This window comes from Saccostrea echinata, unplaced genomic scaffold, assembly GCF_033153115.1.
Source record: "Saccostrea echinata isolate AGI-Se365-2 ecotype Australia unplaced genomic scaffold, CSIRO_AGI_Sech_v1 ptg000005l, whole genome shotgun sequence".
NCBI lineage: Eukaryota > Metazoa > Mollusca > Bivalvia > Ostreida > Ostreidae > Saccostrea > Saccostrea echinata.
Window position 1 is genome coordinate 6,819,657 of NW_026889754.1, and position 72,089 is coordinate 6,891,745.

General features: G+C 34.0%; 1 protein-coding gene and 2 long non-coding RNA genes across 8 annotated transcripts; 1 reads left to right on the forward strand and 2 right to left on the reverse strand.

Moving 5' to 3' along the window:
• Window positions 1–709: 709 nt before the first annotated feature.
• LOC133179786 (uncharacterized) lies at window positions 710–28,715 on the reverse strand. 6 transcript variants are annotated; one of them, XR_009720163.1, is made up of 6 exons: window positions 28,464–28,715; window positions 8,729–8,836; window positions 3,361–4,223; window positions 2,723–3,084; window positions 1,697–1,845; window positions 710–1,075 (listed from the first exon to the last, which is right to left on the reverse strand). It is a non-coding gene; the product is annotated as an uncharacterized LOC133179786 (long non-coding RNA). The 6 variants fall into 6 exon arrangements; XR_009720165.1 differs by having other exon boundaries at window positions 711–1,075; window positions 1,697–3,084; window positions 3,361–3,559; window positions 3,940–4,223; window positions 28,464–28,645; XR_009720161.1 differs by having other exon boundaries at window positions 711–1,075; window positions 1,697–3,084; window positions 3,361–3,562; window positions 3,940–4,223; window positions 28,464–28,645.
• On the reverse strand, window positions 21,558–23,040 carry LOC133179782 (uncharacterized). The gene is made up of 3 exons (XR_009720159.1): window positions 22,625–23,040; window positions 22,151–22,336; window positions 21,558–21,934 (listed from the first exon to the last, which is right to left on the reverse strand). It is a non-coding gene; the product is annotated as an uncharacterized LOC133179782 (long non-coding RNA).
• A 1,087-nt stretch (window positions 28,716–29,802) lies between the features above and the next one.
• LOC133179784 (uncharacterized) lies at window positions 29,803–41,623 on the forward strand. Its single transcript, XM_061314472.1, has 6 exons — window positions 29,803–30,162; window positions 34,759–34,893; window positions 37,115–37,327; window positions 38,368–38,423; window positions 40,560–40,694; window positions 41,089–41,623. Exons 1-6 carry the CDS (start codon window positions 29,923–29,925, stop codon window positions 41,126–41,128), a joined length of 819 nt encoding a protein of 272 aa, XP_061170456.1. The 5' UTR covers window positions 29,803–29,922; the 3' UTR covers window positions 41,129–41,623.
• Window positions 41,624–72,089: the final 30,466 nt, after the last annotated feature.

Sequence of the window (72,089 nt, forward strand, 5' to 3'; positions counted from 1 at the left end):
AAATTAATCATTTAAACTTTGACCAAACTCGATCAAAATTTAACCGACTCCAACCATGAAAGTACAATTAATGGAAATAAATAACATTTCCCCAGCAACACTAATCTTATTAGGTGTAAAAAGGGTCAAAGATTATTGAGCTTGACAATCAAGTAGATTTCTTCATTGTAGCTACATGAAAGAGGCAATAAATTAGTATTTTATTCATTCTGTGTTAATTTTGATCGGGATCAGTTTTATTTTGATTGGGTTAGTCCAAATATTAAAAAAAAAATGATTCTCTAGAATTTCTCAATTTCTTTTCAATTTCATTTTAAAATATGATTAACAAACATGTTCTCCCTCGGTGCTTAAAAATATATCTAAATCCAGGAATCCATTTTTTGTTTGCGTCATCTCATTTTTCATCTGCCCTTAAGCCTTTGGTGCAGGTGACAAAGCTAAGTTTAATAGAAGTACAAGAGAAAAGAATGTCGTGTCTGTAATCCCAATATACATCCCAATTTGGCTTTGTTGTTCTTGAGAAGATTTTTTCATGTATATTCCTTTGTAAAATATTGTTAACTCATATATATTCACTACCTGTGGATGCTTTCATATCAAATGGGTCAAACATCAAGAAACTCGATTTTCACCAATATCTTAAAACATTCCAGAATATAAGGACCATAACTTTCATAAAAAATACAAACTTGAAATTGATGTGCAAGTCATCTTTATTAAATTAGCATATTATCTATATACATGTATAAAATCCAGAAAACTAATTACATATAATAGTATGTTGGAAAAATAGAATGACTAACAAAAATGGTTATCATTATAAGCCTATTCCTTTTTACGACAGGGTCATTTCTATGTTTAATTAGCACCATAAAATATGGCAAAAGTGAATGGTGAACTTAAAACATCTGCCATTTAATTAAAATCAGAAATCTTTTCAAAAGTTTAACTCTTTCACTCAATGATATTCATTCATTTCACTTTGAAGAAAAGTGGGAAAGATAAAGTTGGTTCAAGGGAGTTGTTCAACATCAACAGCCGTTTCCTTTTTTACTTTTCTTGAAAAACAGTTCTGAAAATAAATTGGACAGATTATTCACAAATAAAGCCGACATTTATTTGTTCGTTTTTTTTTTTTGTTTTGTTTTTGTCTGATTTCAAGTATTGTATTTGTTATATTATGTTTTTTTTTTAACTTATAACATTGGTGAATATTGGCATAAATTAGCAATACAAATGCATGAGCTTGCAATTGGTCAATACCAGGGATGGCATGGGAATTACAATGCATTTTTTATTGACAGGTAACAATTTACATTCAATATAGAACAAACTGAAAAACAATATAAAATTCATTATGTACGTTATAAAAAGTTTTCATTTGCAATAACGAAGGTTCACTTTTGCCTTTTCTGGCCCTGTGAATATCTGACCCCCCCTTTCTAGATCCGCCAATGAGAATCACTTATAATGTAGATGTCTTATATGCAAATAGAGGTTACAGTATCATAAATATTTTTTGCGATTTTTAAAACTTTTTTCTCGTATCCAGGTAAAACATTTTATTTCGAGTATATTAATAAAAGAACTATTTATTATATAAATAAAAAAAACATGCCAAAGTTCAAAAAGGGTCATAACTATGGTTTCAAACCTCAAAATGTGCCCCATAATAAGGGAGTGAAAATTTTACCTGCACGGTACAACAGACTGTCCCAGCAGATGCATCAGATGGTTTCAGAAACTCCTATAGCTGCGGAAGGGCAGGAAATGCTCGTGCGGCGCATGTGCCACTATCTCCTTAGGCCGAAGGGACCGAAAGTTGAAAGCCCTCCAAAGTGCCTAAATACAAATGAATCAGAACAGTAAGTCAAATTTTGTATAAAACATTTATAATTGAGCAATAGTTCATAAAAATTCTAACAAATCAAGTCTTACTTACCTTTCATATAACTAAATATGGGAAAAAATGGACAATACTAGGGTAGGATACATATTACATACTATTACAAGTAAATAAATGTAAATTAATACATGCAAAGTAAAATGTAATACATGCAGTTGAAAGTCATATAGGTACATAAGAAAAGAAATCAGAAGCATTCATTTCAAAGAATTAAATTTATATGATGTTAAAATTTCTTATGTCTTGTCAGACAGTCTAAGGGAAGTAACTCTAATATGTGCTCTCATGTACTGAAAACTTCCATCTGTCTCAAGCAAATGAAAAATGGTATATTTAGGCTATGTAAATTTAATTCCTTGGTTCTCAGGCCAACTTTCTCCAAAACAGATGCGGGAGGGCGGCATTTTATTTTTCATTTAAATGGCAAAAAATTAGATGAGGGAGGTATTTTTTTAATTTTTAATTTCCGAATTTTCTTAAACATAAAGATAATTTTTTAAATTACAGATATACTTTCCATTTCTGGTCAAAATTACTGCTTTATCCATTGCTTAACAACGTAAATATCGTAGGTAATGTCCTTGAATGTATTTTCAAGCGAAGGAGCCAAAATCTCATTGTAAATTGCTACCGGAAGTGATATTTGAATACTAAACTACAAAACAAATGAGGTCGGAAATTATTTTCCCGGATTGGTCTCCGCAATATCAACTTTTTATTTTATCAAAAAAACAATAAAATCAGCAATGCGGTTACCTCAAAACAGATGCGGGCGGGCCTGAGAACCAAGATTTCAATTTTATTTGGCCTTACTAAGATTGGCTAATCAAAATTCCTATTTACTGCTACACCTTGAGAAAACAGCCGAGATCTGGAATGAGGTGATCTCTCTCCACCTGCAAGGGAATACGGGGTGCGATGGAACGCTTGAGTGAGATCTGGCATTTGATGAGAGGCGTGGTCTGGGAAGCCGGATGGGCCTTCAATGTACCAAGTGTCTATATGTATCAAGGCGGTACAATCTGTATGAGGAGGTAGAGACCAAATCCCCAGGTAGGAAAGCTGCCACTGTTAACTATGTGCTTCAAGTTGGCCTTAGTCAAACCCCTATAGGCAATGATGGAATGAGGAAAATCTTTCCTTCTACCAACACTCCCCCTCCTACGAGAAAGTCTCTACAAAAGACATCAAACAAAATTATGCCAATTATTGGAAACCTTAACGAGGCTGACATGAGTAACCGGCTGGTGGATGTCAACACTCTAAGGGGAAGTGGCTCCCCACATGCCATCCCTGTACAGTGCGATGGCATGTACAATAACCCCTTGTACTCGGGGGTGGGTGAGACACCCTTCCAGTCAGCGACACAGACTGTATACTCATTTGCCGAGAATGTCACAACAAGACATCAGATGATAAAAAAAAAATTTGTTCAAAGCATGGACACTTACTTGATGAGGGCACTTCAAACCATCAGTGTAGTCCTGGGGGGTGTGTGGGGCAAATCTACCCATGCACCATACCATTCAGGATGACTTCACTTGGACTCGGGAGGGGATGGCGGAACTCCTCTGCAAAGATGGACTCAAGGTAATCATTGACATGGACAGCTCTGTTGGTTGAGCTGCAGATTCCCTCTATAAGGACAATCTGCTGCAAAATATCCCAGTTCACTATATTGACACTCGACACTTGTCCAAGTCAATCAGAAAGTCAATTAAAAGAGATCAGAAACTTTCAGAGGTTATGCCAAAGAGAACCAATTAAAGCAGAAAAACACCAAACTTTTGCATAATTTTGCCCTAGATGCTGTTGACAGATGTACAGCTGAGATTAATCAAGCTCATGCAGTACATATGCTGGAGATGCAGATAAATTAAAAAACAAGCTCTCATATGCCAAACTTGCAATTGTGAAATGTTACATGGGAGACCATGCATCATGCAGAAAACATTCTCTGGTGTGCAAAGGGAAAGTAATAAATAACTGGGTTAGCAAGATTTCTTATTTAGGTCAAGGTTTTACAATACCGTCTTCCACGGAAAATGAGGCAAGGCTCCATGCCTGCATCTCTAAGAGGTTGTCTCCAGCTGTACTGGACAGGACGATCAAAAACACCAACTCGCAAAAGGTTGAAAGCTTCAACAGAACTCTGCGACGATCCCTGCCTTGAAATGTTACTTTCACAAGAAACTTTGCTGGTCGGACCCACAGTGCAGCTCACTCATCAAATCATGGTCTGGGCAGCCCACTCCAAAGTCTCTGTGCAGGGGTTGGTGTCCCCATCCCCACTGGTGGCCAAGTGGACCAGACCCTGAATATAATAAAAAAATGAGCATGAATAAAATAAATCGTATCAGAAAACTCAATCGTATAAAACAAAAAGGGTAATTAAACGTAAGATATTATATAAACTTTAAGAAGAACATCAGGAAGAAGTAAAATACAAGAAAAACATGATGTTAGCTGAATGCCCGAGGCAATAAGAGAAATCCCCCTGAACACAATTATTCGAAAACAGGAAATAAACAAGTTGATATTCAAAAAATATATTTTAAATTACTATAAAAAATGCATTTAAGGTGGTGAGCCCCACAACAAAACCCCTGGTCCTTGCAGTGGATCCTCTCCTGGTTAGTTGCATGCGGCTCCAGAGTAAGGTGCATCGGGTCGATGCATAACTTCTCATGGCAGAGATAACTGACCTCCAGGCCTGCAAGTGCAAACTGCGACCTAGTCTGTCTCTTCTCTTCCATAAGAGCTACCTGATGCATCCTCTCGACTGTACTGCCCTCCTCCGGCCAATTTACCCTCATCTTCCAATACCCATTTCTAGCCCTCCCCCTTGTCCAAAGCCAGCAACCCCCAACCTTTTCACTTAATGAGGCTAATTTCTCCTTCAGGGTCTCAAATATATCTGGCATTATTCTTAGCTTACTCGATAGGGAAAAGAGTACCAATTAATTTCCTACAGAACTCAATACAAATCTTAGGCCCTCTGAGTACTTACCTATTGTAATTTCAGACATATCCTTGGTATCATTGGAAAAATTTTTCTTTGCACTTACAAAATATACTGAAAACAAGAGGCCCAGGGGCCACAGCGCTCACCTGAGCACATCAGCTAGGAAAAAACACATATCAGATCAGAACTGAAAGTTAATTTAAATTGGGGGGGGGGTGAATTTTAACCCCCAAGGGGATCATAATTTGAACGAACTAGAATCTACATTACCCGAGGATGATTCCATACAAATATTACTAATCCTGGCTTTGAAGTACTTGAAAAGAAGATTTAAAAGGGTTTCCCTATATATTTCTATGTAAAACTTTCGTCAGCTATTTTTGCCACACCCTTACCCCGGGGTCATGACTTGAACAAACTTGAATCTACACTACCTGAGGATAATTTCACATGAGTTTCATCTTTCCTGTTTTAATGGTTCTTGAAAAGATTTTTCCTATATATTCCTATGTAAAACTTTGATCGGCCATTTTGGCTCCGCCCTACCCCCGCGGGTCATGACTTGAACAAACTTGAATCTACACTACCTGAGGATGATTCAACATGAGTTTCATCTTTCCTGGCCCAGTGCTTCTTGAGAAGAAGATTTCTAAAGATTTTTCCTATATATTCCTATGTAAAACTTTGAACAGCCATTTTGGCCCCGCCCTACCCCCGGGGGCCATGACTTGAACAAACTTGAATCTACACTACCTGAGGATGATTCCACATGAGTTTCATTTTTCCTGGCCCAGTGGTTCTTGAGAAGAAGATTTTTAAAAGATTTTTCCTATATATTCCTATGTAAAACTTTGATCGGCCATTTTAGCCCCGCCCCACCCCCGGGGGTCATGACTTGAACAAACTTGAATCTACTCTACCTGAGGATGATTCCACACGAGTTTCATCTTTCCTGTTTCAATGGTTCTTGAGAAGATTTTTAAAAGATTTTTCCTATATATTCCTATGTAAAACTTTGATCGTCCATTTTGGCTCCACCCTACCCCCGGGGGTCATGACTTGAACAAACTTGAATCTACTCTACTGAGGATGATTCCACATGAGTTTCATCTTTCCTGTTTCAATGGTTCTTGAGAAGATTTGTAAAAGATTTTTCCTATATATTCCTATACAAACTTTGAACGGCCATTTTGGCCCCGCCCTACCCCCCGGGGCCATGACTTGAACAAACTTGAATCTACTCTACCTGAGGATGATTCCACATGAGTTTCATTCTTCCTGGCCCAGTGGTTCTTGAGAAGAAGATTTTTAAAAGATTTTTCCTATATATTCCTATGTAAAACTTTGATCGGCCATTTTAGCCCCGCCCTACCCCCGGGGGTCATGACTTGAACAAACTTGAATCTACTCTACCCGAGGATGATTCCACACGAGTTTCATCTTTCCTGGCCCAGTGGTTCTTGAAAAGAAGATTTTGTTAAAATGCCATTAATTTTTTTAAAAATCATGATTATCTCCCCTTAGAAAAGGGCGTGGCCCTTCATTTGAACAAACTTGAATCCCCTTCACCCAAAAATACTTTGTGCCAAGTTTGGTTGAAATCGGCCCAGTGGTTCTTGAGAAGAAGATGAAAATGTGAAAAGTTTACGACAACGACAACGACGACGACAAAGACAACAACAGACGACGGACAAATTTTGATCAGAAAAGCTCACTTGAGCCTTCGGCTCAGGTGAGCTAAAAATATAGGGTCCCATGGCGTTTATAGGTCAAAATGGCCCTTTTCTGCAACTTTGAGAGATCGGCAGTAAATAACATGTTATGTCAAAAATCAATCCCCACTCCTAAAACTTCCCCTGGCTTTTCTATACTTTCTATAATATTTCCCCATTCCATCATTCATTTCAAACATTAATATTTTTACTTTAAAATTAAGATAATTACTTACCTGAATTTAGCCAATCAGATAATGCCTACCCATTCAGTACTCGACTCTACATGCGCCACAAATAAAGCCATGTGCACATCCAAGGTTTGGTACTCTCACTCCTATACTCACATTGTTACCTACCTTGGAATTAGTCAATTTAGTAATTTTTAAAGACTTTAAGCTTACCCGAGTACATGTATGAAATTTGAGTCCTGCAACCTCAGCGTCTTGGGTACTGTGACCTTCTGAACTGATGACACCCTACTGCGGCCAACTGTGTTAGACTAAGATAATTACTTACCTGAATTCAGCCAATCAGATGATGCCTACCCATTCAGTACTCAACTCTACATGTGCACATCAGAGGATTTGGTACTCTTATTGAAAGAAAGCAAAGAACCAAAGATCCATAGCTACCTTACAGACGATTCGGCCTACTCAAGTATTAAAAGAAAATCACTTGTTTCTACTTATAGATTATACACAAAGCTTTTCAATTCAAAATCAAACTCCATGTATGTAATCATTTGTGAACCAGTGTTATATTTTCAAAGTTGCAAGTTTGTTGCATGACAGTAATTTTACTTGCTCTAAACAAGATTGTTTGAAATTTTAAAAATAATACAGGCTAACAGCTATGACTTTGGGTTATTAAAATAGTTTAAGACTGTTTTCCCCAAGATACTTTCAATATGCAATGTTGTATTATATATCTCTTTTAAAAATTATTTATACATGTATTTATAAAATGAAAGAAAACATAGGAAAATGCACACAGAGAAAAAAAAATCATAATTAAGTAACACGCACTGTGAGACTCGAACTCAAGATTGTTATGTCATCAATCCAGCATTTTTTTTTTTTATCTTTTATGCAATGTTGTATTATACATATCTTAAAAATTATTTAAACATGTATTTATTAAATAAAAGAAAACAAAGGAAAATGAACACAGAGAAAAAAAAATGAAATCGTAATTAAGTAACGTGCACTGTGAGACTCGAACTCACGATCGTTATGTCTTCAGTCCAGCAATCATACCACCACGCCAGGAAGTCTTGATAACCAAATGGATAAAATTGAGACAGATGTGTTTTTCTGGTTAAGGGTGGTCTTTTCCTACAGTTTGTCATTGTTTAGGGGGGTACCTCAGTATTTACTACATTCTCCATATAAACTGAACAATTTTTATAACTATTATATTAGGGAACTATTAATAATTGAGTATTATTTTTGTGTGAGTTGCTTTAAAGCATGTATAAACTAACATTGTATGACAAAATTTTGGTTAAGGAAAGTATTTAAAAAATCACTACTAGAGTAGGCGAAAGTGACTATCAAATGAGCTATGGCTCTTTGATCTTAAATGGGCGACCAAAAAAAAAGTTATTGGGAAAAGCCAGAAAATTTGTGGAAGGAAGAATGACAGACAGACAGACAGAGTGATTACTATAGGGCACCCACAAATCCTTGCGGTGTCTTAATTAAAATTGAAAATTCTGTAAATTTTATTAAAAACTACTCCTTTAGTTGCAATCTTATTGCAATATGTATATTGCCAGAAAAAAGTGACTTAATCAAGGATTATTATTCTAATTGCTGTTTTAATGTTTGAAGAACAAACTGCTACTTTTCTCTTAGTTTGTTATAAGTATAAACCAGTAAAGCTACAGTCTCAACAGACACTTATGTCTCAACAGACACTTTGTAAGTAGGGCAACCTGTTCAATTTTTTGTGTAGTAAATCATCAAAAAGTGGTGTAATGAGCCTCCTTTCACATGTATGTTTGATGAAATATTTAATAAAATTTTCCTTTTCAGTTAAATATCTTTATCATGTTTATATCTTGCAAATAAACCCTCTCGAAATACTACACTGTACTACATGTTAGACATTCATCAAAACTTTATGTTGATATATTACCTTCAATTTGTAGATGTTTTCTATCTTCAAAACATGTAGACTTTACTGCATGGAAGTCTGATCATTGAAAATGGATGTGGAATCTAATCTTGATCTCAACGAAGATTTCTAAACACAAAAAAAAAACACAATCATTACCAACATATGATACATGTTATCACATAATTTCAACACTATACTCTTCTTTAACAAAAAATTTGCTTTGTATTTATTACTGATAAATTATTTATACTAATTTATATTACCGGTAATTAAATCATTCCAATAATGTCACGTTCTTTCAACCAATGAAAAGGTACCAAATAATTTTTTCATTGATTATAAAAAAGAGCTTAACTTATTATGAGGACCAGTGACTTTGAAATTAAGATTACTAGTATATGTGATAATAAACTAAATCCATTTTTCATCCAGGAAGATGACAGATAATTCCCGTTCAAAATAATGTCAACTCAAAATTAGTCTGAATCTTTATTTTTTTGAGTTCTCACATGAATTTCTATAGCTTCATGATAACTGAAAAACAACGATTTTTTGTGCACACAGGCTTCCAGAGAACCAGTAACATATACATGATCTAAAGTTGTTCCACCCTCTGTTGTGTAAAACTGCACCAACTGCATAAATCCCATAGATTCTAAGAATGTTTGTATGGGTCCTTGGGCTTTGGCATCTTCATTCATGTCACCAATAATGAACAAGTTGCTAAAACGCTTCTTGTAAAAATCCACCACTTTTTGCAATGTGTCAAGAAAATTGTTTACAGGTAGTACACTCGGTCGGTAGAGTACAATGATTGCAATATCCTCCTCATGGATTTCTACAGTTAATCCCTCTATATTCTTGTATTCCAAAGCATTGATCAAGATTGTCTCATTGGTTTTCTTCTTGTACACTCCAACCCCACCACCTTTAGCTGTTTTTAGTCTTGTCATCACATCTTCACTATCATCGTAACACTGGCTACGTGGAATATGGTGAAAGTCAAACCCTGAAATTTCAATATCTCGGATGTTCTCATTTTCTCTCAGCCATGTTTCTGTTAAACATACAAAATCAGCTTTCATCAACCTGCTGTCACAATTCATCTCCTGAAAGTGTCCTCTCAAACTCTGCACATTAAACAATAGAATTGTTTTGTAATTTTCAAACTTTGCTACATTGCATGTCAATTCTTCATCTAAATTGTATCTTACCATTCTATTAAGTGCTAACTTCACATCTAAATCAGCATAAATTTTTTTCTGCAGGACACTTTCATCATTCATCTCAATGAACAGACCATCTTTTGAAGTAACACGGCTGACTGCTACATATGCTTGACCAGGAGAGAAAGTCCGATCTAAGTTCACAACAACACTCTTGGCGGTCATGCCTTGAACTTTATGTGCTGTGCATGCCCATGACAGTTTCAGTGGAAATTGATGTCTGACAATACTCTTTATATTTTTCTCATTCATCTCTTCCTCCACTCTTTTAATTGGGACAATATTCCCTTTGGGTGTTTTCTTCCCTTGTATTTTACCAATACTTGAACTATCAAAAATGACTTCAACTACTTCTACTGCTGGTGCAGGCTGTTTTCTTTTAAACACAAAATTTGAAATATATCCCATTGCACCATTCACTAGTCCATCTTCAACACATACATTTCGTGTCAGCATTACTCTTGCATTCACAGCCAAAAGTAAGGTAGCAGAGAGGCCATCAACTCGGGTACTAACCAAAGGTTTGTCACGTAAAGTTAATTTCCCCGTTGTCTTATCTTTCTGATAATCATCTGCATGCACTTCAATTAATTCCTCACAATTCCCATGCAGCATTTTAAGATTGAATTCATTGGCCTCTTGGTTAGTAGAATAAACATGAAGAACATCATCTGGTCCTTCTCTGATGCATTCCCGCAGTGTTTCCAATGCTTCATCTGATAAAGGTTCTTCACATGTTCGAACACGCAATGAATTCAGAACAGTTGCAAATGCTTTATCTTCACGTTGTCGCATAATTTCATCTAATTCTACAATTTTAAAAAAATCTAGCCAGAAGTCAACTGGATATGAACCATTTTCTTTGTACAATCTTTCATCTTTTCGTTGTTTAACAGGTGGAAGTTGATAAAAATCTCCAACTGCTATCACAGATACACCACCAAATGGATCTTTACATTTTTTGATTTGGACAAGTCGTTCATGAATGTAATACAACAATCTTTTGTACACCATGGAAACCTCATCAATGACCAAAATCTGCAAATGTTCTAATCTCGTTCTTATCCCACTCAAACTTTGTTCCTTCAAGGGTTGATATGGAATTGGTAAAGCTTTTGTTAAAGAAAACACATGATGAATGGTATTTCCTCCAATATTGAATGCTGCTGTTCCTGTAAAAGCTGTGAGAATCACCGATACTGCATTTGGAGAAGGCAATGATTTTTCAAAGAGACGAGAAGCTTCATAGTGTATTGTCTTAATCAGATGGCTTTTCCCTGTCCCTGCTCCTCCAGTTATAAAAATGTGCATAGGTTTTACATTCTCTCCAGTCATTTTCTTGACACACCATTCATGAACAGCATAAAAGATGAGCTTCTGTTTGTCATTCAAACTGCACAGTAAAGGAAGCATCTCTTTTCTGGTGCTTTGAGTCTCTCTTAAATGATATATAGCATCATCAGAGCCACTACACTCAATTTCATTTGTGACCTCTGATTCTGTATTCTCCTGATCATTTCTTAATTTTTCATTCAAACATTCTCTTCGATTTAATTCTGTTTCTGGACATAAACTTGCCCATGCGTCCTCTGGTTCACCAAGCATTTCTAATGCATCCTGGGCATTTTCAATATCATCCTCACTTTTTGAGAAGTAAACATGATTACTGTCCACTATGCTTTTAACTTTTTCCAAGTTTGTGTTTGGTTTCACCCTCACATGTCCACTCTCATAAAATGTCTGGTACAAATCAAATCCAGCTGGTCTCAACTGATTCAGATTCCAGTATGGAAGGAAAAGTTGTAGCAGACACTGATAATATTTCTCAGGTGCGTTATCTCGATGGAATCTTGGATATCGTATTACAGCAGGTTTGCCTCTACTTCTCTTTTGAATGTAACCCTTTCCATTTCTCAATTCATACACACCATCTTTTTTGCCCGTAGGGATCTGAGATTTACTAAGCACTCTGTACTCTGAGCAAAATTCAGCAAGACACATTTTATGGAAAATATTTAACTCTGGGCGGTTTTCATACCTTTCCACAATATTTGTCATCCACATACTATCTTCTTCCTCATCATTGTCATCTGCATTTAAATCATTTTCATCAACCTCAATTTCCCGATTTTTTTTTATTTGTGCAAGAGGCTTACTCAGACGAGTTGGATTTTCCCCCACAGGAATGAAAATGACTTTTCTTGAACTTTCTTTCATCTTCAGATTGCACACCCTGTATACTGCTTCCTGTGCACTGACCTCTCTGTGATTGAGATAAGCTGATCCTACTCTCTTGATGGTATCATGTGCACTCAAATTTCCCTCTGCTGCTTCAAGTTGAGTTTGTTTTAATAGCATTCCCATCTCCCTTTCAGACTTTGAAATGTATGATATAATGTAGACAATGCAGCTGAAAGGGTCTAATACATACTGTATATCCATATTTGCATCCCAGCTTTTGAGCAGGCATGGGTTGTACTGATTTGTCCACATTTCTGTTGGATTTCGTTTCAAAACAGTCAATGTTTTAGAGGCCAATACTCTGTGTGCTTTTTCATACAAATCCTGTGATAAGTTTATATTGCTGAATATTTCCTCTGTTGTTTTAAATGCCTTTGCATCATCCATTACTTCATTCCACACCTTCAACAAAATCTCCTTTGCCTGCACACTACCTAACTCACTACTTGACTCATCCACATTTTGTTCTAATTGTCTTGAAATGAATGTGCACTCTGAAGGCGGTCTTGGAAAGTTGAATCTACATTCTGTTCCTTTCTTCCTGCATGATTTTGAGTGTCCTTTGCTGTGTTGTTGTACATCCAATACAATTTGTCTAAGTTCTTGGTCAGTGTCATTTGATGGCAGAGCACATGTGATATGCCTATCAATGAAGTGACAAATAGTCTCCTCACTGTCCTCATCTAATTTTGGAGCATTCTCAACCCAGTACAAGCAGTGCATATGAGGAGAACCCCTTTGCTGAAACTCAACTCTTACAAAGTAATCTACAATGGTTCCTATTGGTTTTGCTGGTGACATTATTACATTTTTCTGGAATATATGGAACCTGTGTTCAAACATTCTAGCAACAGTTACAGGATTGCTTCTTAGAATTTCACTTTTCTCAGACCAATCTAGATCAGAAGGATTTCTGCTGTCATTCATATGTAGCATAATTGAACCCAGTATTTCATTCCACCTATATTCTGCTGCAGAAAAAGAACAAAACCATGTGGGGATTCCAAGTTGTCGAAGCATAGCAAAAAGATCTTTTTGTGTACTTGACCAATATGCAGGTGTTCCTCTAATTGGTTGCATAAATCGCATAGCCTCATCACTCCTAAGCAGCTTGGCAAGTACAACAGGATTCTGTAACATTTCTGTTGTGACTTGTATCCCTCCATCAAGTTTCGATACAGATTTGCGAATTGAAATTTGTGTTTTCTCAATAACCTGGTTCAATTCAGATAGGTACTGACAAAAGAAAATGTAATTGGTATCCTTTGCAAATCTGTTATCTGCATTCATCAGCCTGTTGTTAAAATATCGAGAAAGAGTAATCCTTACATCTCGACTTTCATTCCATGAATATTTTCCAGTTGGAAATAAATGAGGAAAAGTTTTTGCTTCATTGCCCTCCTCTTGCAACATTCTTACAGGATTCTGTCCTTCACCCGGAGCAAGATTATAAACATCATCAAAGTAGTGATCAAGAACTTCCTGCGCAATATCTACAGGTTGTAAACACGTATCTGTAGCAACTTCTTGCATGGCACTGTTCTGTTCTTCACTTATTTCTTCACTGTCAAATGCTTCTGGCTGACTGAATAAGGTACTTTGGTCATTATCATTTTCCCATGTTGAGTTGATTTCGACATCATGATACCACTGATTGTTTTCTTTCAGGTAGTTAAGGGCTATCTTAATGTGATTTGGGTTCACAAACTGATATTCATAATATCCCTTGTATGACAACTTTCGTTTGAGTTTCACTCGTAACAAGAGATTTTCATTTTCATTCAGAGGTAAACTGCTTGTTTTCTTTACATTTGATGGCACACATACAACAGGCCCATGTACATTTTGTTGACCGCCTTTTGGAAGCATGGTTACTTTCATGAAAGGTATATGCAGAGCAATTAGATGCTGCTCTAAAGTATTCAGGTCATTGAGCTCTGGTGGAATATCTTCTAAACACATGTTGTTAAATGCTGCTTCAGCTGGAACATTTCCACTCAGAATTTTTCTATGGCATGTAAAACAAATCCATGTTCTTGATTTGGGACAATTAGGAGAACATCCAGATGCACAAGTATGAACAAACTTCTTATCAATGCATAAATTTGCAACATGAACTGCCTTCATACTTTTCTCATACATTTTAAGTGTACATCCTTGCACCTGGTTTTCAAACAAAAGGCGATGGCAGCAGCAACATACATATTCTGGTCCATGTATCACACATGCTTTAAATGATTTCACTACTTCATCAATATTTTCAAGCATTTCATGCAGTGCTTGTCTTTGTTTTTGTACCAATTCCTTTTTCTGTTCCTTTATTTCTGCACTGGAATGATATCTAACTTTACTGGCTGTTTTAACCTTCTCTTGATGCTGTTTGTTTGTTTTATACTTTTGTCTGCCTCTTTTTTTGACATCCTCTTTGTGTGTCTGGTTTGTTTTATATTTCTGTCTACTTCTTTGTTTGACTTCTTCTTTGTGGGCCTGGTTTGTTTTATACTTCTGTCTACTTCTTTGTTTCACATCCTCTTTGTGAAGCATGTTTGTTTCATACTTTTGTTTACTTCTCTCTTTGACTTTTTCTTTGTGTAGCTTGTTTGTTTTGTACCTATTAACACCAAGCTGTTTTAAATTTTCACGATACTCTTGATCATTTCTGTATCTGTTCCTAGCATCTGCAATGCATTTTATTTTGAATTTTGGTTCAGTTCTGTACTTTGCATTTTTCTTACTCAATTTCTTCTCTTTAGCACTTAAACCTGATTTTTGAAGTTTGCCTCTTTCACTTTGTTGTTGTCGTTTCTGTTTTCTCTCTGCACCAATTTTCCTTCCTTTTTCTTTCAAACATAACAGATTTTGTAATGAAGTCAGTGTACTATTTTCTCCACATGTAATAGATGTAACAACATTATAATGATTCTGATTTATATGATCTAGATAAATGCCACCAAATGAAGTCACATTTTCTTCTGAATTTACCATTTGTCCGGAATAAGTAACCCATCTGTTCTGTGAGTATGTATGAATTTCACTTTTCAGTAAATGGGATAGTGCTAGAATCTCTACTTCAGTTGCCCATTTTCCGTCCCTAAGCATGCCTGACAAGGAAATGTGGTTTTCTACAGATTTTTCACCTGGCCTTAAGAACGGTGAGAAAAGTAAACCATTTTCCAAGAGGTGATTGCATATTGCTAAACGTATTGTCTGATGGTAGTCTTGTATTCCCGTCAAACAGAATGAGATTGCTCGAAAGAAACAATTTCCATCTGGCTCAACTGGTACACTGTTCATTGGTACTGTAATTTCCTGTCCATACTGATGTTGATTTTCACACTGATTCACAGAAAATGGTATTCCTAAGATTTCACAGTGTGTTTTCTTTTGATCACTTGAAAGTGGTAAAAATCTTATCTGATGGTTCTCACTCCCAACAAATTCTATCTCATTATCATTTTGTAATCTTGAACTACTACATTGAAAGTCGGCAAAATCATTTAATTCTTTTTCTACATCACTGAACTGTGATTCTTTATCAGTGCCTTCTTCATTTCCAAATGAAAGCTGTCTAGCAGAGCATTGCACTCCAGTTATTTCACACTCAATTGCTTCAGTATAACCCATTGACCTAGCTAAAGACACAATATGATTGCATAAATCTTGAACAGTTTTGTACAAAACTCGTGTACTTCTACCGTTTACACTCTGAAATCCTGCAGAAGACCTGGAGTGGGAATCAAATGTGAAAAAATTATGGTGAGATTTCCCAATCAAAAATGTATTTCCACCAAAACATACAAAACACCCGTCACTGTCATCAAGGGCTATTTGAAGTGCCTCTAACAATTCATGAGCATTGAATACAGCATAATCCATTACAACATTTGCTAAGTTTATCAAACTTGGTAAAGACTCGTTTGCTTTAAACTCATACAGCCTACCAAAGCATTCGAAAAACTGAGGTAACTCACTTACTAAAAGGTATCTGCTTGCAATTGTAGAACTACACTGTAGATATGAATACAACTCATCTCCTGTTGCCAATATTTTGTTCATATCTGCTGATTGCCATTGTTCACAATTCTTCAGTTGATGATATGCCAGTGCTGTTAAAGAGTTAGCTACACACTGAGTTCCTGCATTTTCACCAAACATTGGATCTCCCTGATGAAATGAACCTTGAACAGACAAATTCTGATTTCTTGAACATTTACCTTCACTTGCTCTAACATCTTTTCTATATTCCTGGACAGATTTTTTAGATTCTCCGTCACATATTTCTGATTTCTTTTCAAATTTCTCTGATATCTTTTCAAATTTCTCTGATTCCTCTATTATTTTCTTAGTTTCCTCTATATTTCCTTTGTTTTCCTCTATATTTCCTTTGTTTTCCTCTACATTTCCTTTATTTTCCTCTATATTTCCTTTGTTTTCCTCTATATTTCCTTTGTTTTCCTCTCTGTGCCTTACATCTTTTTTTAAAGCCCTGCTGACCTCTTCCCCCTTGGGAGGTATCAGCTGCGCCTGACCTGCTGAACCAGACATCATCCAAATGTCCGATTCAGGTACTCTCGGTGGAGTACAAACCCACGCTGGGGAGTCAGGGGATGCTACCTTGTCCTTTGGGACAATCAGACGACTTCCCCGAGGAGGTGACAACCTCGGGGCTGAGTGCATTTTCTCACTAGGAGAGGCCTGCACCCTGGCCAAGGGTTTTAGCGAAGTAGGTGGCAACCCTATAGAGCCACATTCTGACCTAGGAGCAGCTGCATCCACTGTCAGTGTTTCTTCTAATGGAGGATCAGGGCAGGACTGAAGTCTCTTTTGCCTCTTCCTCATAGCATCCCTCTTGCGCTCTTTATTGCCAGTGAGTGACTTTCTCTTAGGCATCTATCAAAAAATTAACTCATTAACTAACAAGAGATGTTTGTAAAACATTTATGCCCCGTCCCCCCAAATTGGAATTCTTCCAAGTCCAAGGGGCATAAATCTGTCAACAAGAGGCCCACGGGCCTTATAGGTCACCTGAGTATTGTTTTCTATATAAAATTTTGATTGCCAATTTTCACCGCGCCCTACTCTCGGAGGTCAAAATTTTAACAAATTTGAATCTACACAACCTGAGAATGATTCCATATAAATACTAGATGTTGTCATGAGACAGTAATACTGAGACAGTAATACCCGCACTAAAGTGTTTGCCTCTAAATACACACTCGTACATATTGGGCGGCTTTCCAAGGAAAAGTCAAAATAATTCTAAAATTTACACAAACATATATATATTCGTTAAATTGACTATGAAAATTCTCAGACCCTGTGACATATGACTCAGAACCTCTTATAATATGTATTTTACATGCTTAATTCATTACCACTTTGAATTTAATTAATGACATAAATTAGATTTTGATAAATGTTTTGCTCATAATAGGACCTTTTAAAATTTACAAATCCCCCCCCCCCCTCAACACCACAAACACACAGCACATACCTTTTTTAGAATAGGCTTAGATATGAAAAAGTTTTGTTAAAACATCATTTGTTATGAATTAATTTAAAATTTGTTCTTGTACTTTACATGTTCACATGGTTAACATGTGAACTCCTTTTGGAAAAATTCTACATTACATTGGGTTGCATCATCCATTATCATATTTTTAGATTAAACACCATTCGGCCTACCTCTGTCGATTCCCACTTCATCTAATAAGGTGACTGAATGGATGAAGGTTTGCCGAATGGGATAGCATAAGCACATGCTGCAGTCTGGTGTGTATTGGATTAATTCATTTTGTGTTATAATCGGATTATATTTCATGGAGTTGACGAGACCAGTATGACAGTCAGTAAGTACAAGTTTAAGTATAGTGGGGGTAAAATAAATTCAAATGATTATAGGTTAAAGTTCAAAAAGGGTCAAAGATCATCGCTGCTACACTAGACAAATTTCATATAGTGAAGTTATCTGCCGTTGTCGATGTGACATTCAGTTACTGCCAATACTGATGCAGATCCAGAATTTTTTTTCAGTACTGGGGAGGGGGGTTCACATCTCAGTAAAAAAAATCCAGCCCACAATTTCCTGACAAACAGGAGAAAAAAAATGAAAACAAATGAAACTAGGGCTTTACAGATGTTCCCCAAACGCTCCCCAACTCCCTTTTGGTGCTATATTCCCTTTAAGCTCTATTAAATATGACATTATGTCTATCTTTATTTTAAATCCCATCCTATTTGGTTGGAAAATAAGGGCATATAACCATTCAAAGTTTAAGCCAATCAGATTTCAGCGAACATGCATGCACGTGATTTCATGAAAATATTATATATCATATTGTAGGATATCTTAATGCATGACTATGTTTAAATTTTAAAACATTTCGTCAAAAAACAAAAAAGATATTGAGATTTTTGTTTCAGCCAATCAGAGCAAACTGCACGTGCACGCACGTGCATAATGACTATATCTTCTTGTAGGAGCTTCTTATATCTATCTATGTTCTAAATCCCATCCTGTTATGTTGAAATGTAAGGGAGTTATAGCCATTTTAAATTTCAGCCAATCAGATTTCAGCGCACGTGCATGCACGTGATTTCATGAAAATATCATATATCATATTGAAGGATATCTTAATGCATGACTATGTTTTAAATTTCAAAACATTTCGTCAAAAAACAAAAAAGATATAGAGATTATTCTTTCAGCCAATCAGAGCAAAGCACACGTCCACGCAGGTGCATGATGACCAAACCTTCTTGTAGGAGTCAACTATGTCTCTCTATGTTCTAAATTCTATCATGTTTGGTTAAAAAACAAGGGAGTTATAGCCCTTTAAAGTTTAAGCCAATCAGATTGCAGCGCATATGCACGTGCATGTTTTCATGACAATTGTTATATATCATATTGTAGGAGATTCTAAAGTATGCCTATATTTCAAATTTCATAGCATTTCTTAAAAAAAAAAAACAGAAAAGATATTGAGTTTTTTGTATCAGCCAATCAGAGCGAAGCGCACATGCAAGTTCGTGCTTATTTGAGTGTGTCATTTTATCTACGCTATTCATATATCCTTATATAATGAGTTTCACATTATTTCATCAAAAAATATAAAAGTTATAGCTATTTTAAGGATATAAGAAATTTTGCGTGTTGCACGCGCCTGCACGTGCATGCGTATGCGCGCAAAAATGACCTTCCCTGCGACCACCTACACTACACACCTATTAACCCTAAAAAGGTTTTCGCTTTTCGCTCAGTTGGATGAACAGTTTCTGAGAACATTTGCGGACAAAAAAGTCCGGAGAAGAAATAAGAAAAAAAAAATAAGAAGAAACACAGTAAAAACAATATGTTCCCAAACTCTGTTTCGGGAACATAATAAAAACAATGATAGTGGGGTCAAATCCGTCAATGTTTTTTAAGTTTTAGGGAGGAGGTCCAAATTTTATACTTTATTTGCTTCAGTAAAGTTTATTGTTTATTTTCTTCCAGTGACCTTCAATTTCCCAAAATGACCTTGGGTCAAGGTCATGACACACCCTTGGGTCATGGGCAATCTTTGTTTGAAATGAGAACCTACCAAGTTTATCCATAAGAAAGATATGGACCGGACACAAATTATGAAAATTTTCTTCCAGTGACCTTGAACTTTCCCAAATGACCTTGGGTCAAGGTCATGACACATCCTTGGGTCATGGACAATCTTTGTGTGAAATGAGAACATACCAAGTTTATCCATAAGAAAGATATGGACCGGACACGAATTATGATATTTTTCTTCCATTGACCTTGAAATTTCCCAAAATGACCTTGGGTCAAGGTCATGACATACCCTTGGGTCATGGGCAATCTTTGTGTGAAATAGAAACCATACCAAGTTTATCCATAAAAAAGATATTGACCAGACAGGAATTATGAAAATTTTCTTCCAGTGACCTTGAACTTTCCCAAATGACCTTGGTTCAAGGTCATGACACATCCTTGGGTCATGGACAATGTTTGTGTGAATTGAGAACCTACCAAGTAAGGGCAAAACGATTACACGTGTAAACGGAGACGTTTCGATTATATGCTCTAAACGTTTACAGTTTCAGTAAACGTTTACACGAAGGTCATTATCAATGTCTTCAGAAAAAATGTTGACCACAAACAAATTGTTTTATTTCAAAATTTACAAAAGAAACACTGACTTTGACAATTTGATAAGCAACAATCTAAACTGGAAACATATAGAATGAGAATATCTAAAACCCGATATGGGCTAACATAATTCATATTTCCGAGTTGCTAATAGGAGCGATGTTTTACGACACTTAAAATATAAAACTTGATAATTATATTTTGAATATATTTTTTGAAAGTCTTTGAAAAGTTTAAATATAGTCAGCAGGTCTTGTTTTACTTCTTTCATGATTAAAAGATCCATCTTTACTACGTCCGGTAGCCAAACAAACCAAGCAAATGGGTGACGAGGTCGTAAGTGAATGAATTTAATGCGCCTCAAATTCTTACGGTTAAATCACAATAACAAACAATAAATTTGTAAAAATAACTCAAACTTATATTAAAGTGAAAGAATTGATTATCAAATTCGACTTTCATGAGTAAGTAGCCATTAAAATCCAACATAGAATATCTCTCGTTTAAACGGAATCGTTTCAATTACTGCTATCCGTTTAAACGTTTACAAAATTTAGTAAACGTTTCACCCTTACTACCAAGTTTATCCATAAAAGATATGTATCAAATTGATTTATGAAAATTTTCTTCCAGTGACCTTGAACTTTCTCAAATGACATTGGGTCTAGGTCATGACACACCCTTGGGTCATGGGCAATCTTTGTGTAAAATGAGAACCTACCAAGTTTATCCATAAGAAAGATATGGACCCGACATGAATTATGAAATTTTTCTTCCAGTGTCCTTGAACTTTCCCAAATGACCTTGGGTCAAGGTCATGACAAACTCTTAGGTCATGAGCAATCTTACTGTGTAGTAGTACATTCTAATGTCCCTCTGTAAGAAAGATATGGACCGGACATGATTGCACAGACAGACGGACGGACGGACAGACGGACAAGGTGATTCGTATTTACCCCCCCAAACTTCGTTTGCGGGGGGTATAATTAAAATGATAAACATTTTTAGACTGAATTTAACAATTAATGGAGATTTATGAACAGTGTGCATGAAATTATATGTATAATACAAAAAAAAATACTTTATTATGATATATTAAATCACCATCAGGCGACCATAATTTGATTTTTAGTTTTACGGATTTTTTTTTCAAGAAAGGTCAAGTCGGAGGACGAAAAAAAAAAAAAAAGACAAAAATCATTCTAGCAACGACCTTTTTCACATATAAAAAGTCATGTCCCATTTCACTGTAATATAAAACAAAACAAAAAACAACTTACAAGATATTTTTTTTTTTAAATATTAATATACATTGCATGTATAAATGTTGTTATTTATAAAAACTACAACTTTTAATTCAAACATTGTTTAATATGAGTACCATGTAATATTTGAAATTATAAAAATTTAATTATGTTCTTCACTGTATAGTTTGCACTTTCATTTGAGCGTCATTTGAATAATATTCAGGGTAAATATCGAAGTTTAACTTGGCAATTAAACGAATTAATAAAATTCTGCAGATGCTCTGAGTTTCCAGCTTTCAACTGATGGATGAATGGATTTTTCTCATTATAAGAAACAAGAGATCTGTTTCCTGGATTTAATAAAGATCTGAAATTGAAGGAACTGGATGTACCTGTTAGCCAAACTTAAAACTTAAAACATTTTTAAAAATTACATCTGTAATCTATTGAGAATGAATTAGATAGATTCTTAGATCCTGCATTCTTTTTTTTTTTTACTCTAAGTACATATGATATCAAAGCATTATTGTAGTCCTGTTCCAATCTGCTAAAATTATATTTTGAAATTCAGAAACTTTATTACCCTGTTTAGCTACATAAATTCAAAGAAGTCTTCTAGAGGTACTGTCAAGTTGCTCTGCAGTTTCAAGGGTTTTTATATACTGGTCTTGATGTAGGATTTGCTAAGTCACTGAATCTCGTAATCCGCGGTGTTCCCTCTGCAGACTGTCACTCTTTATTAGTTACCATGTACTTGCTTTCATTTCCTCTTTAAATTAATAATAAAGTAATCCTACTGTATAGCTGGGTTAGCTTGGGTAGAGTTCATGTCTTTCCTGATCACTGTATTATTTATGGAGGAATTATTGTGTTTTAGGCGCATATAAACTTGTTTGCAGCAAAGTATCAAGTAAATTCATATCGTTATTTACCATCCTTTTTGTGAAATTTCCACATCTAGTATCTCTGTCTTTGAAAAACAACACTTTTTATGAGGATAATGAGCAATTAGAACTGCAATTACATCTGGTAGCACAGTTAACATCTTGATTATTACCTGTTATCAGTGGCAATAAGCAGATTAGCTACCAGTAAACACTGCATGACAGCCATTTTTGTTTTGACTTGTCAGTATTTTACAAATCGAAGAAGGTAAAAAATCCGGATTTTTTCGAAATTGGTAGAAACAGCAATTAAAAAAATAGAGAGAGACATGCAATGGGGAGGGTTCAGAATTTGTAGACTCTCGATAAAATCATAGTTGACAGCTCACCTTCTTCTACCATTCGGCACATGTGTTTTTTTCTAAGTTTCTGTGATTTGCTTTTATAAACACAGGTTTGACAAAAGCGGATTGAAAATTTCCGATTTTATTTTTTTTTTGAAATGCAAATTTTTAGAGTCGGCGGATCCGTAAAATTAAAAATCAAATTATGGTCGCCTCACCTTCATTCACTTGAGAGCTTACTAAGGCGAAATGGGAATACTTAATTTTACAGTTTAGGCAAGATGGGAACAAACCCTTTAACCTTGCTGATACGTTTTAAGTGGAATGGGCTATACACACGGCTTCCACATTTCATAGGTTTATTTCTTGTGACAAGACCTTTTATTTGGGTACCATTAATTTTGACCTCTTGATTGCTTGACCTAGGATTTACACATTTTTACAAGAAAAATACCAAACTTTAAACTTGGCCTTAATTTTGATCAGTAGGTGCTTTCATGTTTAACATGTGTATTCAATGTGGATTGTCAACAGGTATAAATATGTTTGATCTTGACCCTAGAGTTTGAACCACTTTAAAGAAAAATTTAACCTCGTCAATTTACTTTGGAACAGGAAGTATTAGGGATTACTTATTTTACATGTGTATTCCTTGTGACAGAACTTTCTTCTCATACCTACAATTTGAACCCTTTGACCTTGACCTTCGAGTATGACATATATTTGAGAAACTTCAACTTTGCCTTAGGCTTCTATACAGGGGCATCAGTGTTTCACAAACACATCTTGCATTATTATTTGGTGGTGTCTCGATCCATATGAGGGCAAAATTCCCGAGAGAGATGTTTTCACAACAAACAAACAAATTACTTAAGAAAATATAAAACATGAATATCTTGGTCATGCACATCTCTGCATGAAAAAAAACAGCTTTTCAAATACTGTAACCATATTTTAACCCTTTCAAAACACTCAGCTTTTCTGGTTTCCTTATCATATAACATCTGTCGTGACGTGTTGTCCACCTGTTTGTCTGAAAACTTTTTACATTTTTAACTCCTCTAGAACCACTGGGCCAATTTTACCCAATTCATATAGAAATATGTACTTTTGTATGTCAGACTGTCCATCGGTCTCAATATAAATATTAATCTTGGTCATCACGATCATATCTACTGAATGAGAAGAGACAAGGTATTCATATCAAACATGTATTTCTATTTACCTGTGAGAATGGCATTGTTTTTTTTTTTTTTTTTTTTTTACACATGACCTAAAAGTTTGACGTACTTGTACAAAAATTAAATTGGTATAAATTCATCATTCTGAAAGATAAAAGTTACGGTATTCATATTATAATGCATGTATATTATTACCTGTCATAAGACCTTTCAAATAAATCATGACTTTTGACTCTGTGACCTTTGACCTTGAAGCTTAACCTACTTTTCAAAAATGTTGCATTTGCTTATAATTTTTGATTGAGAAGAGATATATGACTCTCATATTTGACATGCACATCAATTACTCATAAGAATTGAGATGTTTCCCAGCATGCGATGCTTTTTTTTTTACCCTTTGACATTGATGTTTTACATAATTTTAAAGGACTTCAGGGCTTTTTGCATAAAGAAAGTTCCACGCCACAGCAAGATACGCCCGCAGAAAATTACAATTACAACATATCCTAAGTGCAGGAAATCATTTCAATCTTGATTTTAAGATTTCAATGATTTTTACACATCTTAAAAAATTTGTTTATCCATCTCCTGTGGTGTATGCATTAATTATAACAAATATTGCATCATTCATAGATTTCTATACTGGTTGTGCAGGGTTTAAACTTAACTGAAATTTCCACGAGCCATGTGGGCTCCTGACATTTCAAATTTAGGAGCCCACTGCTAAATTTGTTAGCCCACAGTCTCTGTGATTTTTTTTTTAAAAGCATAGATACTGGGACAAAAAGTAGATACAAATGAAATACATATATAAAGTCATCTGTTTAAAATTGGAGTTCTTACTTTATAAAAATCAGATGTCATATAAATATTGAATCAAAAGAAATGAATTTGTATTCAATAAACATTTTTACTATCTTTTTTTTTTTACTTGGTAATACATGTATATAAATACGTAGCTGTGGTACATGTCTTCAACTGATAAACTGACAATGACACAATAAGATTTTATAGGTTAAATATTTTAAATACAACATATCTAAATAGGTGAAAACACTTACTATTCATATGACTGAGTAGTTGGGAGTTAGTAAAATTGTATATCTCTCACGTATCAACCATTTACAGAGGGTTGGAGGAAATTCGGATTAGGAAAAAAGACGATCGTTTTAGGGAATTTCACAAATCCTGTAGTACTTTAAATGGAAAAGATGAAGGATATTTACGAACAATAGGACCATACTGCTGTGATTTATTTCATTTTTCTGTAGTTTTAAATCAAAAACCTGCATGAAATATCTGTTTTTCAGCAGATTTTCAGTAAGGTGACTGGGAATGAATTCGGCCCCCTGCAGAATTTTTATTCGCCACGTGGGCGAGCAACTTACAAATTTTATGAGCCCACACCAATTTTTACTCGCAATTTGCGAGTGGGCGAGCGTTAAGTTTAAACCCTGTTGTGTTAGACCTTGCCAAATGCCTATCATATCAAACACTATCAAATTAGTCTTCACAACTTAATTTATACCTAATTAATTTTGAAAATAAAAGACTGGTTATCAAATATAAACTGACCAACAGTTCTTCTGCCTAACTCCCAAAGGATACAGATAAGACCATTCTATGAAGAAATGAAAGAGCCATGCAGCTAGCCTTCCTACATTGAACACATTAATTAATCTTTAACTGGATGCTTTTCTACTCATTACTCCCAAAAGATTGTTGGATCTCCACTATCTACCATAAAACATTTTCAAAACTTATAAAACATCAATGATTTTTTTTTAGATATAATGTCACACAGTTTTCAATATGAAATTCATATGGACATGCTGATTTCACCCCCACCCCCATAAAATTAGTTTTTAAGTTCATAATACTATGTAATATCAAAATAGTTTAATAGGCAATATCAAATTAGTTTTCATTACTTGTCATAAAATTCATTTTAAAACTTGGGCTAGCCAACAAGTTATTTTTAATCCAACAGGCTTACCCATTTGGCCCAATACTCAAGGAATATAGATAGCACCGATGCTGTTACAGGCAGCTACTCCTCACACTAAACTCATTAATTTCTCTCTCTAATTTGACGATGCTTTTACAGCTACTCCTCACTAAAAAAAACTCATTAATTTCTCTCTCTAATTTGACATGCAATTTTCTGTTATCGAAATTCTTCTTCACCAGTGCTTGAAAATTACGTACACTCATGCGAGTGGTGGAATTTCTCTTAACATACATAATATTTGTTATAGATTGCTGTCAAGTATATGCTAAAAAAAAAAGTATTTTCTTGATTTAACATTTTTCTAATAAGGATAGTGCAAAAGTTTTAGATTTTTTGAATGTGTAAATGAATAGAAAAAGACATTTAAAAAAAAAAAAAAATTTCACTTAAATTAAAGGTCACAGTGAAAATGAAATAGGTCACGACACACCTTCTACCTTGAAATGACCAAGTTTAATGATTCTAAGTCTACTAGTTTTCTAGTTATGGACCAGACAGGGTTTTTCCATATTTGGCTATAATTTTTTAATTATAGGTCAGAGCGACCTACTTCTTGTGCGCAACACACCTTCTACCCAATATGTATAAGCTGACAAAGTTTGATAACTCTAGACCTTATAGTATTAAAGTTATGAGCCGATATGAGAAAAGCTAACAGACAGACACAAACCCTATAACATATTATTATATAGTCTATCTATAGTCCCTATATAATCTATACAAACGCAAACAGTTCATAACACTACATATTCACTGGATTTTAGGCCGTATTCACCGGAGGGTCAATTCGCATGCAACAGCATTGTGACGTCACAATCAAAATATCAAACAACGTTGTAAACAATGGATGCAACGGCCGCAGCGAGCTACGTATCTGTGCAGGAAAACGATTATTCAAACCTTTTTCAGGATTATTTTTTAACATCTGAACGTCTTACACATAGCCAAAGTCAGAAAGGAAAACACAGAGGTTACAAACAGTAATCTGGAGATTTTTTTTATTTTCAACAATGGAAGATCGCAAATGAAAATGGTGTCGTCATACAGCCTTGAATGTCTTATCTATACAAATCCCGACTATATAATAAAACAATTATGGACTCTTTTAGTGTTGAATATGGTTTGTTATTCACCAGAAAAATATTCATATTGACCGAGGCGAATTTCTACGTCCAAGGGGCATAACTCTAACAAAAAGGATGCGATCATATTCAAAACAGAACTTGGCCTAGATATTTATCTAATATACCTGTATGCTAAATTTCATTTCAATATGTGCAACCTCTGCAAAGAAAATGAACGGAAACTGCAAATAAGTGGAAATTTTCTAAGTCCAAGGGGCATCACTCTTATAAAAATGGTGCGATCGTACCCAAAAGAGAACTTTACCTACATATTCAGCTCATAAATCTGTATACTAAATTTCATTTTAATATGTGCCACCTCTGCAAAGAAAATGAACGGAAACTGCAAATAAGTGGAATTTTTCTAAGTCCAAGGGGCATAACTCTTACAAAAATGGTGCGATCATACCCAAAACAAAACTTGACCTGTATATTTACTTGATAAACCTGTATAACAAATTTCATTTCAGTATGTGCAACGGTTGTGAAGAAAATGAACGGAAACTAAATGGACCAACAGACCGACCGACGAACAACAGCAAAGCAATATGCCCTCCCTTCTTTGAAGGGGGGCATAAAAAGTTTTACCCCAATTTTCAAGCTTAGCCCTCTAGCCCTTCTGGTTCCAACACCTAAGGCATAAGCAGTTGAGAATGCCAACTATTAATGCAATGATTTATAGCACTAAGCATTACAATGCAATGCTTCAAGATTTATTTGTCTACTCTCTTATTAAGCAGGTCTTATCATTAGTTGCTTCAATTTAAGCATGTAAGTCTTAAGGCCAACTTTTTATCTATGTTAAGCATCCACAAACAAATTGTTTTAGTTAAATATTTGTGAAATTAAAGAAAAACACACATTAATGTTGAAATGTCACAAATGTAAAACTTTAAAACAGGTTGTTCTCTTTTCGGATCAGCATCTCTCTTTTCTAGAATGGTGGAGTGCAGTTATACCATTTTTTTTTCAACATGTCCATTAACTAAATAATAGTTTAAGTTAATCAGTTAATAACAATGACAGAAAATTTCTCAAATGACTGAGAAATTTTACAACTGGACATAAAATGTGCCTTTTCCCTGTGGGTTTGTGTGTCTATTCAGCTTAGAAAGATAGCTTTTCAAATTTGGGGTGGATGCTACACAAATACAAAATATTGGAATGGCCTAAATAAAACAAAATAATGATATTTTAATTCAATTATTTGACGAGTCGACAACATCAATTTCCATGCGTTTGTGGCAATAGTTCTTAAATCAAGAAGACAAGAACTAATCCATCAGTAATTCCCTTGGTCGCCATATTTGACGAACGAAAATTTTCAATATATGCCTACACCAAGTACTTACTTTAAATCTCTTTGATCAGGCTCGAGCAGCAAGTTGGAATTAATAACAATCTTATCTCTAAGGATCTTTGAAGACTTTCTTGAAATCTTTCCAAAAACGATGTCAGATTGCTGTCTATAAAGTGTAACCTGCAAGTCTCTGTCTACTGCAGCTGCAAACACTGGAAATGACAATGACGTCACATTCGGGCAAGGGTAAAAGTAGACTTCCCGACGCCCGACTATCTACAGCCCCGGAACGATATGCACATAGCGCGAGACGAACGTGAGATTACATAAATGTTAAATATGATAAAAAAAATTGATCAATATAAATTGGAAAGATATTTTTTTCTCAAAAAAAGGGATTTAATATAAATATATATAATGCCCAAATGATTTTAAAGCCATTTTATCTGTCATTTGTATGTGTATATATGTACATGTGTTTTTGCATGTTAATTTATGCTGTAAATGTTTTCTTGTGATATTTTAACTGTGATAGTCGGTCTAAGAGCTCTACAGAGCTCATGTTTCTTGTTATGTATTGTATACAATGCCGACTTTAAATAAAATTTACTTACTTACTTACTTACTTAGGGGTTTGTAATCATATATATAGCATGTTAATGAAGACAATAGTCAATTGTCACATTTGTTACTTCAGTATATAAACAGTGTCACCCCTTGGGTAAAATATTTTTTTTTGATATGGTCAAAAACAGTAAAGGGAAAGACACCTCCCGTCGTTTTTGTGTTAATCCTGTTATTTTAAAATCACACTTTAAATTGTATTTTATAAAATTACTTTGGTATAAATAATTTATTTCTTTCACATATTTTTATAACGTATTTCATTTAAAAAGTATATATATCTTTCCCAATTTATCTTTTTAAGTTATTGTTAACAGTACCGTCATTTAAACGCATTCACTAAAATTCACAATGTTTAATGGAAAAGATTGTTTTAATAGAAAAAGACTCTCCACTAGGCCCTAAATATCCAATTGTCAAAGGTTATCAGAGAAAAACTGCATATTATGACCATTTAATTTATGAAATTCACATTCATATCGCTTACAGATAATTATATATAAGGTATTTAAAATTATTTTTACATAATTATTATGTTATAAAGCTTGACACTAAAATGTATCATTTCTTCATCTTTTTTTATTATTTTTTTTTTTATTATTATTTGTCCGTAATCTTTTCATCTCCAAACATTCGGATGGCCTCAGCTGACTACATCTTATAAAATTCACAATTTTTCGGTACTTTCCGACAAGCGGATAAACCACAAGGTTGTTTAGCCTGGTTCCCTGTCCCTATTTTGCTTCGTACACTCCGCGTCACTGTAAGGATGAGCCAGTGGACCAGGTTAGAGGTTGTTTCACCGACCTCCGACGGAAGGACCCGAATGGTTTTCCCGCCGCACGTGCAGCGTCAGATTAATTCCCGCGCTCAGATCAGTGAAACGAATGATGGCCAGAAATATGCTAAGAACAAAAGTCTACATTTTGACAGAAAAGATTAGGCGGAAAAACGACCGGGGCTCTTTCCTAATCACCATGGCCTATGTAGACCTTGAGAAATCCGTCAAACAAATTACATTACCACACCTGAAGCACTTTGAAAACAGCCTTCAAAAAGGAAAATATTATTTGTGCTCTAATGTAGCAGCCATCGGCGACACTGTCCGCCTTACAGAATCCTCAAAGGTAAGAACATTCTACACTTTATTCCAAGATAGAAATGCCTATAATTTTACTTATCATTTATGCTACCAACAGTTCAGGGCCCCAATATCTTGGTCTTTTATTTCTTGTGAAAGACAGAAAGAGGGATGAGAAGGGAAGAGGTATTTATTACTCTTACAGTTTACAGTTGACATACACTAAAGTCGCCAATATTACAGGTCACGTCTAGATGTTTCATTGCAAAGTTCTTCAATCCTGCTTTTATCACAAGGGGATACAGTTTAAGCTTTATTGTCCCCTAAAAATTTTGTTTTTAAAAAGTTATGAAATTAACATTAACAATAGTTGAGAAGATGAATATGATAAATCGTTAAAGAATATGAAATAAAGGAGAGGCTTTCTGGAAATATGACGTCATTTGGTACGTTTCTAAGTTTAATGCAGAAAAGCACGTTTCTTTCCTAATTTTCCTTTTAAAAATTGTCTCCCACTGTCGCCCACTTTCATTTTTAGCTCACCTGAGCTGAAAGCTCGGGTGAGCTTTTCTGATCAACCGTTGTCCGTCTGTCTGTAAACTTTTTACACTTTCAACTTCTTCTCTAGAACCACTGGGCCAATTTTAATCAAACTTGGTGCAAATCATCCTTGGGTGAAGGGAAATTTAAATGGTTTAAACCAAGGGCCAAGACCCCTTCCAACGGGAGATAATCAAGAAAATACAAAAATACGGTGGGGTCATTAAAAAATCTTCTCCTCAAGAACCACTGGGCCAGAAAAGCTGAAACTTGTGTGGAAGCATCCTTAGGTAGTGTAGATATTAAATTGTTAAAATTATGACCCCCGGGGGTAGGGCGGGGCTTTAATAGGGAATCCAAGTTTTACATAGAAATATATAGAACAAATCTTTAAAAATCTTCTTAGAAAACACTGGGCCAGGGAAGCTGAAACTGATATGGAAGCATCCTTGGGTAGTGTAGATATTAATTTGTTAAAATCATGAACCCCGGGGGTAGGGCAGGGCCACAATAGGGAATCCAAGTTTTACATAGAAATATATATAGAACAAAAAGATCTGCATCAGCTAAGTTACTCAGGTGAGCGATGTGGCCCATTGGCCTCTTGCTGGATATATAAAATGCTATAAACAGGTCCAGGAAAATCACTATATTTAGCTATATAGGTATATCTACCTATATAGCTTTATTTACCTATAAAATATTGCTATATTTAGCTATTTTGGAATAAGTTTCAGTTTTATGAAAAGCAGACAAAAAGTCGCACAATGAGTCAGTATTAGTTTTCAACATATATATCAAAATCTTTCTGAAAGAAAATTCCACTGAAAATTAATGTCTTGTGCAATTTTTAGGTCACCTGAGTAACTCGGATGACCTATTGCCATCTGTTTTCGTCCATCGTTGTGTGTTAACATTTGAACATTTTCAGCTTCTTCTCTGATACCACTGAACCATTTTCTACCAAATTTGGTATGCAGCATCTATGGATGAAGGGGAACAAATATTGTGAATTTCATGGTCCCCGTCCCCCTGGGGCCTGAGGGGTGGGGCCAAACCTACTAAAATTATTGCAATCTTAAAAAATCTTCTTCTTTACTCCCTGACATCAAGCAGACAAACTGTTAGCATGAATGTAATAAGCAATGAGTCCTCTACCTAAATTGTGAAATTTATGGCCCCAGGGTCAGAGGTTCTAGTGCTAGGGCGGGACTATATATATTATATAGTGAAAATGCATTATTTCTTTGAAAATCATCTTCTCTGCTTCTGGGTATTAGATAGTTATGATGAGCAAGAATGCCTCTTCCACATTTGTTAATTTTATGGCCCCAGGGTTAAGGGTTCTAGTGTTAGGGCGGGGCTCTATAGATTATATATAATGAAAATGCATTTATTCTTTGAAAATCTTCTTGTCTGCTTCTTGGTTTTAAATAAACTAAGTACATAGTTATGATGAAAAAGAGTGCCTCTTCCAGATTTGTGAATTTTATGGCACCAGGTTCAGGGGTTCTAGTGTTGGGGTGGGGCTCTATAGATTATATGTAATGAAAATGCATTTATTCTTTGAAAATCTTCTCAGCTTCTGGGTTTTAAATAAACTAACTAGGTACATAGTTATAATGAGCAAGAGTGCCTCTTCCAGATTTGTGAATTTAATGGCCCCTGGGTCAGGGATTCTAGTGTTAGGGCGGCGCTATATAGATTATATAGTGAAAATGCATTTATTCTTTTAAAATCTTCCTCTCTGTTTCTGAGTATTAAATAAACTAAAATAATTAAGCATAAAGTTATGATGAGCAAGAGTGCCTTTTCCAAAATTGTAAATTTATAGCCCTAGGGTCAGGAGTTCCAGTGTTAGGGCGCGGCTCTATAGATTATATAGTGAAAATGCATTTTTTCTTTAAAAATCTTCTTCTCTGCTTCTGGGTTTGAAATAAACTAACTGAATACATAGTTATGATGAGCAAGAGTGCCTCATCCAGATTTGTTAATTTTATGGCCCCAGGGTTAAGGGTTCTAGTGTTAGGGCGGGGCTCTATAGATTATATATAATGAAAATGCATTTATTCTTTGAAAATCTTCTTGTCTGCTTCTTGGTTTTAAATAAACTAAGTACATAGTTATGATGAAAAAGAGTGCCTCTTCCAGATTTTTGAATTTTATGGCACCAGGTTCAGGGGTTCTAGTGTTGGGGTGGGGCTCTATAGATTATATATAATGAAAATGCATTTATTCTTTGAAAATCTTCTTCTCTGTTTCTGAGTATTAAATAAAATAATTGAGCACATGGTTATGATGAGCAAGAGTGCCTTTTCCAAAATTGTAAATTTTATAGTCCCAGGGTCAGGGGGTGTTAGGACGGCGCTCTATAGATTATATAGTGAAAATGCATTTATTCTTTGAAAATCTTCTTCTCTGCTTCTGGGTTTTAAATAAATTAGCTAAGTACATGGTTATAATGAGAAAGAGTGCCTCTTCCAGATTTGTGAATTTTTATGGCCCCGGTGTCAGGGGTTCTGGTGTTAGGGCGAGGCTCTATAAATTATATAGTGAAAATGCATTTATTCTTTGAAAATCCTTTCTTTGCTTCTGGGTTTTAAATAAATTAGCTAAGAACATAGTTAAAATGAGAAAGAGTGTTTCTTCAAGATTTGTGAATTTTATGGCCCCAGGGTCAGGGGTTCTGGTGTTAGGGTGAGGCTCTATAAATTATATAGTCAAAATGCATTTATTCTCTGAAAATCTTTTTCTCTGCTTCTGAGTATTAAATAAACTAAATAAGTACACTGTAATGATGAAAAAGAGTGCCTCTTCCAGATTTGTGAATTTTATGGCCCTAGGGTCAAGGGTTCTAGTGTAAAGGCGGGCTCTATTGATTATATAGTGAAAATGCATTTATTCTTTGAAAATCTTCTCTGCTTCTGAGTATTAAATAAACTAATTAAGCACATTGTTATGATAAGCAAAAGTTCCTTTTCAAAAATTGTGACTTTTATTGCCCAAGAATCAGGGGTTCAGGTGTTAAGGCTCTTTTGATTATTCAGTAAAAAAAACATTAATTCTTAGAAAATATTTTCCTTTGCTTTTGGGTTTATGCTAATGATCCAAGTATATATATATTAATGATGAAGAAAGGTGCATCTAGCAAAATGATTATTTTTTATGCCCCCCCCCCTCCTGGGTCAAGGGTTGGTAGGTGGGAGTTACATGGTCTGAAAACAAATTAATGCTTTGAAATGCCCAAATTTTGCATGTACACTAAAGTTAATGCAAGCTATATATTATATAAAAAGAAAGAGTTTCACTATTGTAGTTTTCACACAATAAAACTATAGTCACCCCCCTTTAAATACTTGATAACAACCCTAATCTTCTTTATTTGTGTCACTACAAGACATTTTATTATAACCCCCACAAACAAAGTTTGGGGGGTATATAGGAATCACCTTGTCCGTCTGTCTGTGCAATGGTGTCCGGTCCATATTTTTCTTAGAGGGACATTACAATCTACTACTCCACACTAAGATTGCTCATGACCCAAGGGTGTGTCATGACCTTGACCCAAGGTCATTTGGGCAAGTTCAAGGTCACTGGAAGAAAAATTTCATAATTCGTGTCTGGTACATATCTTTCTTATGGATAAACTTGGTAAATTCTCATTTCACACAAAGATTGCCCATGAAACCCTATTTTGTGTCATGACCTTGACCCAAGATCATTTGGGGAAGTTCAAGGTCACTGGAAGAAAAATTTCATAATTCGTGTCTGATCCATATCTTTCTTATGGATAAACATGGTAGGTTCTCATTTCACACAAAGATTGCCCATGACCCAATTGTGTGTCATGACCTTGACCCAAGGTCATTTGGGGAAGTTCAAGATCACTGTTAGAAAAATTTCATAATTTGTGTTTGATACATATCTATTATGGAAAATATTACTTCTAAAAAATCCAGCGGGGGGTATTTTGTCCAGTTTGGACAGTTCTTGTTGTATCATAATAGATTTAGACAAGTAGATCGAAATATCTGAGTACCTTAACAAAGCACCTGCTCTACTAAATATTGCTGAAATCTGAACAAAATTGACATGTTTTAAGGTTTTTGAAACATCTCCATTCGAAATGAACCAATCTGTCATTGACACATACCTCAACCCACCACAAGAAACAGTCGAGGAAATTCTCCAATCACCACAAAAAAGAATGGTTTCAGTCAGAGGTATTTTACGAAAAGTAAGCATAAATTTATTTCTTTCTTTTATATAAGGCTCAAGTGAACTTTTCTGATCACATTTGTCCGTTGTCTGTCCGTCTGTATACTTTTTAGCTCATCTGAGCTGAAGGCTCAAGTGAGCTATTCTGATCACATTTTGTCTGGCGTCCTTCTGTCCGTCTGTCTGTAAACTTTTAACATTTTAGACTTCTTCTCAAGAACCGCAGGGCCAATTTCAACCAAACTTGCCACAAAGCATCCTTGGGTAAAAGGGATTCAAGTTTGTTCAAATGAAGGGCCACACCCTTTTCCAAGGGGAGATAATTATGAATTAGAGAAAAATTAATGGCATTTTTAAAAAATCTTCTTCCCAAAAACCACTGAGCCAGGAAAGATGAAACTCACATGGAATCATCCTCAGGTAGTGTAGATTCAAGTTTGTTCAAATCATGACCCCCGGGGCTAGGGTGGGGCCAAAATGGCCGACTCAAGTTTTACATAGGAATATATAGGAAAAATCTTTAAAAATCTTCTTTTCAAGAACCACTGGGCCAGGAAAGATGAAACTTATGTGGAATCATCTTCAGGTAGTGTAAATTCAAGTTTGTTCAAATCATGACCCCTGGGCTAGGGTGGGGCCAAAATGGCCGACCCAAGTTTTACATAGGAATATATAGGAAAAATCTTTAAAAATCTTCTTCTCAAGAACCGCTGGGCCAGGAAAAATGAAACTCATGTGGAATCATCCTCAGGTAGTGTTGATTCAAGTTTGTTCAAACCATGACCCCCGGGGCTAGGGTTGGGCAAAAATAGCCGACCAAAGTTTATATAGGGATTTATAGGGAAACCTTTAAAATCATCTTTACAAGTACTTCAAACCTATGATTGGTGATATTAATATGGAATCATCTTCAGGTAGTGTAGATTCAAGTTTGTTCAAATCATGAACCCCTGGGGGGTTAAAATTCAATCCCCCCCCCCCCAGTAAACTTTCATTTCTGATCTGATATGTGCTTTTTCGTAGCCAATGTGCTCAGGTGAGCACTGTGGTCCCTGGGCCTCTTGTCACATTTACTTCTCCTCAAGAACCACTGGGCCAATTTTGACCAAACTTGGTACAAAGCATCCTTGGGTGAAGGGCAATTTAAATTGTTAAAATGAAGGGACATATCCCCTCGCAAGGGGAGAAAATCAAGGAAAGACAAAAATAGGGTTGGGTCATTAAAAAATCATCTTCTCAAGAAACACTGGCCCAGAAAAGCTGAAACTTATGTGGAAGCATCCTGGTATATTATAGATTCTAAATTATTCACATCATGACCCCCATGGGAAGGGCGGGCCCACAATGGGGAATCAGTTTTATATAGAAATATATAGGAAAAATCTTTGAAAATCTTCTTCTCTAGAACCACTGGGCCAGAAAAGCTGAAACTTATGTGGAAGCATCCTGGTATAGTTTACATTCCTAATTGTTCACATCATGACCCCCGGGGGAAGGGCAGGGCCACAATTGGGTATCAAAATTTTACATGGAAATATATTGGAAAAATCTTTAAAAATCTTCTTCTCAAGAACTGCTGGGCCAGGAAAGCTGAAACTTATGTGGAAGCATCCTGGTATAATGTTGATTCTAAATTGTTGAAATAATGACCCCCAGGGGAAGGGCGGGGCCACAATGGGGAATCAAAGTTTTATATTGAAATATAAAGGAAAAATCTTTGAAAATCTTCTTCTCAAGAACCACTGGGCCAGAAAAAGTGAAACTTATGTGGAAGCATTCTGGGGTAGTGTAAATTCTAAATTGTAGGAATCATGACCCCTGGGGGAAGGGCGGGGCCATTGTAGGGAATCAAAGTTTTACGTAGAAATATATAAGAAAGATCTTTGAAAATCTTCTTCTCAGGAACCACTGGGCAAAAAAAGCTCAAACATATGTGCCCATGGAAGGATCATTGGGTAGTATAAATTTCAAAATGTCTAAATTATGATCAGTGGGGTAGGGTGGGGATGCATTATGTATAACAAGAGGGAAATCCGGTAAAGAACAGAATGGTCAAAGCTTCTCAGGTGAGCGATGTGGCCCATGGGCCTCTTGTTATAGATACTTGTGAACATTCTTTTTAGAAAACATGATCATAATGATTATAATGTACAGTAATAATGTACAAAGATCACGTACATTTTATATTTTTACAATTAAATTGTATAACATATTTCTAATATACAAAGTATTTGTTCAAGTCATCACAGATCATAGAATCGCCCAATAGTAAGAGGAAGGAGATAACAATAGAGTCGATGGAAGGTACTTCCCGAGTAGTTTGTAAATTGTGGGGAGACCATGCCGACAAGTGTCTGCCGCAGAATGATGAAGTCGTGACTGTCTGCAACGTAGAAGTTGCAACATTTAAAGATATAATTTCACTAAATTCAACCCTGCTTACTTCCATAAAGGTATGAACTGAAATTCTTGTTCTCTTAACATTTACATTTTTAGGTCACCTGAGTAAAGTTACATCACCTGAGTAAACTCAGGTGACCTATTCCTATCCATTTTCATCCGTCAGCGTACAGTAATGTTTGAACATTTTGAGCTTCTTTTCTGAAGCCAGTAAACCAATTTCAACCAAATTTGGCATAAAGCATGCATGTAAAACAAAAATTGTTAATTTCATGATCCCTGTCGCCTGCAGGATGGAACCAAAACCACTCAAATTAGTGCAATCTTGAACAAGATGTGTTTGGAAAACACTATTCACCCATCTTCAACACAATTTAAAAAAAAAAAAAACACTTTTAGCATATGGGCCATAGTCAAGGGCACAAGATCACAGATCTTGATGTCATTCAAAAGAACTTGATTAGTAAAATATGCATACCAAATATGAAGTCTCTATCTCTCATTGTTCAAAAGTTATGCTGAAGATTCAAAACAGATATTTTTAGCATATAGGACACTGTCAAGGTCACAAGGTCATTGACCGTAGTGTTGTATGAAACGACTTAATCAGTGGCATATGCATACCAAATTTAAAGTCTCTATCTTTTATGGTTCATAAGAAAAGGTGAAAGTTAAATTCACAGAAAAAAAATATTTTTAGTATATCGGTCAAGGTCACAGAGTCATTGCTCTTGATGTCATTTGAAAGAGCTTAATTAATAATTTTTTTCTTCCTTTATTTTAATAACATACCAGTTGAGCTAAAGACTTAACACACACTTCTGGTTTATTCATTCTTTTGAAACCTTGAAAAGTGGCCACATGTGTAGCCAATTTCTTGTTCTCAAACAAGTCATCTCTTAAATCAGGTTTGACTGTAGTGAAAATGCATGCTCCTGTCTATTTTACAAATAGAAAAAATAATGTAAAACTTGCAGATCTATAAGAAAAAAAATACATTCAAGTGAGTCTTTTCAAGCAAAGGATTAAGTTGCATGAACTTTCCACTTTAATGCTTTAATTAAAAATCATTACAACAATTTTTCTATCATAGGAATCCGAAGAGAACACCATAGTCGAAGGAAAAGTCGAAGGGGTAGATTTTAGAGAGTAAGTCATTAAATTTTATTCTTCTTCACTGACTACAGCTGAAAGATTACTTGACATTTTGTGATCACATATCCTATTATTTTTAGGTCACCTGAGCCGAAGGCTCAAGTGAGGTTTTCTGATCACATTTTGTCCAGTGTCCATCTGTCTGTCTGTCCGTCTGTAAACTTTTCACATTTTCGACTTTTTCTCAAGAATCACTAGGCCAATTTCAACCAAAATTGCCACAAAGTATCATTGGGTGAAGGAAATTCAAGTTTGATCAAATGAAGATAATTGGCAATTAAGGTCCCAAAATGGCCGACCAAAGTTTCATATAGGAAATATAGGAAAAGTTTTTTTAAAATCTTGTCTAGAATAGCATAGTCATTATTCATCATATTTACATAGAAGCATCCTCAGCTGGTGTAGATTCAAGTTTGTTCAAATCACCGCTTAATGTTTTTTCAAATCAAAGCTTAATGACCAACATTCAGTAAAAACATTCCACAAATTTTGCTTCTTCTAATATTTTGTCATCAGTTTAACTCTGGTTTTGAATAAACATGCGTATATGTAGGCTCTTTATGAAAGCACATTAGCTTTAATTTCTCATAACTATCTTTGAAAGTTGAAATTGCGATTATTTGTCTTTCTGAGTAACAATCATTATATTAGTCACAGGATCCCAAATTACCTCGATCACATGGTCATCATATTACTTACCAATGCAGCATGAGACTGATATTATGCTAAAGTCATAGGTGCAGCTTACTAATTTTAAATTGTTTAAATGAAATGCATATTTTTGAAATCAAAATGATGTTTTTGTCGATTTCCATAAGATACTCTGCTCTCATTTCTGTTACATATTTCTATAATAACACTAACCTGGTTCCCCTAACCAGTTTACAAATGCATTTTACAAGAACTAATTAATAGTTGTACATACAACTAGTTTGTTTTGCTTAATTCTTTGCAAGCGTGTCTTGTTTTGGCATTGGGTTACGAATAGAAATTAATGCAGCTTTGTGGATATTGGACACCTGAGCTTACAATAAGGCCACAATAACTTAATTTGTTATAGTTTAGGGTCCTCCACACACCCACAGCTTATGTTCGCATATTATTGAGCATTACTTTTAACAAACATATCAACCTTTAAAAACTGTCCAGGGATTAAGATATAATTTATACTGATTTTTTAAAATAATTATTTCACAAGTTTCAAGAAATTTTTCCCGAGGCGTTTTCATACCTAGCAAAAAAAATTTGCCTTACCCTTTCGTATATTTTTAAGCTCACAGAATAACCATAAAAACTCAATTTTATCGATCAACACATTTTTTACAGAAATTTATTTTATTTATAAGAAGTACATAAAACTCTTTTTCTTTGAAATACATCACGAGAAAAATCAACAAGGACTCCTTTTGAAGAGAAGAAACATTAATGAATTAGATTACATAAAAAAATTGAATTAAAATTAAATGCACTGATGTAGAAAAAACATTTTCAAAATCTCTGGTATCAAAGTTCCTTTTTGGAGTTATCTTTCCTGTTGCTCGGGACTCAAAAACTTTGGCAAGTCTCCGCTTACGTCACCATACTATTATAATTTAGTAATATACTAGCCACTGAACTGGACAAAAATAAAAGAGAAAAACTATAAACGCACACTATTTTATCAATATTTATAAACACACAATGAGATAATGTATTATTGAAACGTACAAATTAGTGTGCCGAAATTTCAACATGTTCAACTACACAGTATCAAAAACAGACTCGGTTGATTAGCCTGAAAGTGTAAATAACCTATACTTTTCTCGTCATACACATCGGTACCTGTTGTCTAGGAATTATTATCTTTATAATAATAATCCAAGACGTCTATTGTTCTTTTATTGAAAAAAAAAAATACCGCAATCCTTTTCATCGGTCACTCCGTGATCATCATGCCATGTGTTTATTGTTTACAAACAGTGGAAGGACAATTTGTTCATGTATTTTCTCAATAAAATCGGAAGTAAAAGTATTTTTTCTCTATATACGTCACAGGTCACATGGTGTGGAGGACCCTTAAATAAAGAAATTTGAAAAAAAAATTCTTAAACTAGCCATAGTGACTCAAAGATCATCTTTTTTTTCATCTAGGGACTTCAGCTATCTCATCATTGACACAAAAACTTATAAAGTAAAAACAACGGAACTGGAAAGAATATTTCCCAGAGGGTTCGAACAAGACATACATATCAAAGGAAGCGCTCATGGATTTACCATTGTTGAACTGTAAAGTTATTTATATAACTATATATATAATCATGATCTCAAAAACTCTCATTAAAATAATTATATAATCATGATCTCAAAATCTCTCATTAAAATAATTGCAAACATTATCAATAATGCAAAATTTCAACTTTTTACTTTTAATATATCTAGTATTACAGATTGTACCTCTTCAACAAATATAATTATTTGGAAAAAAATTTCTTCGGTATTATCAATGAGGTCAAAAATTTATATATTACAACATTGCAAATACTATCAATATAAAGTATATCAAAACATTTTTACTATTAATCCATTTTTAATGAAACTCTTGAAGAAATAGATCTTCACAATATTTTTAAAGTACTTTCATGCAACTTTAATTTTCATTCATAATTCTTCATTTTTCCAGAGAGAAGATCAACCCAGCAAAGAAACCTAAGAGAGATTAAACTTTTCAAGAAAAGTACTTCTTTTGAACAATTTGAACAACGCCCATTTCATTTCAGCTATAATTCAAAGCTCAAATAAGCTTTTCTAATCATAATTTGGTCGTCTGTCTAGCTGTCCGTCTGTCTGTAAACATTTCATATTTTTAACTTCTTTTCAAGAACCACTGGACCAATTTCAATAAAACTAAACACAAAGCATCCTTGACCACAGAAGACTCAACTACTATCTTCATATGAAAGGCCATGTATGACCTCTTATAAAGGGAAATAATGAAGACATAATTAAAATTTTGTGGCATGTTTGTAAATCTCCTCATCAAGAACCACAGAGTTGGGAAAATATAAAACTAATCTGGAAACATCTTCAAGTATTGCACATTACAAAATTTGATTTTTAAATTATGACCCCCAGATATAGCCTGAGGCCACCAGATATGATCAAAGTTTAACATACGAATATATAAGAAAAAACTTTAAAAAATCTTCTTAAAGACAACAAATCCATGATCTTTGACATCTTATATGTATGCATCCTCAGGTAGTCATTTAATTAGTTCAAATCATTAAATGTCCCCTCATGAAAGGGTGCTTTTCAAATGAAAATCATATTTTTAGTACAAATATTTATAGGAAAAAATTGAAAATCTCTCAAGAATAACAAAGCCAAAATTGCTCATATTTACAAAAAAAAAAAAAAGTTGTGTTATTATATTTGTATAAATCATGACCCCAAGGGTTAAGGTAATTAAACAGTGGACAATCAAATTTAATAAACGAATATATATTAAACAAATATTTCCTTCTGAAACAGCTTCAAAAACATGCCATTGGAAATATACATATCAAAACATACACAACGCCATCCTTAAAGAAATGTTTGTTTAGAATTGCCACCTGGGGGGTTTCAGACCCATGAGGGAGGGAGGTTTTTTTTTTTTTTTTAATTGAAGCTAAATGATTAAAAAATCTTGGTGAACAGTAAAGATTTTCAATAATTTTCTTTCTTTTATTTATTGATATGTTTTGTTTTGTTTTGAAAAATTATATATAGCACTACACAGAATGGTACTCATATATCAATCTAATTCAGATGTTAGATCTGAACATTTATTAGAATTCACCTTAAACGTCAAACTTCTATTTTATTTAAAAAATCATTTTTTAAACAATTTTATCAGTGTATTTCATAGCATTGCTCTTGTTTAACATTACATTTCAAAGACTAGCTTGTGAGTTGTCATACTGTCAGATATTTTTCATTTCTTATCCTTGCAATTTTCTAACTGGGATCTGAACAATCTTTTTTATTTCAACATAAGGGACTTAGCCTCTCAAGTTCAATGTTGAATCTATTGAGATATTCAATACCAAACAAAGTATAATTTTATTTTGGCCCAAGTATTGTAGATTCAAATTTGTTTACAACATTACCAAATGATGGAGAATGGGGAAACAATGCTGAGTCAAGGCTTTACATATAACAATAAAGGATTTTTTTTATAAGTTTTCTCAACAACATAATCATGATTAGTGATCTTTTTATGAAAACATCCACACATAATTCTGTCAACATGTTTTCAAATTTTAATTCCTAGGCTTCAAACTTTTATTTAGAAAACCCATAGCACATCAACACATTAACATCTATATTAAACCATTGTCATTTAGTGTAGATTCAAGTTAATTCATATAACCCCCCACCCCCTTAAGTTGTATGTTTGGACGTTTTAGCCACACTGGATTTCATTTTGCTTTCTTCTTGGCCGTGACATGTATTACTAACAGGTGAGCAATGTCACTCATGGTCGCACCACTTCTTTATTGCTGACCTTTTTCTTGCAGAAGTGCACATGTTTTTATTGATTTTTATTATCAAGTAACCTTGGTAAACAGGTTTCAAGTTTTCAAGTTTTTATGGCAAATTTGAAAGCATTTTTTTTATACCTCACTTTTTATAAATATGATTAGAGGTCATATTGTTTGGTCTATGCATTCGAAACAATTTAACAGAAGAAATTGATCTATTATTTTGAAACCCTATTTCCCAATGTGTAGGGGTAAAATATTTCAAGTGCACAGATATTGTTTGACCAATTGACTTCTCTAGGTCATAAACATGCTTTTCTTAAATTTGTCACAAGTTCAGTTTTACAAGCAAAAACACTTTATTTACTCATTATTAGTGCAACAAAAATTAATCAATAGCTTCTAAGGCTACCACCATATCATTTCAAAAACAACCGCAATGATCTTTTTCTTTTTTTTCTTTTATAGTTTTCCAGGTTTAAAAAAAACATTGAGTTATTCCCCACCTCATTAATTCTATCTTAAATGATAGATAATTTATTAGAAAACGATATATATCTTCAAAATTCACAATATTTTATGAATAAATATTCAAAGAAATATTTGGAATAACATAATTTCAAGTTGAATACATATTACAACTTAAAAGAAAACCTACCTGATGCATTTAATTTTTGGGCCTGAGAAACTATTAATTTTTTTTTAGCCTTAATGAAACCTGTATGCAACATTTATGTCCTATGGACTTGTATTTCTTTTAAACTGTGTCAAATACAACACACATCCATCTTTGAGATAAGATGTTCCAAAAAATACTGGTAACCACATTGTATAATGTGCTCATCGATACTGTTTAACATTTTATTATTATTTCACAAATGCAACCTATTTTTGCAACATTATTAATGTGTGTGAAAAAATCATTACTTGCCTATATCCTGACCACATTATGAAACTTTTTTTTTTATTATATTGTGAACATTTTTGGTAAAGTCCTTTCACAGGATTTTTGAACGAATGTTATCAGTTCTTATTTTGTTGTTTTTACACATAATTATTGTTCCAGCTATTCCAGAAAAAATGTAGTTGGTTGTGGGGGAGGGGGCTAGAAGGCACTTAATACATTTTTTTAGGTAGTAAAGTATACAAATTACTTTCATTTGAAATTTACAGACAGCATACAATGTTCCATCTCAAACACATCACATCGTACAATTTTTGTAGTGAGTATCATTAACTTTGACGAGCGCTATCTATTCAACCTGTAGCAGAAAAAACGCAATTTTTTTATTTTGAATTTAGATGAATGGTGCTATATCAAAAGAATTTCCAATTCAATGTAATGCTGATTGGGGGGAAAAACAATTAACAATACAAGTGGTTAGGTAAAATTAAAAGTGCCTTTTAAACTTTCCATATTACATTTTTTACCTGGAATAGCTCAATGTCAAATTGAAATGACATTACTGAAATAAAAGAATGCAAAATTTGTATATCTCTTCTCATTTGATGTTCTGACTGAAACTTTAGAAAATGCACAATTCAAGTACTAACAGGCGAACTAGTTTACATACATTTTACTCTTAATATTTCATTTAAATTGTGCATTTATTTTTAGTTACATTTCATTTTAGATTTTGGGCATCACTTTTCCCATAACTACATTTTTAGTTTACCACAGCAGAAAGCTCAAGTGAGCTTTTATCGATTGTCTGTTGCTGTAAATGTAAACTTTTTAGTTTCATCTTCTTGATATTGCAACAATTTCTTGAAAAATGAATGACATATACATATTTTAAAATTCTTCTAAAGAACCTCTGTACCATCAAAGATGACTTTGATATTCTCTGGTAGTATAGATTAAAATTTTTTACAAGCTTTACCCCTGAGAGAAGGCAGGCCAAAATGGAAGATAAAGGTTTCACATGTGCAATACCTTCTCAAGCACAGCAAAACAAGAATTAATCATATTTATATGCAAGCATCCTCGATTGTATACTTTCAGTTATCTTTGCAAAATTGACTTCCAATCGCGTGAATTTCTGTCCTCAACATGAGAAGCTATCATGGCTAGATCTCGTAAACGGAAAGAGATTAACAAACAAAACCTGTAAAATTGTTAGATCTTGATGAGTACGCAGAACCACCGGGGATAAGATTGTCCGCCGTCACTTCCAGTCGTCACAGGAAGTGATCAAACAAAGTGAAAATACAACTTGTCTCTTCTGAAACTTTTTTTGCATCACATTATAGCATCTTATTTGTAGTTTCAAGATGTATCAGTACCACCGGTAAAAAAAACCGTAAACTTCCGGATATAAGAGAAAAACTACGTAATTTGAGTACATTTCTTTCCCATAAATACTTTTTTAGATAAAATATTTTTGAATATGTTATTCAGACTGCAAATGTCTACAGAAACTTCAAATATATTTTTTAAAATATTCACTTCCGGTTGCCTGATTTCCTGTCCTCAAAATGAGAAGTTATCATAGCTACATCTCGTAAACGGTAAGAAATTAAGACACCAAACTTATAGGATTGGTAGATCTTGATGAGTAGGCAAATCCATTTTGGTTAACATTTTCCGCCGTCACTTCCGGTTGTCACACGAAGTGATGGAATAAATCAAATATTGAAACATTTCTTTATAGAATCTTCTTAGTCAAACATTTAAAAAAATAAAACTGATTTTTGTAAATGTTATTGAGACTTTAATAGTTTAAACTTACATCAATAATCTTGGTAAGTTACACCTCCTGTCGTTCGTTTTCCCGAAATCAATTAAAAAAATCATGTGCCTTTTTTAACATATATAAAAGTTCATTCATGCAGATCAATAGAGGAGAACGGAAGACCTTCTTTGTTGCTTTAGCAACAAGAGTTTCTAGTTATTATTATTATTTTTCTTCTTCTTCTTCTTCCTGGGTACTTTTTTGTCCGCGAGTGATCTCGTCAACTACTCATCCGATTGAGGTGAAACCTTTTTAGGGTTAATAGGCATGTTATGTAGATTTGCGGAATCAAGGTCATTTTGAGTGCACGTGCATGCACGTGCGTGCGCGTGCAATGCGTAAAATGACCAATATACTTGATATAGCTGTAACTTTTATATTTTTTGATGAAATGCTTTGATACTCAGAATATAAGGATATATTAAAAGTGTAAACAAGATGACATGGTCAACATGCACATGCATGCACGTGTGCGCACGCGCAAAGCGTAAAATGACAAATATACTTGATATACTCGTAATTTTTATACTTTTTGATGAGATGCTTTGATACTCAAAATTTTTATATATATTAAAAGTGTAGACAAGACGACATGGTCATCGTGCACATGCATGCATGCATGCATGCACGTGCGCGCGCGTGCAATGTGTTAAATGACCAATATACTTAATATAGCCGTAATTTTTATATTTTTTTATGAAAATCTTTGATATTAAGAATATACAGATATATTAAAAGTGTAGACAAGATGATGTGGACATCATGCTCATGAATGCACATGCGCGCGCGTGCAATGTGTTAAATGACCAATATACTTAATGTAGCCATAACTTTTATATTTTTTTTATGAAAAGCTTTGATACTAAGAATAAACCGACATATTATAAGTGTAGACAAAATGGCATGGTCATTATGAACATGCATGCAGGTGCGCATGCGTGCAATGCTAAGATGACCAGTATACTTGATATAGCTGGAACTTATTTATTTTTTGATGAAATGTTTTAATACTGAGAATATAAAGATGCATTAATAGTATAGATGAGATGACATGGTCATCCTGCACATGCATGCACGTGCGCGCGCGTGAAATGCAAAAAACTATCAATATACTTCATTGGCTTATTTAATGAAGCTTACAGGAAATAAGGCACCAAAAGGGTGTTGGGGAGCGTTTGGGGAACATCTGTAACGGTCCCCGTTACAATTATAACTAGTTATTATTATTATTATTTTTCTTCCTGGGTACTTTTTTGTCCGTGAGTGATCTCCGAAACTACACATCCGATTGAGGTGAAACCTTTTTAGGGTTAATAGGAATATTATGTAGATTTGCGGAACGAAGGTCATTTTGCGCGCACGCGCATGCACGTGCGTGCGCGTGCAATGCGTAAAATGAACAATATACTTGTTATAGCTGTAACTTTTATATCTTTTGATGAAATGCTTTGATACTCAGAATATAAGGATGTATTAAGGACATTGGCAAGTCAGGGCTTTCCGGAGAAAAAAGGTTTAATACATGGGTTTTTTCACTTGTAAAATAGTGATTAAGAGTGATCTCCCGTGTAGAATTCTCTAAGCGGTGAAAACCAATAAAGCGTATGTTATAGAGGTAAACAAAAGCACGTGTACTTCCTTCAACGGGTAGAATCATCTATACAGCAAGAAAGAAAAGTAGTAATGGTTTTGTTGTACATTGTATTCAGGGACAAAGAGCAAACAGGTCGTCATTTACCATAGTTATGCTCAGTATGCTGGGAAGGGCATAGGTGTGACATATGCTGACAGGTAGGGGTCGACCATGCCGACTGAGAACAGTTCTTAGGTCGTGTGAAGGAATCAGCATTTAGTAATTACGAATAAAAGTTAAAAATAAATCCATGCCAATATTTTTATGACAATGTGTTTCAATCAATTCAGTCAATTACATGATAAAAACAACCAACCAGTCTCTTGACCAATTTTAGCTGTTAAGGGACGCAACTCAAAAATGATGATCGGTGCCGGTATATCCATGTCTTGTTTCTATATATACATTTTCAACCAAAATATCTAGAAGTCATAGGAAATGAAGTTACAATAATGTATATAATACAAAACTGTATGAAATAAATGTGTTTTGAGGAAATATTATGGTGAAAAATTATGTAGGTCCCTTTTATCAACATTTTACATAGGAAATGCATTACGAATTGTAAAAACACTAATTTGACAAAATCTAAAAAAGAATGCTGGATTGGTAGGTAAAACGATCCAGAATATAGCCTATTTAGTACATTTAAACCTACTCAAAAGTTCTTGAAAAATTCTATACAATAACCAGGAACCTTGCCAATGTCCTTAATAGTGTAGGCAAGATGACATGGTCAGAATGCGCATGCATGCACGTGCGCGCATGCGCATTGATTGAAATAACCAATACAATCGATATAGACTTAACCTGTACATTTTTTGATGAATTGCATTGAAACCCAGAATATAAATATATATTAGAAGTGTACACAAGAAGACCTGATCAGCGCACACATGCATGCACGTGTGTGCACGTGCGCGCGCGTGCAATGAGTAAAATGACAGATATACTTGATATAGCTATAACTTTCATATCCTTTGATGAAATGCTTTGATACTCAGGATATCAGGATATATTAAAAGTGTAGACAAGATGACATGGTCAGAATGCACATGCATGCACGTGTGCGCATGCGCATTGATTGAAATATCCAATACAAATGATATAGACTTAACTTCTACATTTTTTGATGAATTGCATTGAAACTCAGAATATAAATATATATTAGAAGTTTGCACAAGAAGACTTGATCAGCGCACACATGCATGCACGTGCGTGCACGTGCGCGCGCGTGCAATGAGTAAAATGACAGATATACTTGATAAAACCAAAACTTTCATATCTTTTGATGAAATAAGTTAATACTCAGAATATAAGGATATATTAATAGTGTAGACAAGATGACATGGTCAGCATGCACGTGCGTACGCGTGCAATGAGTAAAATTACCAATATACTTGATATAACCATAACTTTTACATTTTTTGATGTAATGCATTGATACTCAGAATATATAAACATATCATAAATGTAGACAAGATGACATTGTCAACATGCACATGCATGCACGTGCGCGCGCATGCAATGCTAAAATGACCAATATACTTGATATAGCTGTAACTTTTATACTTTTTGATGAAATGCTTTGATACTCAAAATATATAGATATATTAATAGTGTTGACAAGATGACACGGTCATCATGGACATGCATGCACGTGCGCGCGCGAGCAATGCGTAAAATGACAGATATACTTAATATAGCCGATTTTTTTTTAATCTTTTGATGAAATTTGAATATAAAGATGTATTAAAAGTATAGACAAGTTGACATGGTCATTTTATACGTGAATGCCCATGTGCGAGCGTGTAATGCGTAAAAAAACCCAACATACTTGATTGGCTTCTTTAATAAAGCTTACAGGGAATAAGACACCAAAAGGAAGTTGGGAAGCGTTTGGGGAACATCTGTAACGGTCCCCGTTACAATTAATACTAGTTTTGGAGGGATTTGCCATTGACCCGCCTATAAGTCGGTACAACTTTTTGCCAGGATAGGTGGACAATTTCAAATCATTGCTCTTATGTTTTAACATGTGTTTGAAATAATATTATGAGAAATTACACAGATATTTTATCTAGTTTTTTTTTCATATCAATACTCTAATGTATTTACCTGTGTTCAAATAATATGTTAGGATATGACATCGGTAATTAATATTTTTATTTTTCAACAAACCACTACCATTTTAGTTTGTTTAAGAGTTAAATCCCTTGTCTTGTATATTTTATACATCGATCTCGATCATTGGCGGATCTCTGTTTCTTTGGCATGGTGATGAACTATGTAACGAGTCTACCAACATTTTGATGATATTTAATTAGGAGGTGCTCAATGTCCAAGCCATATCTATAGTTATAGATAACGCTATGTTTGATCTTTTATTAGCAATTATTGTCTCTTAATTACCTGTATCCCTTTCCTGACACCATGTCTATTTAGTGGCTTGCGCCCCCAGAAAATTGTGTACCACACATGGGAAGCATTTTCATAAACAATCGAGTTTTAATAGACTCCAGAATAATATTCGGAATTATTTTTTAAGAATATGATATCTGTTGTCAAAAACATTGCAGACGGTATATATAATTATACATTTAATTTAATGATAAACGTATTATGTCGGGTTCGCAATTCCATTTTTACCGATAAACGATAGATTTACAGTAAGTCACAAGTTAATTAAAGAAATATTTTTGTTAATAATTATTCAAATAAATAATATACACTTAAGATCAAAATAAATCATTAAAACATGTAATTAAATACTTTTACTTCATATATAATCTTAGAATACATAAATAATATAAAACGTCCAGACATTTCTCAACGGTTATCGTCGAAGTTGCGTAAAAAATACTACATTTCGTCGTCCAAAAAAATACCAAGCTTTTGATGACTCGCCTATAAGTCGGACATAGAGTTTTGGACCAAACGTTAACTCCCAAAAAACCGACTTATAGGCGAGTATATACGGTACCCGATATTAAAGTAAACATGACAGAGTTTTTTCTCATGCATCGTTTTCCGTGCCGAGTTAGTCTTTGTCTTTTTTAAAAAATACTTTTTTCCTTAACAATATTTTTTTGAAAAGTCTATTTAACATGTTAAATCATTTTTTCAATATAAAAAGAATAATACGATGTTGTATCAAAATTCTTAAAGAATTTTTTAGCTTATCATGGAACACCATACGTCTGTAAATGTGGTATCTAAAAAAAAAAATTAGGTGGCCATTAAAACGGCCGTTGGGTTTAGTCATTAATCATGTCTCTTTTTTTTCTGTTCTTCGTTCTTCTCTTCATATTCATGGTCAAATACAAAAACAGCTTCACTGTTAACCCACCGCATTCTCCCTGATGGTCGTTGTTCTTCTTTTAATTATTGATCCCAATCTTCTAATCGAGGAATTTCGTGGTCTCTTACAATCAAACTTAGTCTGATTGCCATTCTTCTTCTATTTTCAAAACAATATTATCACCTCTTGAAAAACATTTATATAATAAATATTAAAATTTATGCTGCATAAACTTCTATATTTAGAAAATGATAAAGCAGACGGGTTTGCACAACCTTGCGTTGCGCACGTTTGGAACTCTGAACAACAAAAAAACAAAGAAGATATTACACTATACGTCAATAACCAATAAAATCTATAATAGAACTTGTGTACGCATGCTCAATCATCCTCATCATCATCTTAAGATTACACCACCTTTACGTAATCAAATGTACCACAAGACTTAATATTACATCATACATCTATAATTAAACTCAGCCATCTTAATTCTATAAATAAATATTATAAATAAATATGATTCATATTGCTTCAGCTTACGTCATACATCTATAATTAGACCATCCGCCATCTTAAATCCATCTAAAAGGTTATATATGCAGCAATTTTCAAAGAATTAACATTTTCACTTTATTAATAGATATAACCCCCCCCCCCCCCCCCAGCAAAACACCAAAACCTGGAGACCACAGGTTTTAAAAATTTGTAAGAAGCACAATTGTTCATGATAACTATGCACTTTGTTTTTCTGCTCAACACAAAGAAGCGTACAGGATTATTTAACAGAATTAATGCATTTTCACTATATTATCAATAGAGCCCCACCCTTACACCAAAACATCTGACTTGGGGGCCATTAAACTCACAATTCTGGAAGAAGCACTCTTGTTCATCATGACTACAGACTTTGTTTCTTTACTTTATAACCAGGAGCAGAAAAGAATATTTTCAAAGAAATTATGCTTTTTCACTATATAATCAATAGAGCCCCCTCCCCAACCCTGAATTTCTCAATTTTGGAAAGAAACGTCCTTGTGCATCATAACCATGCACTTAGTTTATTTAAATAATATCCAGGAGCAGAGAAAAAAAAATTTCAAAGAATTAATGCATTTTCACTATGTAATCAATTGAATCCCGCCCTTACACCAGAACCCCTGACCCAGGGGCCTGGAAATTCGCAATTTTGGAAAAGTCATCAATATTTATCATAACCATGCAATTAGTTTGTTAAATAATACCTAGGAGCAGAGAAAAAGATTTTCAAAGAATTAATGCACTTTCACTATATACCCGGTAATCAATAGAGCCCCGCCCTAACACCAAAACCCCTGACCAAGGGGCCATGAATTTCAATTTTGGAAAAGGCATCACTGCTTGTCATAACCATGCTCTTAGTTTGTTTAAATAATACCCAGTAGAAGAGAAGAAGACTTTCAAAGAAATAATGCACTTTCACTATAAGATCTATATAGCCCCATCCTAGCACCAGAACCCCTGACCCTGGGGCCATGAATTTCATAATTTTGGTAGAGGGCCATGTGCTTATTACAATCAGGCCAACAGTTTGACTGCTTGATGTCCAAGATTGAATGATTGATTGAATATTGTTTTACGTCCCGTTCGAGAATTTTTCACTCATATAGAGACGTCACCATATACCGGTGAAGGGCTTCAAATTTTGACCTTTACTCGGCACTCAGGGCCATTGAGCAGTGAGGGATCTTTATCGTGCCAACGCCTTCTGTGACACGGGGCCTCGGTTTTTTTTAGGTCTCATCCGAAGGACCCGCAACTTTCACTTCAAAGTGCCGAGCGCATGGCGAAGGAACAGTTGCTACCCATTTTTTATCGACTTAGGTCAGTCGCGGCCGAGATTCGAACTCGCGACCTCCCGATCACGGAGCGAGCGCTCTACCGACTGAGCTACCGTGAACGGTATGAGTAATGAAGATTTTTAAAGGTTGTATCAATTTTGGTGGTTTTAGCCCCACCCCTGGGGCCCCAGGGGGGCAGGGACCATGAAATTCACAATTTTTGTTCCCATTCACCCAAAGATGCTATATGGCAAAATTGGTTGAGCGGTTCTAGAGAAGAAGTTGAAAATGTTCAAAAGTTAACGCACGACGGACGACGACAGACAAAAACGGATAGCAATAGGTCACCTGAGTGACTCAGGTGACCTAAAAACTAAAATAAATTCATAAATTTATATCTAATAAAAGTTGGTGAAAAATAATTTTTTTTCCAAAAATCAAGTAAATCTTAATGTAGAACATTTTTGAAATAATTTAATCGGAACTTTTACATCTGTCATTCAATAAAATATTATTCTATCGAAATAAGAATAATAATGTCCCATTTCTCCATGTGCACTTTCTGACACAACCACAAATAGATCGGCCTGCGGCCGATAATAAAAAATTGTCACAAGGAAATACATGAAATGTATGGTGTAATTGAACGAGTTATCTATTTTTGTAATTCTACATCTTGAGTTAGAGTTATCGTTCGTTATGTGAAAAAGGCGCAAGGAATGCACGCTTGTTTTTGTTCTATCATGTGATTGAGAACATTGTGTCCAAGAAAGTTAATCAAGCACCTTGTTGTTCAGTGTATAATCATGTTACTTATTGTTTGTTAAAGTTACACATATTGAAATGTGATGCCTACGAAAAGTTAATTTTTAAGGCCTGTATTCTTAGTATTTTCAAATTTCCTCAGCCTTTGTTTTGGTATATTTTTAGTTTGCAACTCTGAACAGAAGTCAATTATTGAGTTTGTGCGCCTTAGTGTATGTTAGTGCTTATTAGTGTTTCTTGTTTGTTGTAGTTCTTACGGCGGTCTTATTGATGAAAGTAAAGTCCGCAAAGTAGCTGCCGAGTTTTGTAGTCATTACGTTGACAGCATAGTAAGAAAACAAGTCGAAGATTTTCAAGATGCAAAATCTCGAAGATGTCCAAAACGAGGGAAGAGTATTCGGATCCTCACAGAAAGAGGACAGGAAAACCACAAAGAAATGTTGAGAGAACTTTAAAGGAAGTTAAACACTTATTTTCCAAGAGTTACCAGACTACAGTGATGTGAAAATTCATAACCAGAGTTAAAGGAGAACTGAGTCAGCGTTATCAAGATACTCAAAGGATTTTATGGACTTCTTGACAGAACAAACTCTGAGGAGACGCTAACAAAAGCATCAACAGAACGTTTTATTAGAGAAACCGTGATTACAAGAACTGAAGTCATATTCAGGAAACAATATCAAAAACTAAACGACTGCACCCTCAAACACCGGAAAATCCAGAATTTGCCATCTTACAACTAGAAACCAAACCTAGTGTAGATCCCAAAATTGAACCCCAGTCAATGATGATGGATCCTACATCACTTAGTAAAGACATCCAAGGTAAAGGCTCCAGGATCAGCAGCGAATTCTCGATGTTCCAAACACAGTTTAAGCATTTTCAGGTCTTTGTTATCTTTTGGCTTGATAATGCAACAAACAGCAAAAGTTGAGGCAGGAAAGGCCAAACTTATATTTGTCAACCAAGAAGCAAACTTGCAAAAGAAAATCGTGCTTCTCACAGCCCATAAGGAAGCAGCTGAAGCCGAAGCAGAACTTAATGCCATGCTTGAAGATATTGAAGATCTAAGGGAAATTCAACAAAAGAGAACAAAGAACTTTGTCAACGAGCAGAATCTTGCACTTCATTCAAGTGAGCATACTCTGAGCCAAAATACACCTGGAATGTCCGATCTCGTTTAATCACTTGAGTCTCAGCAAGGCCAATTTCACACGAAGGACCATCTACCAGGCCAGTTCAGTTTTGCTAGTATGCCTATCCCAGGTCTTGTTTACATCTCGCCTCCTCCTCTGGGACAATTATTTAAACAGTATAAATCTACACCAATGAATCCTCTTGGACCCTCTTTCTTGCCGGAACTGCCACCATCTACGAACCTGCACAGGTCAAAATCATGGGAAGGGTAGTGAGTTAACCAAGTTTTTGTTGAGAAAGGGTCAACTTATGTCCAGATTCTCGAATTTCAATAACCGACCTTAAACTTGCTCTCTCTAGAAAACCTCATTTAGAGCTGTCACTTCTGAATTAGATGTAAGCCCACTGGAAGAGTCAGTTCTACTAGTTAAGTGGTTAGGACCGGAGTCGTCCAAATTTGTACAAAGCTTAAGAATATCGAACATAGAGAATCCTGCGAGAGCATTAGCGAAAATATGGGAGTGACTAGAAGAGAGATATGGGACCGCTGAAATGATGAAGATGCCCTTAAAACCAAGGTTGGCAACTTTCCTAAAATAACGTTAAAGGATAGCAAGAAGTTATATGACCTGTATGATGTACTGAAGGAAACAAGCAGTGAAGAAAAATCCAAAATACACATACAATGCAACCAGATATAAGAGGGTACAAGATGTAGAGTTTCCACCATTCGATGTGTTTTGCGATTTCATCAAAGATAAAAGTTTGATGTTAAATGACCCTTTTTTATATTTGATCATGTGATCTAGCTTAAGCCAATCAGATAGCTGGCAACAAAAGAGAAAAAAATAATTTCTGTAATTGTTGAATAAAATTCATTTCCAATGAAAAACCATGAGAGATCCTCTCTCTCTACCGTTCATTCATATCGTTTATCAATGTTTTGTAATGATTTTATTCATGATACTTACACGAGAAACATACTCTCAGGTGTCATATCACCACATATTCGTAAGTTTTTCACTGAAGAGAAAGATAGAATCTCTATTCCACTTTCTTTCATAATGAACCAAATAAATTTGGTTGTTTTATCACTTTAGAAAGGGTACTCTCTCTCTCTCTCTCTCAGACAAACTTTTGTATGTATGCGTTTTGAGTGGACCAATGTATACAAGCTACATGTAGCTTTAATAGAAGAAAATTTTTCATTTGGAGAATGGGTCACTAAATCCTCATCATCATTAGAAGAGCTGGAGCTTTCCTGATCATATCAAGAAAGAAGGGCTGGTGCCTCAAATGAGGGGCTCAGAGGGGCCAAAAATCTTTCATGGATAACTTTTGAAGGATTAATATTTTGTTATAAATTCTTGAAGCAAAATTTTTCATCTTAACTCTATGTATTTGCAAGTATATGTTTTAAAATTTTGATCAAATGTTACGTAATAAGGGGCCAGAATGTTAATCTTTGAAGCTTTAAATCTCCAAAAGGGGGAGTATTTTGATAAGCAACAGTGAACAAAAGATGTTCAGATTAATGTTCTAAACATTATGCAACCTTTCAATTTTTGCAAAACGGCCCCATTCTAGACTTGAAGGGTCAGCCCCTCAATATTTCTACATGGCATATCTCGAAAACGAAAAGAATCCTGAATAGTTGTTGAACAAAACGTCTTCAAAATTACAAGACCTTTCATTTGGTATCAGGAAAAAAACTGAACCTTTAAATAATTGGCTCAGAAAGCCCAAAAGATTCAGATCTGTAACTCTTGAACGATCAGTATTTTGTTATAAATTGCTGAAGCAAATATGCTTTAATAACAATATGCAAGAAGATATTGTAAAATTGTGATCCTCTGTTACGTAATTAGGAGCCATAAAGGTCCAGAATGCTGAACTTTCACGCTTTACATCTCGAAAAGGGTAAACATTTTGGTAAGCAATATTGAACAATAGATGTTAAAGTTAATGTATAAATCAAAAGAAGGAAATCTTATGAGGGAAGTCTTAATATCAGTATTTTTTAACGAATATCTTAGTCAAAATCACATCTCATCTTATCAAAAATCGGACGGAAGACCTACTCGTTGCTCGCAACGAGATCTCATTTAGTTATTATTATTGGGGGGGGGGGGGGTTACTAAATAATACTATTCAATATGTGAAATTTAAAAGTTGTGCCGTCTGGTGTGTACAAACTCATAAAATCATTATTAGGCCAAAATAAAAAATACCTTAGTTTCCCCTAACGCGACCGACCCCATTAAATCGTGCCGACTGAAAAGTTTTTTTTAAAGAAGATTATTCAAATATTTTTTTTTATTGCTTATCAACTTTATAAAATACAATCTCATCCAAATCCGTTTTTTTTTTTCAGAACCGCGGTTTCTGTTTTACTCTCATTTGGCGCCCACAATTAAACATGTGGCCACAGATGGTTAGTTCTTGTTATAAAACAATGGGGATGCATCAGTCTTAATATAAATCTTTAACCTATCATAATCCTACACTCTTGAAACATTTCGTGAATTAAATATACCATGACTAAGGTGTGTTAAGATGTTATTTACAAATTTGTCTTCCAAAATTAACGTACGTAGTAAGCATGGAAAAGCCTGCCTCATGAGCAGAAGAGGGGCCCACCTTGTTTATGCTTATCAATAAATTTCACTGCATTTCACTCGTTTCGATGTAATTTACACTTCAGGTATGATTCTATTTGTACTATACAGGACCATAAGATTTGTAAATATGTCTTTGTATAATTATTTCATCTTTACAAATATAATTTATATGTCGTTTCTTCCTTCCTTTCATTTATGGGGTAAACTTCGTGGCTATAACATTAGATATATAAAACTTCAATCATTTTATATATGGTGTGGTTGAATTAAATAGTTTATACAGGTACACTCTTTTCAAATAGTGTGTGTTGAAATCTTTAAAATTGGCCTATGGTACGGCTTCCTGAGACGTCTAGTGTAATTTTCTTTAGGCAGGTCCTTGAAAATAGGTTGTTTCCTTGCTTTAAAATACCTTTTAAATTGTTGGATCGACAACATTTGAACACCTGCCTGGTGGAGGGCTCCAAATTTAGACTTTTTATCGGCACTTACGGCCACTGATAATAAAGCATCAGTAAGGGATCTTTTTCGTGCCGACATCTACATGTATACTTCGACACTGCATGGACCTACGTTTTTTTTTACCGTCTCATTCGACTGACCAGTCTCCACGTCCCACGTCAGGACCTGCGACTTACAATGCAATAAGCTCCTGAATTATGTCGTTACTCCAAAAACAACACTAGAATTACTGCACCCCGCGAGGCCCTCGACATTTTGTCTGTGTAAGCACTCGAAGATGATAATAGGTTTGAAAAATATACTCGGATGGCCGATGGTTCAGTATTTGCGAATTTTGTCTTTTTGTAAAAATTCCATAAATTTACGCTGGCTTGAGATATTTCACAAGTTCAAATGAATAATATTTGTGTATTAACTAACCATACATGTTGCTTTTAAATTTTATTTGTATGATATTCGGGTTAAATATCGGTTTCTTTTGTTCTTTCTTATTTATAGAGATATTATTCAATTTTTCAGAATGTATTTTCAAAACTGCTGTCAGAAAAAAAATAATTTACCTACCTACCTACCCAACTTATAATTTTAGGGTCGGGTTAGGGGAAACAAAGATATTTTTAATGATGGCCTTACAGTGTGATAAATATTATATATATTAAAAAGAATCTTCTATACACATATTAAAGAATAAGCAATCAAATCTTTATATCCATATTGGCATGTTTTTATTTGCTTCAATATACATATATACATTAAATAATTCTACAAATCCAGGGGGGTGTGTTACCCCCCTCCCCCCAACTGCGCATGCTGTTCTTTTTTTTTTCCCTAAGCGGAGGACACAAATTCTCTGAATTAGCTTGTTCTAATTGTTTTAAATCCTTTATCATCGAAGTAAATACTCTTTATTTATAAAATATTCGGCAGAAAAAATAAATTAATGATACTTCTGGTACATTTATCGTTAATGAAGAAAAATAAACTCAATTATTTCCCAAACAAAGGCACCTCTGGAATACGGATTGGATAATTTTCGCTTTGTTCTTGGATTGGCAGGATCCCTCTCACGGACATTTGGTGGATGACACACTCTGTCTGTCCGATGACGGGAGGTTGGTGCACTGTCTATTAAAAATACAGTAATAAGAGTAATTCAATAGAAGAAAAAATGCAAACTCATGTCTATATTACAATAGTCCAATCCACACTTTACAATTGTTGTTTGCGCGGTCAACCAAGACTCTTGTTGACACTACCAAATGTTAGGGCATGCTGCTACAAATTTACTTTGTGCAAGTTTTGTTTTCCTGTGTAGGTATCAAAATCACTGGGCAATCAAATTACTACATGTTAAGGTAATTTTAAATTAAATGACAAAGATACAAAGTCGAAAGTTACATGTCCTAAAGATGGCGACCAAGGGAAATAACTTTTGGAAAGTTTGGATTAAACTATACTTAAGAAAATGTTGACTGACATAACATATAACTGTATTCAATGGTTAAGTCTTTGTCTTTTGTGTGTAATGTTATGCGAGTATTCAAAATCCAAAACATTATAATATAATGAAAGATATATATTTTTTAATATTGTACACATTGCTTTAAATGTTTAAAATGATAAGAAATCAACATATATTTCAATGATACTGTCAAGTGGTCAAGTTGGCTATCTCCAAAAATCACACAAATTCAACTAAGTTTTATCAAATTTATTTACAAATAATAATAATAATAAAGAAGATTTCAAACAGACAAGCACACTCTGATCCACACACTCTTCCACACTATTAAACAAAAAAAAATAATAGCAATTGGTAACCAATAATCAGACAATTAACCGAGGGTATAGATTTCACTCAAAGTATCAATGCCAAACATATCCCACTGGAGTCGTCATCTCCATATCAATGATTATCATTGTCATCATCACCATCATCAGCATCATCGTATGAACGAAAACCATGTCAGGTTTGCCAATACGTCAGTGTTCCTTTATCGAGCTACACAATGTTACGTGGATTGACTTATCTGTATCTGTCCACCATCACTGAATCTTGAACCACACACAGCATCCTTCCGGGCTTTAGTCCTGGAACGTTTCGCTCTGTCTCGACGATCCCCTCAGCTTAGGGCATGTATCCAGCACAGGTCATACCAGTGTCCTTGACGCTACAATGACGAATATTTTTAAGTCACATGTTTCACTAAATAATGTTTGGCAACACTACTATGTTTGGCAATTCATTCTCATAAATAAATAAATCAATACGTATAAATTATAATGGTTACCAGTTAACATAAGTCAAAACAAATTATTGCCAACATGGCGCACCTTACTTTCGACTTCCGGTCATTCACTTCCGCCCAGACATTTAAACCAAAATTTAAATGGACAAAATATTTAACATAATGTAACAAATCTGAATACAAGAAAAATTAAATTGCGTACAATAACACCTTTAAATTCTATCGATATAATACAAAAGCCATTCGAACACTCTCGCTAACGCTTCTCTGCCGGGAAGGACCAGTCCTCAATTGTTCTGGTCGGCCAAGCTATTTTGCAAGGGCTTATGGGTAGATAGGGCATAGGGACAAAACGCGGGAAATACAAGTAATATGTACAAGTATTATAGTGATTGTTACAGATACTATAAAAATATTTAAAAATAGAAATATAATGGTTTATTGTGAAAAGATACCTTCCTTATAGATACTCTCTTGAATGTAACAGTTACGGATCCACTTTCTGGCTTCAGTTTTACTGGACCCTTGAACATTTCCTGAAGAAACTTGGGCTCCCCCTAAGGTGCAAGACAGGTATAAAACCATTATTATTTCCAATAGTATTTCTATTCTGCAAAAAATAGTCAATAAATTGACGGTCAATGCAATTATTATATTTTATAGGAGAAATGGATGTACCTGATCTACCAGTTAAGTGGTGTCTGCATATCTGATTCCCTCTCTCTCTGTCGTAATTGATGACTATGGGAGCAGATTCAGCACCTACTAGTTCACCAAGGGTGTAAACACATAGGTAATATGAAATGTATTGTTAAACTTCGCTGGTATATGTGTAACATCATTGCATCCATAGTAAGGAAATACATATTTAAATTTATTCTTACTTGATTCAGTTTGTCAGAAGTTGGTGCGATGTCAGGAATATCTGTATTTTAAAAATGTAAATATATTTTTCTGCAATACGTAATTTTTAAATAAATTGAATAAAAGAAAAAGAACAATTTTTAGTAGTGGAAAGTGAAATGTATTTGCGTAAATTTCCTTATTCCATATCTTTCTTTAGATTTACCTGGAATTGGCGTCAATGTTTTATTCAAATCCGACCCCTAAAGCAATTCATCAAAAACGGATTCTTCTTCATCCTCTTTCCTTCTCCTTTGGATAGTATTTTCGCTGGCTGTTTTGTTTCTTGGGATTGATTCCGTGTCTTCAGAATCTTGTAATAGGCTTGGAAGGGATGAACTGTCCGGTGTGCTTAAGACTTCGGAGTCGCTTTCAGCATCTTTGTTTCCTTAAATCATAGTTTATTATTTTTATTTTATGAAATAAGACAGGAAGTAATTTTTTTAATATATGGACTTTAACATTATTCTTTTTTACACATATTTTTATAAGAAAAATATTTTCAGTTAAGTATACTTACTTCTTAATTAATGTTTAAAATTCCTTTTCATTTCCTACTAATACTATTGTATTAAACATATCATTTTTTACAGCAAATTATATTAAATTAATTATACTGACTTCTTCATTAATGTTCGAAATTTTTTTTACTTTTTTTAATTTTCTTCTAATATTGTAAATTTACCAATTAATTATAGATTAATGTTTCTTTTTTTTTTTTACTTTTTATTTTCTACTAATATTGTATATTTATCTGGTCTAATATCCCCGTCTCCCAACTCATTTGTAGGAACACCAACCCACGTGTCAAATAATGGTGTTGTGTACTTGTATGATGGTTGGACATCCAATGGGTATACTGATCTATGATAGTATAACATTTTTTTTAACCTTAAACCAAAATTATACCTTTTAAATATTATTTCACAGAACATAAGTATATAAATTCTTACTTGATGTGTTGAAGAAAGCATCATACAGGTTGTGTTTACCACATAACCTCTGTCATGTGACCCTCAAACTGTGAAAGTTTTGTTCCCGACATCTTCTTAAAATGACCCTTTGCATGTTTCCATGCACCTTCGATACGATTGGTGTGTATGTCGACTTCTTCACCTGTAACTTCATTGACACAAGTTTTTTTTTTTGAAAGAATACCTGGGAATGACTGTAAAGCGTTCAAAAACGATGTCATTTAGGGGCCAATATGCCGACCAGCCGTCACTGTAGATGGTGCTGCCTGGAATACAATGGCGTTGAATGATGGGTAGCAGTGTCTCCTCTGTCCAGTCTGCTACTGGATACAATATAATTGTATTCGTTTATCTCTCAACTATTCCAAACACCCATATCTGAAATGTTACAAAGAAAAATTATGGCATAAATAATCAATTGTATTTCTGTTAAAAAATGGAATAACTCTAAAATTCTTTTTTTTTAATGATTTCTTTTCTTGAGTATTTGTATTGTTAATTTAATTTGTTTTTCTTGTATGTGTTTTTCAATTAAAATTAAAATAATTTTTATATTATTTTGAAGGTATGCAGTTTAAAGATCCATTGTTATTGAGGAATAATTTGTTAGTTTACCATTTTCTAAAATGTTTATATTTACCAAACAAATACAAAGGTATGCTATTTAGCCTTTTGTTATCATTGATCCATTTTCCACTTAATTAAGGTTTTAAATTTATTTCCTTTTGTACATTTTTGCAAGATATGCTACCTGAATATATTACCTTTTGTCCCGAGTTGGGATTACCCCTGTTGTGCTTGACTCGTCAATCTCTATGACACCAGACGGTTCTTTGTTTTTATGTGGGTCTGAAAATGTTCCTTAAACAACTCCCTCATATTGGAACCCAGTGGACTGCTGTGGTGTTGTGGGAAACCCCTGAAAATCGCGCGCATTGGGCGAGAAAACAACCATCCAAAAAAGATTTAAGAAATAAAATTATGTCTTGAATAGCCAAATTAGTTTTCTCAAAAAGGGAGTTTGCCCTGCAATTTCTGGTATGTAGCCTCTGTACGTTGAACCTGAAAAGGGAACCTCCTGGGTTATTAGCAGATGCTCGTAAATGCATTGTCCCTCCGCAGTTGGCAGCTGTGCAGGGTACTGAAGTCGCTAATAGACCCTGCCTTCTTAACCATTTATAAACTAACTCATCAGTCGCCCGCGTGGCGCAGTGGTTAGAGTGTCCTTTGGACGAGACCGTATAAACCGAGGTCCCGTATCGCAGTAGGTGCTGGCACGAAAAAGATCCCACACTACTCAATGGCCCCGAGTGCCGAGTATGGGTCAAAATGTGTAGCTCTCCACTGGCAAGTGGTGGCGTCTCCATATCAGTGAAAAATTCTCGAGAGGGACGTTGAACAATAAACAAACAAACAAAACTAACTCAGCAGTTAGAGTCATTAAGGAATAAAAATTCCACGGATTTTCCAAATCTGTTGGCTCTTAATTTCCATGAGGTTCTCCCTCTTCCGTTCTCTGTTATTACCGCCGCCCTTTCTACTTGCCATTTCTAACCCTGTGTAACCCGTTTCTTAAAGACCATACCTTAAATATTGCTAATTAAAAACCACGTGACCATGATTATTTCTCATCAGTAGACAAGCAAACAATCGCCCCTGGAAATAAAAAAGAAAGGAAAATTTATTTTTAACGATTTATTTCTTTTTCATGTTTCCATAATGTCTTGTAGAACCATCCAAATACTGGTATTGCCGCATTGCTACATTCAAAGCATACAAGGCATAATTTCTTCCATTTTCAAATAAAACCTGAAAATTATCATTTTATTAACGTTGTGATAATTTCTGTCCATCTAACAAACATATTTTATTTTTTTTTCAAATATTTCTGGGGTTTACCTGCAGATGTTATATATATATATATATATATATATATATATATATATATATATATATATATATATATATACTAATATTAAATATTGAACTAACCTAAATAGTACTTCCAAGTGATTCCTTGCAGCTCTGTTTCTTGCCAGATAAATAACATTTACCCATTCCAAGAAAATGGCGGGATTCAAACCGTTAACAAAAACGAAGGTGGCAATTAAAATCCTCTGAAAATGACGGTGATGAGGCGTCCAGAATAGTCTTCTAATCAAATATTGCCATTCCCTTGCTGGACCTATAATGTCTTGTATATTAGACCATAAGTTATATTCTTTCTGTCTATGGCGATTGTTTAAATGTATGTTCCTTTACAGAGACTTATTTTATATATTATCATTAAAATGTGCTTATTTTATTTAAATTATTTTTGTTCCTTTCATATTATTCATTGTGGTGTTAAGAGTGTTCACGGCGTTCACCAACAAATTGCCTTCATAGGCCTCGTACAGTGCGTGTTTAATGTGAATGAAGAGTACTCAGATGTGTAGATCAGAGTTGCCGTTCGTTGACGAAGTGGGCTCGAAAATGAGAAAAAAATGTGTAATTTAGATATTGAAGAAGTTTATATATATTTCCCTTTTAGGGAAAAATGCAATTTACTTGCACCCGTATTATAAATTTGCAACCTATTTTTAAAGTTATGTCCGTATAATATGTATCTACTTATTTATGTATTTATTTTATTGACATTCTTGAAATTTATAATGAACTTTAAAAGCTCACCTAGAATATGTATTATTTACGGAATAAATGAATATGTACTCGTGTTAATGAATTCCCTACCTGATTTGTATTCAAAAACGGAACTTGCGTCGGTATACACTCACGTTATTCAATTCGCTTTATTCAGTTCCATCATTATTTCAAGTATGAATTAAGAATGAAAACCCCTCAAAAAATCCACGCCCCATTTTTTATCTGTATGACCCCGAAGAAACCCTTTTCCGGGGAAAACCTCCCCTTTCAGAGACTTTTAGAATGTTGCCTCTGTATATATATACTCATGTTATTCAATTCTCTTTCTGTGAAAAGTCAATTTAAGAATCTTGTCTCCCCATAAATATTCTCAAGTTATTCCATTCGCTCTTAATACCTGGTATTTATTATGGATTTGGATCACTTGCTTTCTATAGAAAGGAAAAAAACAGCTTGCGTTGGTATATACTCATGTTATTCAATTCGCTTTCTGTGAAAAAGCCAATTTTAGACTTAATGGTTTTTATCATTAAAATCAGATTTATATAACTACATAGTGTTTCTTATTAATTTTAATACTAAGGTTTATTTATAATTAAAATGTATTATAAAGGTAATGATGTTAACGTGTACAACGTCAAACTTAATCCATTCCCGAATTGAATAACATGATTTTGCCATTAGTAGCAACCTAGAAAATGAGCCTGAAAAATTTTAATAAATTCAGTGCATATGTAACCGGGCTTTCCCGTGAATAAAGAAAAGGAAAACGCTGGTCAATTTGTAGGGTTCTTTTAATTTCTGACATGTATGATGTTTTTCAAGATAACTAATTAATTCAGCCCTACAACACATGTAAACATAATAAATATTTCATAACATTAACATAAGTATATATTTAATCACAAATTATTCAATTACCATAAAATTATATTACACTGATATTTCTATTAACTTGAATAATATCTCTTCATGTTTTACAATTAAAGGGAAATAACTCTTATTTCTCCATATTCATAAAACTCAAGTAAATTTATGTAATTTACCAAAAATATTTACAATTCTTAAAATAAGTAATATATTAATATATATCAAGTTGTGGACCTAGGCTGCATATATATGTGTCACAGCTACATTGTAGAAACCATATCTGGACCTGAACATACAACATATAGTTGTATTTACTAATTTCACAATATACAATATTTACATATTCTTTCAGGTCAGATTTCATCATAAAAGATATTTCATATATCAGTGTAACTTTTAAAACAGATCTCTATAGATTTATATTCATTCAAATCATTTGCTATTATTATTTACACATTTTCCATTTAATCATCAAATACCATCATTTCATTCATACTCATTCATTCAAAGCAAATGATAATAAAGTATTAGTAAAAGAACTTACTGTGATCAGGTCTTATAGTCCAGTCAAAAATATTTGTACTGTATATATCTATATCTAATCAGACAAGATGCCAGCACTCTGGCTTGTGGCTGGATTCAAAGTGAATTTAAAAAAAAAAACAAAGAGTAACTCACTAAGGAATTTGACCTCAATGACCTACCAATAAAATCTCTCCAAAACAAGAATAGCCAATCGACTATTTCTGACATCTAAACTGGTTTTCATATATACTAATGAATAAACTAGGGGTGAAACGATACACCTCCTTCACGGTTCGATGCGTATTGTATAATTTTGTCTCGGTTCGGTTATTTTCGATACGATACATTTTGATAGAAGGAATCAAATTCAACGTTGTTTTATGCTTTCTTTTTCTAAATCTAGTCACATATTTTACGAATTTTATTTGCAAATTGACTAGAAGAAATTGGTTAAAATTATTTGACTGTCAAAAATTATTTTACAAGCTATCAGTCATCAAAAATTTACGTTTTCTATACTTATTTATACTGAGTAAAGTGTTTTACCTTATGCCAAACCCGACTGAATAACGATCCCGACCGAAAAATGAACCGAACCGAAAATTAGAGATTTTGCACCGTGTATCAAACCGAGAAAAAATACCGCGGTGAATCGATACCGCGGTGAACCGTTTCACCCCTAGAATAAACTAGAGAGTTCTAACTATGAAAGATAACTCTAAATCTAAAATAAATATTATTATGCAATATGTGCAGTAAGAATAGTGATTTAATTGTCAAACAGAGTTTAAGTTTAAATTCATATTTATTTATTTATGGCAATGTGTTTATTTATTAAATTATTTCATATTCAATTTATTTACAGTTTAAAATATATATATAACAAATAACCCATTACTACAAACTCCCCCCTGTTGAAAAAATGACGTCCCCGTCATTTGGTTCTGAAATTTAAAAACATGACTAAAATACTGATTGCATTTTATTTTTTCATGATATCAGCAATCAAATTGATAAAAACATTCTCATACCTCTTGTCTGAAATCGCCATCAAGTTTTGTAGCATAACAACTTTCTCTTTCCAATCATGATCTGTCCTTTGGCATTTGTAATCTGACAGATATGTTGGTTTTCGTCTTTCTCTAGTACGTCTTCGGAGAGTGATTGGTTCTTCGTGTGACTCATCATCCTCATCAACATCAGCTTCTTCATCAGCATCATGTTGTACTACATGATCCTCAACTTCTGGTAAACCGACTGGTGGAGTGTCAGAATCCTCGTCTGCTAACTCCTCCTGAGGTCCGGACTGCTCAGTAGATATATCTCCCAGTGGCAGCTCATCTATCTCTTCTATACTTCCTTCTATACTAATGTTGGTATCAACATTTACAGGAAGTTTTACCAGCTGGTATGAAGCTTCACTCTCTGTGTCACTCTCAGTATCTTCCTTTGGTTTCTGTTTAAGTTTCTTCTGTCGTGGTCTTGGTGTAGGTTTTGGTCTTGATTTAATTTGTGGATGATCGACAGGGTCTGTATCTAAGTATCCAATTGGTAACAATAAATTCCTATGTAACACCTTCTGTTTGTCTTTCGCATTTTCTTTTTCTACTACATATACCGGTATGTTATTATTTGGTTGATCTTTAACTATATGTGGTTGTTTCTCCCACCTGTCTGCTATCTTATGTTTTCCGTCAAAGCTAACTATCTTTAATAAAACTCTGTTTCCTACCTGTATTCTTGATGCCCTTGATCTTTAGTCATATCCGTTCTTTTGTTTCTGTCTGGCTTTGTCTGCAGATTCCTTGGCGATCTTGTAAGCCTCTCTCATTCTTTCTCTAAGATTCTTGACATAGCTGTTTAGGTTCCCATATTCCTTCTGGTTAATGTCAAATGCCAGATCAATAGGAAGTCTAGGGTGTCGTCTAAACATGAGAAAATATGGTGTTTGGCCTGTACTTTCATGTTTTGTAGAGTTATATGCATGTACAAGAGGTGCTACATACTCTTTCCATTTCTTCTTCTGATGAGATTCTAAAGTTCCAAGCATATCAAAAAGGGTTCTGTTGAAACGCTTCGTCATACAATTGCCCATGGGATGGTACGGAGTTGTTCTGGATTTCTGGATACCTGAAATTTTGCAAAGTTCATGAATAATCTTACCTGTAAAATTTGCTTCCTGGTCCGAATGAAGTCTGAAAGGAAAACCATAATGATTAATAAAATTTCTAAATAAAGCTTCAGCTGTTGTTTTAGCGGTCATATTTCTGGTAGGGACTGCTTGAACGTAACGCGTAAAATGATCGGTAATGACAAGAATATGTTGGTAGCCTCCTGTTGACTGTTCTAACGTTAGGTAATCCATGCACACTAGCTCTAATGGATAGGTCGTGGTGATATTTACTAATGGCGCTCTTTGATTTGTCTGAGATTTTCTCTGTATACATCCAAACCGTAATCTATTTTGAACAGGTACGAACATTTATACGCAATTTAAAATAGTTTTTTTTATTTGAACTGGACACCTGTAGAATGTTTTTTCTTCACATTGGCTGCTTAAGTTTTTGCATGCATAAAATAATTTTAATTATCACAAAAAAATCAAATAGGGTAAGAATGCCATGTGTGTCGATAAACAACTGCATCATTCACCAATTTATATAAATACATTTCTTAAAAAGAAACTAATAAAAACCATTTTATTTAGCGAAGCATTTGGCAGAAATAAATAAAAATAAATAAAAAAGAAGTTACTAATATAATATTTACCGTAATATCCGCCGTAAAATATGACACAGAGGTCACCACTTCCAAATCTTACGCCATTTTCACCGCATCCAAACATATCATACCCGGCCCGATAGTGGGGAATAACAGAATTCAAATAATAACAACCATGCATATTAAAACTTCCGAGTTGTTCAAATACACGTTAGTTTTTTGATAATACATGTGTAAATGGTACAAAAGCAGTGTATGGGCACCAAACTTAAGCAAGATAATAAAGTATTTGAAAATCAAAAAAATGTAGCTGATTTGTTTAAGCTATATGACTCATTGTAGACTGCAAGGTTGTAGTCATAACTATTAACAATGATTATGAGCGCACTACTTAACGAGGCTCGCGCCTGAGCTTTTGAGCAGATTCTTATCTTAACCTATATTTCAAAAATTCTGCATAATGTTTTAATTCTTACAATAAATTTGGATTCTACAATGCCAATTTAACTATATTCAGTTAAAACTCCATGAATAAATTCCATACCAAAAGCATTAAGTGAGGAAATATATTTTGTGGCGGAAGGATTTTTAGAAGAAAATGATCATTTTTTCTTTCGAAGTATTTAAAGTATGTCAAGTTTGGATTCCTATTTTTACATGCAGTCTGCACACATAGTTATTTTGTGCAGTGGACTGTTTTATACTGGTCCTAAATTATCTATTAAATAAACTGTAATGAATTCTATCATCATATTTGATAAATATAGCAAATATATTGTGGAAATGAAGAAAAAAATAGCCCTAATTTAAGCTTAAAATTAGCACTGTTTTAGTAATATCTAAAAATTAACATCACAGACCCTCACTTCTAATTTTCTTTTCTGAATATATACGATATTTTAACCATTCTTCTTAAATTCAGTAAAATGTCATTACTTTCAAATGATTTTTTTGCTTGTTAAATTTTAATGCCAGAAAAATTAAAATGTTTGAGTGCAAAAAGGTCAAATTGAAGATGCGGAGTAATTCGAAAATTACTTCGTTGTTACGAATTTTAATGGGTCTATTTAAGATGAAATAAGACTGTGTTTGTTCACCATAATTTATTTGAACAAAAAATATTGAAGGAAAAACTTTAAAAATTGATATATGTGTAAGACGTATTTACAGTGCAAAAAGGTCAAACTAAATGCTCTGTAGCGCCAAAAGAGGCACATTGACCCCCATTTTTTGTTTTGATTTTTAATAAAGCTATGTGTATAAATTCTAAAAATATACTTCATAAAAAATTCTCATTACTTTTGATGGCAGGATCCAACCTCCTTAACCCGTACATCAAGATTGTGTTCATAATTCTTGTTTTGAATAGTGAATAAGAAAAAGGTTCGTGTGTCGTGTGTCTATGTCTGTCTGATAGGGTTTGTGTATTAGGGTGTGTATGTGTATTAAGAGCATGGAAACATATTCAACATTTTACTTGCGGTTTAATTTGAAGGGAGTAAGAGCTGGTTAAAACCTGATTTTATTTCTACATTTCTTTACTTTATGAACTTATAACACCATTTTCAAATAACTGAATTGTAATTTTGAGAACTATATTATTTATCTATTTGAATTCATAATTAGAAATTTTCAATTTAATCAATTTTTGAAAAAAATTCTAAATTGCAATAGAAACCTCCAAAATAGTACAAATTTATATTTATATTCTAAAATATACTTTAAAAATAATATAAAGCATCATATTAAGTTTGTACATATTGTGTTTCTCTAGTGCATTATTCACTTCCAATTTCAACCATATTTCCCAGAAAATGTTAAAAGATGACATTGAATCAGTGTACACTAAAATTCGGATGTCATAAATTTATGAATGACATAAGCGATGGATATGCAAGATATGTAAGAATTAAAATTGAATTACTTCAAATGTTCTCTAAAATTAGAAAAAATATATATATATATTTGTAGATGATGGAAACCAACTGGAAGTTAAGCTCTGAAGAAGAGGCTGTAAAAGAAAAGTTTTTATCGCCAGATTCTATGTCCATGTCAGAGGCCGTCTCTATGCCTCTGCATGGAAGGCTTTCTCTGGGCCCTGTTCATATAGAACACGTATGTTCATATATGTTTTACTGCACATATGTTTAATATTTAAAATAATTAATAAACGAGTTGATTACTGGCAAAACAGAAATATTCAGTTAAAATTATATGAGAGTTATATAAGGCTAACACTTTTGAAATTAATGAATTCATAATTTTTGCACACGTTACAATTTTGCAGATTGGAGAACTGTCAAAAACAGGTGCAAATGTTCGTCAAGAGTTCCAGATGTCTATGGAGGGTCGTTCTGCCCTCTTGACCCTTTGGGGAGAGAGGGCAGAAGAATCCTCCATAATTTTAGGAGGAACATATAATATAATGGCTGTAAAGGCAGCAAATGAGTTTCGGGGCCAGAGGGCGTATAATTCTACACCCTCAACAATATTTGAGGTAAATAATCTTTCTCATATGATCTTTAATTGCTTTAATTCATCAGAAAAACAAAAATTATAGCAAAAAAATTCTATAGATTTAATAAAGAGTCTTGGGTATAACAGGAATAACCATTGCAAAAGTCACACATGCAGAAGTTAATTTATTACATAGAAAATGAGACGTGCATTATTACTAAGAGATAAAAACAACTTAAATTTGTTTTAATAAAAAATAAAGATAATACTTTTAATCATTCAGATGATGAAACAATGATTATATTTCAGGAAAGCTTAAAAGAATGTTTTATTAACGAATAAATCTTGCATTTATACAAGTTTATAATATACACATGAAACTGATTTTAGATGGCCGAGGAAAAGGAAGAAAAAGATGGAAATTTTGAAGGACAAATTGAATCCGTCTCCTTCGAAAGGTTAACATAGTCTGAAAAGGTTACTGAAAACATCTTTATCATATCAATCTTAAAAAGATTAATACGTTCTTTTGAAATTCAAGATTTCTTGTTAATTGAGAAGAAAGTCTATAATATGTAGACTCTTTATAGTGATTTCATCAAAATATTTAACAATAAAATAGCAAGTAGAACTGTTGGTATGTTGTACTTTTTCAAGATTGTGACAATTTTTTTTAAATGCATACATAAGGGTTTTGGAGCCAAATTATAATTCGGAAAAGATCATTCCTAAAAATTTCAAAAACAACCTTTAACCAATCATTAACAAAAATATTGGAACTATCACGATAACTACTGAAAAGACCCTGTGTTTACTATAAATCTAGAGATTTTACCTTTTTTTTTTTCTTTCCTCTGTAATAATTTTAATGTATACTTCGAATTAACCATGTGACATAAATCAAAAAAACAAAACATTTTTATTTACATTAATCAAGAAAATTTAATATTTACCAGGATATAACCTACTATTTTTTTTTGTTTACTTGTCTTTAAACTACAATACCGCCGCATTTGTTTACAGCCAATTTAAATAACGTTTATTTATGTTTAAAAGTAAATGATGAATAATACGGAATTAAATGTGGAAAAAAAAATTGAAATTTAATAAATTTAAATAAACTTTCCCCAGTGATTCTAAAGTAACACATTCATAAAAAAGCAATAAATAGTGTTATTATATTTTTAATTGTGGAGAAAATCTAAACCATGCATTCTACTGAATTGTGCAATCATGAAGAAAAAAATACTGGCAATTTTATTTTCATTAATGGGAAGTATGTTGAATATTGACAAATATAACTGGTGTACCCACAACAAATAGTGTCTATGAAATTAAA

What these genes read in the sequence shown, in the direction of transcription:
- LOC133179784 (XM_061314472.1), top strand. Translation starts at nt 29,923, where the DNA reads ATGATGGCCAGAAATATGCTAAGAACAAAAGTCTACATTTTGACAGAA. An exon ending in GCCTTACAGAATCCTCAAAG is followed by an intron (nt 30,163 to 34,758) that starts GTAAGAACATTC and finishes ACATGTTTTAAG; the next exon opens with GTTTTTGAAACATCTCCATT. An exon ending in GAAGGGGTAGATTTTAGAGA is followed by an intron (nt 38,424 to 40,559) that starts GTAAGTCATTAA and finishes TTTTTCATCTAG; the next exon opens with GGACTTCAGCTATCTCATCA.